Below are 60,948 nucleotides of genomic sequence, written 5' to 3' on the forward strand. Positions count from 1 at the left end.
AAGACTTTTTGTAGGTTTTATTACCTAAAGGGCAGAAATCCCAGTACATTCCCACATTTCCCACTTCACACTGACAGACCAAATGCCCCATTTACCTAGATTGAGCGCTAACAGGTCTGTAAGGCCCTTAGGTGTGTGGGCGCTGCATGCGCGCTCAGCTGAGGCAGACTGGTTCAGTGCACAGGGAATCCTATTTTGTTATTGAATTATGCACGTGCAATATATATGCTTTTTTATCTGCACTTTTGTATTTATCTGGTTTTGTACATTTATTTATTGTTGTGTATGCGTATGCACATGCGCACGCCCACTGGTTTAAGTGTGGGTTTGGGCATGCGCAGACGTGCCCCCCCTTTTTTTGCACAGTTTTGAGAGTTTTCTTCTGTATTTGATATAATTGTTGGTACACTGAGATTGTTGGATGCACATATGCGTGTATGCGCACGCCTGCATTTTTTGTGGGGGCGTGGGCACAGGGTCGGACTGGGCCACAGTAGTACAGTTTTTTCCCTCGGTGGGCCCCGCCTCCAGGTCTCTGGTGGGCCCCCCCTCCTTGTCTGACAGAGCTCCAATTGCTGCCTGCAGCACAAAGATTCTCTTCTTAGTGCTGTAATCACTCATGCTGAGAGCAGTGGCGTAGCTATGGAGCTGTAGGCCTCAATGCAAATTTTACAATGGGGCCCCCAAGCACTCTGTACATAACAATTGATACGACGCACCAAAACCTGCCAATAACAACAACAGTGTCAGAGGTGCGAGAAGGGGATGGGGAACAGCTTGTTAATGATTACCACTGTCCAAAGTGCGTACGTTAAAAAGGGGCGATGGGAAAAAAGGGCGCCGGGTTTTTAACGATAAACATGGATTACGTTTAAAAATGTATTTCGTTTAAAAGTAATGGTTTTAAACGTTATAAATCATTAAATAATGTGTATTAAATCGGCAATTTTAAAAACGTTAATCTTTCGTTTAAATGATGAAACGCATAATAACGTTTAAAAAAAAAATTACTAAGTAACCCTCCCTGTACCTACCCCTAACCCCTAGACCCCCCTGTTGATGCCTAAACCTAAGACCCCCCCTGTTGGTGCCTAAGTAACCCTCCCTGTACCTACCCCTAACCCCTAGACCCCCCTGTTAGTGCCTAAACCTAAGACCCCCCTGTTGGTGCCTAAACCTAAGACCCCCCTGTTAGTGCCTAAACCTAAGACCCCCCTGTTGGTGCCTAAACCTAAGACCCCCCTGTTGGTGCCTAAACCTAAGACCCCCTGTTGGTGCCTAAACCTAAGACCCCCCTGTTAGTGCCTAAACCTAAGACCCCCCTGTTGGTGCCTAAACCTAAGACCCCCTGTTGGTGCCTAAACCTAAGACCCCCCTGTTGGTGCCTAAACCTAAGACCCCCCTGTTGGTGCCTAAACCTAAGACCCCCTGTTGGTGCCTAAACCTAAGACCCCCCTGTTGGTGCCTAAACCTAAGACCCCGCTGTTGGTGCCTAAACCTAAGACCCCCTGTTGGTGCCTAAACCTAAGACCCCCCTGTTGGTGCCTAAACCTAAGACCCCCCTGTTGGTGCCTAAACCTAAGACCCCCCTGTAATTGTTTTCGTTTAAAAATAATGTATAAAAAAAAAAGTAATGTTTTTCGTTTAAAAATAATGTTTGGGAAAAATATTGTACTGGTTTTCGTTTAAAAATAATATTTAAACATGTATAAATCATTAAATAATGTGTAATCATGAGAAACAGTAATAAAACATTAAGTCTCTGGGCGCCGCTTTTAAAACGTTAGTTTTCTCCGGCGCCCTTTTTTCCTACCGGGCGCCCATTAAACGATATTTATTATAGAAGTGAATGGCGGCGCCCGATTTGTCCACTAGCCTCAGGCGCCCGAATTTACTGTTTCCGTCCAAAGTATCTATAGAAGTGATTATTATGAGCAAAGGACCAATAGAGAGGTAATACTGTAGTTGTAGGAGGGCTCTTCGGGGCCCCTTTGACCCAAGGACCCCGATGCGGTCGCAACCTCTGCAACCTCTGCGGTCGCAACCTCTGCAAAGTAGGACATTACTTTATATTGAAGGAGGGGACTCTATGCAAAGTTTTGCTGGGCAGCAGTGTCTCAATTACAATGCTGCTAAGATCATGTACATTTGGCCCTGTCCATAATACATCTTGACCACGCCCACCTTCCGGTGCATGGTCACACCCTTTTTTCACTGCAATCATGGGATGTGTGGGCCCCAGGTTAAAATTACTTTGGTGGTCCCCTAGTGTCCCAGTCCGACCCGGCGTGGGCATGCACGCATTTTTTCAAACTAGGAATTGGCATTCATTGTATTAGCACTAAGAGCACTTTATACAGTTTATATGGTCACATGTAGCACCCGCGGTGACCGGAGAATTAGAGAACTATTTTTGAATTTGTTATTATTATTATTATTATTATTATTATCATTATGGGTGGGGGTGTATAACAATTATAATTGGCAGCCTCTGGGAGCTTTTTATATGTTTTTTTAATTGTTTTTAATGTGGAAAAAAGCTTGTTACAATAAAGATAGTTTTTTTTCACAAGAGATCTCAATAAGTTTTGATTTATAGTTATTTGGATTTGCCCTGAATGGTTTTCCCCTTTTCTAGCTGAGGAACGTATATATGTTTTGGTTGCCACAGGGCATATTTGGGGTGCACATAGATGCACAATTATGGTAGTGCTCATTTTTTTGTATATGAAAAATGAAGAATGAGAAGGGAGGGTGGTGGGTGGTGTGCGTGAACTGGCACCCTCCTTTTTTGGGGGGGTTTACTTTGCTGACAAAGTTAAAGGGACACTTAAGTCAAACAAAAAAATGAGTTTTACTCACCTAGGGCTTCCAATAGCCCCTTGCAGCTGTCCGGTGCCGTCGCCGTCTCCCTCCGATCCTCCTGGCCCCGCCGGCAGCCACTTCCTGTTTCGGTGACAGGAGCTGACAGGCTGGGGACGCGAGTGATTCTTTGCGTTCCCAGACACATTATCACCCTCTATGCTGCTATATGGTATATGATATATGCTATTGCAGCATAGATGGCGCTATTGTGGCCAGGAACGCGAAGAATCACTCGCGTCCCCAGCCTGTCAGCTCCTGTCACCGAAACAGGAAGTGGCTGCCGGCAGGGCCAGGAGGATCAGAGGGAGACGGCGAGGGCACCGGACAGCTGCAGGGGGCTATTGGAAGCCCCAGGTGAGTAAAACTCATTTTTTTTTTTTACTTAAGTGTCCCTTTAATTATGAAAAATTTAAAAACATGTTAATCATGAAAAATTTTAAAATACGTTTGTTAATTTTGAAAAATGAAAAAATACGTTTGTTTTTTTGATTAATTGAAAATTGAACAGTTATTTATAAAATTCTATTCTATTAAATACAACCGCCACTCCAAAAAAAATTGAGATGGGCAAAAGCTTTGCCTGTGAATCAATTGCTGCTCCCTTTTCCTTTGTGTGGGAATTTTGATTGAACAAAGAGACACTCATTCAAAATAGCTGAGGCGCAGTGACTTTCAAAGCTATCCCAGAATGAGGCTTGGCAACTCTGCATAAGAAAAGGAGGTCCCATCCTACGGAATTCATCACACTGATGAAGCCCACGTCATAGTGGGCGAAACGCGTTTGTGGGCGAGACTTGGAGGACGTCGGGCAGGAGGAACTGGCCTGATGCTACACGTGCTGCTGAAATGCACCAAACCGCCTTCACAAGTTGGTAGCTGTGCCCGCTGCAATTCAGACACATCCAGCCTTTGACTGGTACCTGTGATCCGTGGGACGCCACGGTAGGCCATATGTTGGTGAAGATCACTCAGGAGAGGTAACCTTATTAGTTGTCTGAGGGCGGTTGCCCGGAGAGTTTATTCCACGGGAGTGCCTGCAATATGATGTTGAGGTCCCTCAGAGAATTGATGTTTGTTGCTGGCTGGAGGGTGCCCTTTTGAAGCAGGGGATGCCATTACGCGTACGTTAAAAAGGGGCGATGGGAAAAAAGGGCGCCGGGTTTTTAACGATAAACATGGATTACGTTTAAAAATGTATTTCGTTTAAAAGTAATGGTTTTAAACGTTATAAATCATTAAATAATGTGTATTAAATCGGCAATTGTAAAAACGTTAATCTTTCGTTTAAATAATGAAACGCATAATAACGTTTAAAAAAAAAATTACTAAGTAACCCTCCCTGTACCTACCCCTAACCCCTAGACCCCCCTGTTGATGCCTAAACCTAAGACCCCCCCTGTTGGTGCCTAAGTAACCCTCCCTGTACCTACCCCTAACCCCTAGACCCCCTGTTAGTGCCTAAACCTAAGACCCCCCTGTTGGTGCCTAAACCTAAGACCCCCCTGTTAGTGCCTAAACCTAAGACCCCCCTGTTGGTGCCTAAACCTAAGACCCCCCTGTTGGTGCCTAAACCTAAGACCCCCTGTTGGTGCCTAAACCTAAGACCCCCCTGTTAGTGCCTAAACCTAAGACCCCCCTGTTGGTGCCTAAACCTAAGACCCCCTGTTGGTGCCTAAACCTAAGACCCCCCTGTTGGTGCCTAAACCTAAGACCCCCCTGTAATTGTTTTCGTTTAAAAATAATGTATAAAAAAAAAAAAAAAAAAAAAGTAATGTTTTTCGTTTAAAAATAATGTTTGGGAAAAATATTGTACTGGTTTTCGTTTAAAAATAATATTTAAACATGTATAAATCATTAAATAATGTGTAATCATGAGAAACAGTAATAAAACATTAAGTCTCCGGGCGCCGCTTTTAAAACGTTAGTTTTCTCCGGCGCCCTTTTTTCCTACCGGGCGCCCATTAAACGATATTTATTATAGAAGTGAATGGCGGCGCCCGATTTGTCCACTAGCCTCAGGCGCCCGAATTTACTGTTTCCTGCCATTACACCTTTGAAGGACTCTGAACTGTATTGAAGCAGGACTTGCCCTGCAATTGAATTATCAGGACTATCTGGAATCCAAAGGGAAAAGAGGAGTCATCCCTGTGTGAGGAAGCAGCACATTACATGTGCATACTTTTAAATGATCGGCCGATCTAGATCAAGTGTGTGTGCTTGGTGAATGACAGTTTGTGTGCATTAGGAGTACTCCTATGACCGTGAAGCCCGGGTCCTTGTTTTTAGGGGTTTGGGGAATTTTAGAGGGGTGATTGTCGTTTTTTCTACCAATAAAGTTTTTCTATGGGCATAACGTTTTTGGAGTGGCGGTTGTCTTTAATAGAATATATCTGATGAATTTTTCAACCTGCCTTCCCTCAGGCATGCCTGAGGTGAACTCAGCCCGCACATAGGGACCTGTTCATCGGTTCTAGTTCATTGATCCATTTATAAAATTCTACAATTTTTTTTTCTGAAATATTAAGACAGCAGGTGTCAGCCAGGCTGGCAGCAGGCCTACCTGCTATTCGTGGTGGTGGTGCCACCAATTCCACTGCAGAGTCACGCAGTGGAGGCTTGCTAACAATGGAATCGCTTCTCTGCCTTTTGGCTAACATCAAGTGTAGTATCTGTTTTTATCAGTTTTAGGGGAAGTAAGCTATGACACCACAGAGTGATGGGGGAAGGGTCGCCCCAGATCCTCTAGTAGAGATGCCTGCGCCGAAGGCAAAGGGTCAGGTTACCCTCCGGGGGAACAACGGAAAGGGCAAGCTTCGGTGGCTTTGGTACTTCCCTTTGGTACTTTTGAAAATTATTCCCCTCGAATAATTGTCATCATAGTGCAGAAAAGGATCAGCATCAATCTGTACTGCTCCTGCTCCCGTTACCGTCCTGGACCACACTGTCACCAACCACAACTGGGTGGATTTCTTCCTGCTCTCCCACCATGCCAGGCAAGGATGTGGCATTCCCACTCACTATATATGTGTAATGAACACTGCAAACCTCAGCCCTGACCATCTACAAAGGTTGACTTTGAAATTGTGCCACATGTACTGGAACTGGCCTGGGACCATCCGAGTGCCAGCAGCACCCTGCAAATATGCCCACAAGCTGGCTTTCCTGTCCGGGCAGTTCCTTCACCATGAGCCTTCCATTCAGCTGTATGATAAGCTCGTCTTTCTTTAAAGCGGAATATAACCCTGCATTCCAACTTTGCTCTAAAACATTATTTACAGCATTTTATATGCAACCAACATTTTTTTTTTACTAGACCAGCATTGGAAGGGTTACACACAGAGCTTTAAAGTTCCGTGGAGAGAACTGCTCCCCGCAGCCGAAGTTTAGATAGATACATTTAAATAAACAGAATGTAACAAGTGAGGAATGTTACACACTCTTTGGCTGTCCTCCAGCTCCTGCACAGTCAGAGAGAGTGAGTCACATTCCACACTTGTTACATTTTGTTTACTTAAATGTATCTATCTAAACTTCGGCTGCGGGTAGCAGTTCTCTCCACAGAACTTTAAAGCTCTGTGTGTAACCCTTCCAATGCTGGTCTAGTAAAAAAAAAAATGCTGGTTGCATAAAATATGCTGTAAATAATGTTTTTAGAGCAAAGTTAAAATGCAGGGTTATATTCCGCTTTAAGTGTTGGGAACAACCGGCATCACATAGCATAACATAGCCAGCTCCTCTTTCTCTCTGAGGTCACAAAAGGTCTCCCCCGAGCCCCTCAGTGACAGTGGGCTCTGTCTGTGGAGTATCACACAGACACAGAGCTACGCAATAGTGCAAACAACAAAGTGATAACAGAGGCCCTGGAGCTCCACCATACTAACTAGTATTGCGACCATGCAGCCACATGAGATTAGGCGGTAACAGGTCTGTAAGGCCCTTAGCTGTGCCAGTGCTGCATGCGCACTCAATCAGTTTGGGCGTTATTTATAAAAAAAAAGTTAAGTTTTTTTTAACCACTTAAGGACCATGGGCTTAACCCCCTGGCGGTAATCCCGACCTGATCACGGGCTCTGCTTTGTGTGCTGAGAACGGTAAGCTCGTGCTCAGGTCAGGCTGGCATAAAAAAATGCGTGTGCACACTTCCTGTGTCCCGCACGCGATCAGTGCTGCATAGCGGGACCAGGGCCGGGCCGAGGCATAGGCTGGAGAGGCTCCAGCCTCAGGGCGCAGTGTAAGAGGGGGCGCACAATTCATTCAGCTGTCATTCCTAATTGTGTTTGAAGCAGAAAGAAATAAGAAAAGGAGATACATGGTAGTGACTACAAGCCAGATAACTAGATATTAAGGTGTTGGGGAGGTTGTGGGCCCTGTGGCGCCTTTTAGTGTAATAGTAATCAGTGTGTGACGGCTGGGGTGGGGGGTGGAGGGGCGCATTTTGGTGTCTCAGCCTTGGGCGCTGGAGGACCTTGTCCCGGCTCTGAGCGGGACCCAGGCTTCTCTCCCCCGCATCCCTACCTCTTCCCAGGCCGACAGGATCCCCTCTGGCCCCGCTATTCTTCCGCGGACCCGGTGGCTAATCAGTGCGGCGGTGGCGGTACAGTGTGGCTGCGAAAGTTTGGGCAACCTTGTTAATCGTCATGATTTTCCTGTATAAATCGTTGGTTGTTACGATAAAAAATGTCAGTTAAATAGTTCATATAGGAGACACACACAGTGATATTTGAGAAGTGAAATTAAGTTTATTGGATTTACAGAAAGTGCGCAATAATGGTTTAAATAAAATTAGGCAGGTGCATAAATTTGGTCACTGTTGTCATTTTATTGATTCCAAAACCTTTAGAACTGATTATTGGAACTCAAATTGGCTTGGTAAGCTCAGTGACCCCTGGCCTACATACACAGGTAAATCCAATTATGAGAAGGAGTATTTAAGGGGGTATGTTGTAAGTTTCTCTCCTCTTTTAATTTTCTCTGAAGAGTAGCAACATGGGGGTCTCAAAACAACTCTCAAATTACCTAAAGACAAAAATTATTCACCATCACGGTTTAGGAGAAGGATACAGAAAGCTGTCTCAGAGATTTCAGCTGTCTGTTTTCACAGTTAGGAACATATTGAAAAAATGGAAGACCACATGCTAAGTGCAAGTTCAGACTCGAAGTGGCAGACCAATAGAGATGGCCCAAACAGTTAGACATCGAACTTATTCACGCGAACTTCGGTGGTTCGCGTTCGCGGTGAACCGTGAACTATATGCGAGTTCGACCCGCCCCCTATACTACATCATTAGGGTCAACTTTGACCCTATACATCACAGTCAGCAGACACAGGGTAGCCAATCAGGCTACACTCCCTCCTGGACCCCCCCCCCCCCCTTATAAAATGCAGGCAGCATCAGCCTTTTCACTCACTCTTGTGGCTGCAGTAATTAGAGAAGGGAGAGAACCTGGCTGCTGACATAGGGAAAGCTTAGTTAGGCTCTTGTGTTAGGCTTGTTGGGTTGCTCCTTCTTGCTGATACTTATTGCTAAAGCACTCCACATCCTCAACAGCTCTTTTGAGAACTAATGTTTTTTTTGTGTGTGTGTCCCACAGACACTTGTGTTGCATATACAGCCCTGTCAGTCAGTCGCAGCTGCTGGACCTTGGCCCCTTGGTAATTCCTACTGTGCCACTACCAGGCCCAGCACATTCAGTGACTACCTGTGTGTGTGACAGCTGCACATTTGTAATACCAATAACTGCATACCTACCTGCTCAGTGCACCTACCTACCTACGTGAGCGCACGCAGTTTTATTTACCACCAGTCGCTGCACCTTTTGACAGTACCTGTGTGTGTGACAGCTGCACATTTGTAATACCAATCACTGCATACCCACCTATTCAGTGCACCTACCTACTTACGTGAGCACACGCAGTTTTATATAAAACCAGTCCCTGCACCTGTTGATGGTACCTGTGTGTGTGTGAGAGCTGCACATATGCAATACCAATCACTGCATACCCACCTGTTCAGTGCACCTACCTACCTACGTGAGCGCACGCAGTTTTATATACCACCAGTCGCTGCACCTGTTGATGGTACCTGTGTGTGTGACAGCTACACATTTGTAATACCAATCACTGCATACCCACCTGTTCAGTGCACCTACCTACCTACGTAAGCGCATGCAGTTTTATATACCACCAGTCGCTGCACCTGTTGATGGTACCTGTGTGTGTGACAGCTGCACATTTGTAATACCAATCACTGCATACGCACCTGTTCAGTGCACCTACCTACCTACCTATGTGAGCGTACGCAGTTTTATATACCACCAGATGCTGCACCTGTTGACGGTACCTGTGTGTGTGACAGCTGCACATTTGTAATACCAATAACTGCATACCCACCTGTTCAGTGCGCCTAACTACCTACGTGAGCGCACGCAGTGTTATATACCACCAGTTATTGCACCTGTTGGCGGTACCTGTGTGTGTGACAGCTGCACATTTGTAATACCAATCACTGCATACCCACCTGTTCAGTGCACCTACCTACCTACGTGAGCGCACGCAGTGTTATACACCACCAGTCACTGCACCTGGTCACGGTACCTGTGTGTGTGACAGCTGCAAATTTGTAATACTAGTCATTGCATAATTGTTCACGGTACCTATGTGACTGCACGCTGTTTAATATACCAGTCCATAACTGTTAACTGCACCTGTGTGACAGTTGCATATTGTATTTAATACCAGTCACTGCATACCTTTCACTGCACCTGTGTGACTGCACATTGTATTAGTCAAGTCAGTGCATACCTTTCACTTCAAACCCCCCCCCCCCCCCCCCGATATGGACAAAACAGCAGGCAGAGCCAGAGGCAGACTCAGAAGCAGACTACCCGGCAGGTCTGTTCGAGGTTGTGCTGACGTGATTTCGTGCGGCCCTGGCCCAAAGTATAGTGCTCAGAAGAAGGCACGTCTCATCAACTCCCAAGATTGTCAGGATGTGGTTGACTATTTAACACAGAACACCTCATCTTCCGCAGCCACCAGTACTACTACTACAAGCACCACATCCGCTGGGAAGAGGAGTCAGATGATGAGGAAGGTGCTTTTTTTTTTTTTTTGAGGAGGAGGCAGAAGAACAACCGCAGCAGGTGTCGCAGGGGGCTTGTGCTGTTCAACTTTCCCGTGGTATTGTTCGTGGCTGGGGGGAGGAGGAGAACTTAGCTGACATCACTGAGGAAGAGCAAGAGGAGATGGATAGTACGTCTGCATCCAAATTTGTGCAGATGGCGTCTTTCATGCTGTCCAGCGTGTTGAGGGACCCCCGTATAAAAAACTCAAGGGGAATGAGCTGTACTGGTGATCACATTACTAGACCCTCGGTATAGGCACAAAGTGGCGGAAATGTTTCCAAATCACCAGAAGGCAGAAAGGATGCAGCACTTGCAGAACAAGCTGACAACTATGCTTTACAGTGTGTTTAAGGGTGATGTCACAGCACAACAGAATAAAGGTGCCACTGCCAGTAATCCTCCTCCTCCCATGTCCACGCAGGCAAGGACAGGACGCTCTAGCGATCTCATGGTGATGTCAGATATGCGGACATTCTTTAGTCCAACGTCTCTCCTTAGCCCTTCCGGATCCACCCTCCACCAACGCCTGGATCGGCAGGTAGCCGACTACCTGGCCTTAAGTGTGGATGTAGACACTGAGCAGCGATGAACCCCTGGACTACTGGGTGTGCAGACTTGACCTGTGGCCAGAGCTGTCACAATTTGCCATCCAACTTCTGTCTTGCCCTGCCTCAAGCGTCCTGTCAGAAAGGACCTTCAGCACAGTTGGAGGCATTGTCACTGAGAAGAGACGTCGCCTAGGTCAAAAAAAATGTTCAGTACCTCACCTTTATCAAAATGAATGAGGCATGGATCCTGGAGGGCTACTGCCCGCCTGAAGACTAAGTCAGTCCCCACACAGCATCTCTGCCTGCACGCCGTGTGACTGGCTGCCCCAAGACTAAGTCGGTCCCCACACAGCATCTCTGCCTGCATGCCGTGTAACTGCCTGCCCCAAGACTAAGTCGGTCCCCACACAGCATTTCAACCTGCAGGCCGCTTGACTGCCTTCTCCGCCACCACCAACAGGATCCAGGATTCCTGAATTTTTAAGGCTGCTGCTAGCAGCAGCCACTATAATAATTTTTCTGGTGCGTGTACATGTCTGCCTAATCTTTCTGGCTGCACTGTGGCTACAACAACAAAACAAAAGGCATGTACATGTGTCAATTCCACTTCGTGATCGTTACCTTGCCGCGGTGAAGGGGCTTGCATATCACAATGAAGCAATGACCAAAGATAATAAGGTTGTTGCTTCATTGTGGACAGACCAAATTCAATCAGCTAGACAGTCACTGTGCTGTCATTAAGCTACCTCAGCCCGGAGACCATATAGGCTTGAAAACCGCTATTGCCTGCACTCACGCCATGGTGCGCACCAGTCTAGCACGGCCGTCACTACACAAACAGCTGTTTGCGGAGCGTTACACAGCGAGTTCGGTCTGTCAGTGTATAGCATTACACTAATTACACTCCCTGATTGATGTATACACTTGCAAGATGTTTTAAAGCACTTTAGGCCTCCAATTTAGCATGCAATGTGATTTCTGCCCTTAAAACGCTGCTGTGCATCAAATCCAGATTTTTCCCCGGGACTTTTGGCGTGTATCCTACTCCGCCATGCAAAAACTCTGTTTTGACACAGTAGATCATCCCCTACTCCTCCAGTCCCTCCAGTCCTTGGGCATTCACGATCTCGCCCTGTCCTGGCTTTCATCCTACCTCTCCAACCGATCCTTCACGACCGCCTTCAATGAGTCCTCGTCCACCCCCAACCACCTCTCGGTGGGAGTCCCCCAAGGTTCGGTCCTTGGCCCCCTACTGTTCACCCTATACACATTCTCCATTGGCAAGGTTATCTCCTCCATGGGTTTTAACTATCATCTGTATGCAGATGACACCCAGATCTACCTCCACACCCCTGACATATCCACCACTACCATGGACAAGGTCTCCTCCTGCCTATCAGCCATCTCCTCCTGGATGTCCGCTAGGTTCCTGAAACTAAATCTAGACAAAACGGAATTTATGATCTTCCCACCCTGGCCATCCACGAACCTCCCAGATGTGCATGTCACTGTTAACTACACTACCATTCGCCCTACCTCTCAAGCCCGCTGTCTGGGTTTCACCCTGGACTCCGCACTCTCCTTCACTTCCCACATCCAAAACCTCACAAAGTCCTGCAACTTCCACCTTCATAACATCTGTAAGTTTCGCCCTTTCCTGACCTCTGCCACCACCAAACTCCTCATCCATGCCCTCATAATTTCCCGCCTTGACTACTGCAATGCCCTGCTGTCTGGTCTCCCTATGACCCGAACAGCCCCACTGCAGTCCATCATGAATGCGGCAGCCAGAATTATCTATTGCTCCCATCGCTCCACCACGGCAGATCCCCTCCTAGAATCCCTCCACTGGCTTCCTATCCAGTCCAGAATCAGATTCAAGATACTGTGTCTGACCTACAAATCTGTCCACAAAACCTGTCCAACCTACATTTCCGATCTTACTCAGAGGTACATACCTAGCCGCTCACTCCGCTCATCCAATGAACTTCGCCTAACCGCCCCCCGCATCACCCAGTCCCATGCACGCCTCCAGGACTTCTCAAGAGCTGCTCCAACACTATGGAACTCCCTACCTCCACCCATTAGGGCAGCCCCCTCCTTCAACATCTTCAAGAAAGCCCTCAAAACTCACCTTTTCACTCTGGCCTACTACCCCTCACAAGTGCTCTAAACCTACAGCTGAACTCTGGTCCCCTACCATTCGTGTCCTTACCTCTCCCTCTAGATTGTAAGCCTTTGGGCAGGGTCCTCCTCCTTTTGTGTCCTACCTGATCTTGCACCCCCATTACTGTGAACCCATGCTATGCATCTGAGTGAACCTAACTTGCCTAATCTCCATGCTCCATCCAGTGACTGGCTAAGCATTACCTGGTACTCATACTATGGTGTGTGATCTGGTTTTCTTGTATCCTGTATTGTCATATTGCTGTATCTCACCCCTAAATATTGTCTGTAACCTAAATTAATGTTCAGCTCTGCGTAATATGTTGGCGCTTTATAAATACAATAAATAAATAAATAAATGTTAGACCCCTTGAAACATCTATTCAGTAAGGAGTTCAAGGCAAGACTCCCTAACACTGCAGGGTGGCCTCTTGAGCGCGAACCTGTGGCTGCAGCTCTTGAGCGCTTTGAGTCCGACAGGAGAAAAGCGCTATACAAATGTTCGGATTATTATTATTATTATATTATTATCTTTTCCATCACTTTTGTGGCCAGCATAAATGTTTCTAGTTTTTGAAGTTCGCCTCCCCATTGAAGTCTATTGCGGTTTGAAAAGTTCGAACCTCTGATTTTAGGCTCGCGAACCTCGAACGCGAACCTCCGCAAAAAGTTCGGTTCGCGCAAATTTTTCGAACCGCAATAGACCGCAATGGGGAGGCGAACTTTGAAAACTAGAAACATTTATGCTGGCCACAAAAGTGATGGAAAAGATGTTTCAAGGGGTCTAACATCTGAGTTTTTGCATGGATGAGTGGGATAGACGCCAAAAGTCCCGGGGAAAAATCTGGATTTGACGCACAGCAGCGTTTTAAGGGCAGAAATCACATTGCATGCTAAATTGGAGGCCTAAAGTGTTTTAACACATCTTGCATGTGTATACATCAATCAGGGAGTGTTATTAGTGTAATGCTACACACTGACAGACGAAACTCACTGTATAACGCACCGCAAACAGCTGTTTGTGTTGTGAGGGCCGTGCTGGAGCGCACCATGGCGAGATTGCTCTTCCTCAGTGATATCAGGTAATGTATGACTGCCTTATCAACTTTCGATGGTTCTTTCTCTACCATTGTTAAAGCTTACATCTATTTTTTTAAGTTACTTTTTCTGCTGGCTGTTCAGTACCTTTAACGAGAATCTGTTATGGAGGACAAGTCTGCCGTTCATTCAACTGTGTGAAACTTTCGATGGTACTTTCTCAGTACCATGGTGACCAAGGGTAATGGCCGGGGAATCAGGGTTCGATTCCGGTCTGGAGTGGGAGCCTGAGAAATGGCTACCACCACACATCCAAGGAAGGACCCATTGTGCTGTATAAGTAATGTACCTGCCCTGACCGTGCTTTGCAGACCAGGCATCTGTGGTCAGATGGACCCTTGACCCAATGCTGTGTGCCAGAGATGACACCACTTGCCTTTAACAAAAATCTGTTATGGAGGGCAAGTCTGCCATTCATTCAGAATCAGTTTTATTTCGCCAAGTACAGCAGAGCAGTACTCGGAATTATTTGTGGTACACATGGCATAGGCATAGTATAGGAAGACAAGACGTACAGCACAACACAGACAGTTGGAATTACAGTAATGGTAATGGTGTGGGTCTGACCCTCTTTAGTAACAGACCCCGGTAATCAGTTAGTGTTCTTCCTGTCATACAGGAACAGTCCAATACTAACAATAGTCATGACAATAATGGTAGTAGTAATGATGATGATGATGGTGGCCCCAAAGTGCCCAGGGCAGTGAGAACCAGGGCGGGCATCGGTGAGAGCTGGCTGGAAGGCCCCGCTAGGGCATGCCAGAAGGCGGGCCTGACGGGAGGAGGTTGGAGTTCAGCAGCCGAACCGCTTAGGGGAAGAAGGTGTTCTTCCGTCTGGAGGTTTTGCATGGTATAGTCCTGTAGCGACGGCCCAATGGGAGGAGATTGAAGTAGCGTCTGCCTGGGTGAGAGGGGCCACGGGAGATCACAGTGGCCCTCTTCATCATCCTCAACTGTGTGACTGATAAACACGTTTCCATATTACTTTCCCAGTACCATGGTGACCACGGGTAATGGCCGGGTAATGGCTGAATCAGAGTTCGATTCCGGTACGGAGTGGGAGCCTGAGAAACGGCTACCACCACCACATATCCAAGGAAGGCAGCAGGCACGCTGTGGGCAAAGGAGCAGGAACGGCTACCACCACACATCCAGGGGGGTTATTAGTTGCCCTCCAGGGGGGATTATTAGTTGCCCGCAGGGCTGGGCAGAGGCAAGAGAGGCTCCAGCCTCGGGGCGAAGTGTAGGAAGGGGCGCACTCAGCTCAGCTATCATTCCCCTATTGTGTTTGAAGCAGAGAGAAATACGACAAGGGGATACATGGCAGTGACTATAAGCCAGAAAACTAGAGATTAAGGTGTTGGGGGTCCTGGGGCGCCTCTTAGTCTAATAGCAATCAGTGTGTGACGGCTGGGTGGGAGGGATGGGAGGGGCGACCTCTGGTGTCTCAGCCTTGGGTGCTGGAGGACCTTGTCCTGGCTCTGGTTGCCCACCAGGGGGTTCTTTATTCCCTCCAGGGGGGTTATTAGTTGCCCACCGGGTGGTTCTTCCCTCCAGGGGGGTTATTAGTTGCCCACCAGGGGGTTCTTTATTCCCTCCAGGGGGGTTATTAGTTGCCCACCAGGGGGGTTCTTTATTCCCTCCTAAAGAACCCCCTGGTGGACAACTAATAACCCCCCTGGAGGGAATAAAGAACCCCCTGGTGGGCAACTAATAACCCCCCCCCCCCCGAAGGGAATAAAGATCCCCCTGGTGGGCAACTAATAACCCCCCTGGAGGGAATAAAGAACCCCCTGGTGGGCAACTAATAACCCCCCGGAGGGAATAAAGAACCCCCTGGTGGGCAACTAATAACCCCCCTGGAGGGAAGAACCACCCAGTGGGCAACTAATAATGCCCCCTGGAGGGAATAAAGAGCGCCCTGGTGGGCAACTAATAACCCCCCTAAAGGGAATAAATAACCCCCTGGTGGGCAACTAATAACCCACCTGGAGGGAATAAAGAACCCCCCTGGTGGGCAACCTATAACCCCCCTCCCCCTGGAGGGAATAAAGAACTCCCTGGTGGGCAACTAATAACCCCCCCCCCCCGGAGGGAATAAAGAACTCCCTGGTGGGCAACTAATAACCCCCCCTGGAGGGAATAAAGAACCCCCTGGTGGGCAACTAATAACGCCCCCTGGAGGGAATAAAGAACTCCCTGGTGGGCAGCTAATAACCCCCCTGGAGGGAATAAAGATCCCCCTGGTGGGCAACTAATAACCCCCCTGGAGGGAATAAAGAACCCCCTGGTGGGCAACTAATAACGCCCCCTGGAGGGAATAAAGAACTCCCTGGTGGGCAACTAATAACCCCCCTGGAGGGAATAAAGAACCCCCTGGTGGGCAACTAATAACGCCCCCTGGAGGGAATAAAGAACTCCCTGGTGGGCAACTAATAACCCCCCCTGGAGGGAATAAAGAACCCCCTGGTGGGCAACTAATAACGCCCCCTGGAGGGAATAAAGACCCCTCTGGTAGGCAACTAATATCCCCCCTGAAAGGAAAGCCGGGAAAAGTGAAAGGATGGCGGAGCATGCGCAGTTAAGTACAGTCCATTCAAGTTGCAATATTTTTCCTTGCAGCGTCTCCATCCCTGCCTGGCACTGCAGTGCAGCACCTCCTGTGCATCTCAGGGGCATCTGCGCATGTCTCTCCAGCAACCATGGAAGAAGCCGCGGTGGTGTGTCTGATTGCGCTGCCTTTTAATTTGCGCTGCCCCGTATGCGCAGTAGGAGACTGCGGCCACATTTCCAATTTATGCTGCTGGTGGTAAAATAGTAAATATCTCCGCTTCCCCGCATCCTACACTCCCCAAATTTTCAGGGTAGGGAGGCATGCCCACCAACCGTCCCGGATTGGTCGGGATTCTCCCGATTTGGGGGGGCTCTCCCGCTATCCCGGGAAGCCCCCCTTAATGGGGAACTGAAGAGAGAGGTATATGGAGGCTATCATGTCTATTTCCTTTTAGACAATACCAGTTGCCTGGCAGCCCTGCTAATCCTCTGCCTCTAATACTATTAGCCATAGCCCCTGAACAAGCATGCAGCAGATCAGGTGTTTCAGTGGTTCAGACTTATAAGTCTGATCTGACAAGACTAGCTGCATGCTTGTTTCTGGTTTTAATCAGATCCTACTGCAGAGAAATAGACCAGCAGGGCTGCCAGGCAACTGGTATTGATTAAAAGGAAACAAACATGACAGCCTCCATATACCTCTCTCTTCAGTTCCCCTTTAAGTCCCGGCCGGTTGGGGAGAGAAGAGATGACAGAAATGATCAAGGCGCCAGCCGCGCTAATAAGGGATGCGGGAGCCTGCTTTATTCCTCCCTCCCTCTCTCCCTCTGAGTGCCCCCACCTTCTGTGAATGTGTCCCCCCCTGTAGGCAGTGCATGCGGAGCGGTAGGTCCTCTTACCGCAATCCATGCGCACCGGCAACTAGTCTCTTGCTTCCTGTTTACCATGACGTCACAGGAAGCAGGAGACTAGTTGCCGGTGCGCATGGATTGCGGTAAGAGGACCTACCGCTCCGCTCCGCTCTGCTCCGCACACACTGCCTACGGGGGGACATTCACAGCAGGTGTGGGCATTCAGAGGAAGGGAGGGAGGAATAAAGCCGGCTCCCGCATCCCTTATTAGCGCGGCTGGCGCCTCGATCATTTTCTTCCTGTCTTCTCTCCCCAGGGCAATCTCCTCACACACAGGGGCACCTTCCTCCTCACCCACGGGCATTCTCCCCCCTCCACTGACGACCCCCCTACCCACTGGCACCCTCTTCCCCACCCACTGGCACCCTCCTCCTACCCACTGTCACTATCCTCCTACCCACTGGCACCTTTCTCCCCCACCCAGTGTCACCCTCCTTTCCACCCACAGGTACCCTCCTCCCCACCCAGTGTCACCCTCCTCCTTCCCACTGACACCTTTCTCCTCCACCCAGTGTCACCCTCCTTTCCAGCCACAGGTACCCTCCTCCCCACCCACTGGCACCCTCCTCCTACCCACTGACACCCTCCTCCCCACCCAGTGTCACCCTCCTTTCCACCCACAGGTACCCTCCTCCCCACCCAGTGTCACCCTTCTACCCACTAACACCCTCCTCCTACCCACTGTCACCTTCCTCCCCCACCCACTGGCACCCCCCTTTCCACCCAGTGTCACCCTCTCCAACCCACTGGCACCCTCCTCCGCAAACTCATTCCTCCCATTGTCACCCTCCTGCAAAAGCAGGGGTGTGGCTTAAAGGGAAGGTTCACGCAGGAGCTGTAAAAAATAGAAATCCAAATCCACTTACCTAGGGCGTCCTCCAGCCCGTGGCAGGCAGGAGGTGCCCTCGGCGCCGCTCCGCAGGCTCCCGGTGGTCTCCGGTGGCGATCCCGACCTGGCCAGGCCGGCTGCCAGGTCGGGCTGCTTCTGCGCTCAAAGTTGCGTGTCACTTGTGCGCGCTGACGTCATCGGACGTCCTCCGGGCTGTACTGTGCAGGCGCAGAACTTCTGCGCCTGCGCAGTACAGCCCGGAGGACGTCCGATGACGTCAGTGCCGTCAGCCCGACCTCTCGCCACCGGAGACCACCGGGACCCTGCGGAGCGGCGCCGAGGGCACCTCCTGCCTGCCACGGGCTGGAGGAAGCCCCAGGTAAGTGGATTTGGATTTCTATTTTTTACAGCTCCTGCGTGAACCTTCCCTTTAAAGAGAACCCGAGGTGGCCTTGTATTACGTAAGTGGGGCACAGAGGCTGGTTGATCACACTAACACCAGCCTCTGTTGCCCCATCGTGTGTCTCAAAGACCCCCCTGCTCGCCGCTATACCCCCGCAGTGCTGGCGACACGCAGCGTGTCGCCAGCACAATGTTTACTCTAGCGCTGTCTGTCAGCGCCGCTCCGCCGCCTCCCCCGCATCGCCGCTACCCGCCCTCGTCCCTTCCCTCCCGCTGATTGGAGGGAAGGGACGAGGGCGGGTAGCGGCGATGCGGAGGAGGCGTGGGAGCGGCGCTGACAGACAGCGCTAGAGTAAACATTGTGCTGGCGACGCGCTGCGTGTCGCCAGCACTGCGGGGAGTATAGCGGCGAGCAGGGGGGTCTTTGAGACACACGATGGGGCAACAGAGGCTGGTGTTAGTGTGCCCAACCAGCCTCTGTGCCCCACTAACGTAATACAAGGCCACCTCGGGTTCTCTTTAAGGCCACACAGGGGGCGTGGCTTAAGTGTCCCTCTTTCCCATCTTCAAATGTTGGGAGGTATGGGGAGGAGACCCCTAGAACGACCTCTATGCCACACTGCAGCCCCCGAGCCCCGCTGGTTCCCGGGATAAGTTTCTGTAATCTATCTCCTGAACCAGCAGGGCTCGGGGGCTGCAATTTGGCATAGAGGTCGTCCAGGAGAGTTTCGGTATGTAGTATAAACCCCAATATACCTCCTAATACATCTATATGTGTAATACGGCGATATCTATACATCCCAGGACGACCTCTATATTAAATTGCAGCCCCCGAGCCCCGCTGGTTCAGGAGATAGATTACAGAAACCTATCTCGGGAACCAGCGGGTCTCGGGGGCTGCAATTTGGCATAGAGGTCGTTCTGGGGATTCCCTTGGATTGGGGAGTAAGAGGTGTGGGAGCGGAGATATTTAGTATTTTACAACCAGCATCATCATTCAATAGGAACTGTGGCCACACAGTCTCCTACTGCGCATGCGGGGCAGCGCAAATCAACAGGCAGCACAATCAGACATTACACCGGCAGCATCATTATACAGGAAAATACTGCGCATGCGGGGCAGCACGATCTGTTATCACACCGGCGCCCGTCTGTCTCCGCCCCACGTGACTCAGGACAGCCACCCTACTACAGTGAGTCACTTCCTCCTCTCTGGAACAGCTGACTGCGTGTCACGTGACCGGAAGTAAAGCGCTCAGAGCGACGGAGAGTTTCGGTATGTAGTATAAACCCCAATATACCTCTACATCTATATGTGTAATACGGCGATATCTATACACCGCTCCCTGTACTCTGTATGTTCTATATATACCACCTTGTATACTATATGTACTATACACCTATATATACATCACCCTGTACTCTGCATGTACTATATACACCACCCTGTATACTATATGTACTATACACCTATATATACACATCACCCTGTACTGTACACTGTATGTACTATACACACACCACCCTGTACTCTGTATGTACGATACACCTAAATATACACACCACCCTGTACGCTGTATGTACTGTACACCTATATATACACCACCAGGAACTGTATGTAATATACACACACCACTTTGTACTCTGTATGTACTATACACCTATATATATATATATATATATACACACACACACACACACACACACACACACACACACACACACACACACACACACACACACACACACACACACACACACACACACACACACACACACACACACACACACACACACACACACACACACACACACACACACACACACACACACACACACACACACACACACACACACACACCACCCTGTACTCTGTGTGTACTATACACACACCACCCTGTACACTGTATGTACTATACACCTATATGCACACACCACCCTGTACTCTGTATGTACTATATAAACACTACCCTGTACTCTGCATGTACTATATACACCACCCTGTATACTATATGTACTATACACCTATATATACATCACCCTGTACTGTACACTGTATGTACTATATGCCTATATATACACACCACCCTGTACACTGTATGTACTATACACCTATATACACAACCCTGTATTCTCTATGTATTATATATACCACCCTTTACTCTGTATGTACTATACAATTATATATTCACTAACCTGTATTCTGTATGTATTATACACCCATATACACCACCCTCTACACTATATATACTATACACCTACATATACACCACCCTGTACTCTGCATGTACTATACACCTATATACACACCACCCTGTACTCTGTATGTACTATACACATATATACACTACCCTGTATTCTGTACGTATTATATACATATATAAACTACCCTGTATTCTGTATGTATTATACAGTGGGATGCGAAAGTTTGGGCAACCTTGTTAATCGTCATGATTTTCCTGTATAAATCGTTGGTTGATATGATAAAAAATGTCAGTTATATAGGAGACACACAGTGATATTTGATAAGGGAAATTAAGTTTATTGAATTTACAGAAAGTGTGCAATAATTGTTTAAACAAAATTAGGCAGGTGCATAAATTTTGGCACTGTTGTCTTTTTATTGATTCTAAAACCTTTAGAACGAATTATTGGAACTCAAATTGGCTTGGTAAGCTCAGTGACCCATACACAGGTGAATCCAATTATGAGAAATAGTATTTAAGGGAGTCAATTGTAAGTTTCCATCCTCTTTTCATTTTCTCTGAAGAGTAGCAGCATGGGTGTCTCAAATAAACTCTCAAATGACCTGAAGACAAATATTGTTCACCATCATGGTTTAGGGGAAGGATACAGAAAGCTGTTTGAGAGATTTCAGCTGTCTTTTTCCACAGTTAGGAACATGTTGAGGAAATAGAACAGTGATTCCCAACCTTTTCCGGCCCGGGGAACACTTTCTGACCATATTTTTCTCCGGGGAACGGCGGGGGGCGCACGGGTGTTTGCGCGACCTAGTGGTCAGTGCCGTGTGTAGCAGGCTAGGGGGGGGGGGGGCTGGGGTGCGGCTGCATAGCTAGCATAGTTGCCCCAGTATAGGGAGTTTAGTTGCCCCAGTATGGTTAGTATAGTTACCCCAGTATAGTGCCCCAGTATAGCTAGTATAGTGCCCCAGTATAGCTAGTATAGTCCCAGTATGGATAGGTAGTGCCCCAGTATAGGTAGGTAGTGCCCCAGTATAGCCAGTAAAGTGCCCAGTATAGCTAGTATAGTGCCCAGATAGCTAGTATGGTACCCAGTATAGCTAGTATAGTGCCCAGCATACCTAGCATAGTGCCCAGCATAGCTAGCATAGGTAGGTAGTGCCCAGTATAGCTAGTATAGTTGCCCCCAGTGTAGCTAGTTTAGTTGCCCCCAGTATAGCTAGTTTAGTTGCCCCCAGTAAAGCTAGTTTAGTTGCCCCCAGTAAAGCTAGTTTAGTTGCCCCCAGTAAAGCTAGTTTAGTTGCCCCCAGTAAAGCTAGTTTAGTTGCCCCCAGTACAGCTAGTTTAGTTGCCCCCAGTATAGCTAGTACAGTTCCCCCCAGTATAGCTAGTACAGTTCCCCCCCAGTATAGCTAGTACAGTTCCCCCCAGTATAGATGCCCAGGAGGGGGGGAAGCAGCGCTAGAAGGAGGGGCAGTGGAGGCAGCGGTGGGGAGGGGGGAAATATCCCCCCCCTCACCTGGGACCCCTCCTTCAGCCTCTCTCCCCCTCCATTTAGCGGTGGCAAGTGCAGGGCGGCTCGGCGGCGGGGAGACATGCGCAGACTTACCACTTCTGCGTTCCAAGCGTCGGCAGCGTCATGTCGTCAGATCTCCGCCTTCAATGCCGCCCACTGCTCTTCCGCTAATCAGGAAGCACAGTGGGCGGCATTGAAGGCGGAGATCTGATGACATGACGCTGCCGGCGCTTGGAACGCAGAAGTGGTAAGTCTGCGCATGTCTCCCCGCCGCCGAGCCGCCCTGCACTTGCCACCGCTAAATGGAGGGGGAGAGAGGCAGAAGGAGGGGTCCCAGGTGAGGGAGGGGGGGGGGATATTTCCCCCCTCCCCACAGCTGCCTCCACTGCCCCTCCTTCTAGCGCTGCTTCCCCCCTCCAGCGTACTGGACGGCACACCTGGCACCACTAGTGTGCCGCGGCACAGCGGTTGGGAATCACTGAAATAGAAGACCACAGGCTCAGTTCAAGTTAAGGCTCAAAGTGGCAGACCAAGAAAAATCTCGGATAAACAGAAGTGACGAATGGTGAGAACAGTCGGGGCCCATTTCCACCTGCGCGGTTTCCACGCCGAATCCGCAAAGTTTCCCCGCAGGCAAATTGCATGGGGAAACTCTGCCATAGAGAACAATAGCCATTCCCATCCAAAATGATGCTGGAGGCTGCGAATCCCATAGCCGTGCATGACACGGCTGATGGGATTCGTCTGCGCACCCGCAGACGCGTGCGGCTCAAGTGGAAAACGAGCCCTTAGAGTCAACCCACAGACAAGCAGCAAAGACCTACAACATCATCTTGGTGCAGATGGAGTGACTGTGCATTGTTTATTGTGAATGGTTATTCGCCGCACTTTACACAAGGAGATGCTGTATGCAAGAGTGATGCAGAGGAAGCCTTCTCTCTGCCCACAGCACAAACAGAGCCGCCTGAGGTATGCTAAAGCACTGTGGACAAGCTAGCTTCGTTATAGAATAAGGTGCTGTGGACTGATGAAACTAAAATTGAGTTATTTGAGCATAACAAGGGGCGTTATGCATGGAGGAAAAAGAACACAGCATTCCAAGAAAAACACCTGCTACCTACAGTAAAATATGGTGGTGGTTCCATCATGCTGTGGGGCTGTGTGACCAGTGCAGGGACTGGGAATCTTGTCAAAGTTTAGGGATGCATGGATTCCACTCAGTATCAGCAGATTCTGGAGACCAATGTCCAGGAATCGGTGACAAAGCTGAAGCTGCGCCAGGGCTGGATCTTTCAACAAGACAACGACCCTAAACACTGCTCAAAATCCACTAAGGCATTCATGCAGAGGAACAAGTACAATGTTCTGGAATGGCCATCTCAGTCCCCAGACCTGAATATAATTGAAAATCTGTGGTGTGAGTTAAAGACAGCTGTCAATGCTCGGAAGCCATCAAACCTGAATGAACTAAAGATGTTTTGCAAAGAGGAATGGTCCAAAATACCTTTATCCAGACTCTTATTGGAACCTACAGAAAGTGTTTAGAGGCTGTAATTTCTGCTAATGGAGGATCTACTAAATATTGATTTCATTTCTTTTTTGTGGTGCCCAAATTTATGCATCTGCCTAATTTTGCTTAAACAATTATTGCACACTTTCTGTAAATCCAATAAACTTCATTTCACTTCTCAAATATCACTGTGTGTGTGTCTCCTATATGATATATTTAACTGACATTTTTTATCCTAAGAACCAACGATTTATGCAGGAAAATCATGACGATTAACACGGTTGCCCAAACTTTTGAAATGGTTGTTCGTGAAAATCCCAGTAACTGAGCAGATTGTAAAATACTCAAACCGGACCATCTGGCACCAACAACCATGCAACGCTCAAAATTGCTTAAATCACCTTTTTTCCCATTCTGACATTCAGTTTGGAGTTTAGGAGATTGTCTTGACCAGGACCACACCCCTAAATGCATTAAAGCAAATGCCATGTGATTGGTTAATTAGATAATTGCATTAACGAGAAATTGAACAGGTGTTCCTAATAATCCTTTAGGTGAGTGTATGTATGTATGTATTATACACATATATTCAGAGGAGGTGGGGGCACAGGGAGTACATGCAGAGAGATGGAGAGGTGCAGGGAGTACATGCAGAGAGATGGGGGTGCAGGGAGTACATGCAAGGGAGTACATGCAGAGAGATGGGGGGGGGGGTGCAGGGAGTACATGCAGAGAGAAGGGGGTTGTAGGGAGTACATGCAGAGAGAAGGGGGGGGGTGCAGGGAGTACACGCAGAGAGATGGGGGGTGCAGGGAGTACACGCAGGGAGATGGGGGGTGCAGGGAGTACACGCAGGGAGATGGGGGTGCAGGGAGTACACGCAGAGAGATGGGGGGTGCAGGGAGTACACGCAGAGAGATGGGGGGGTGCAGGGAGTACACGCAGAGAGATGGGGGTGCAGGGAGTACACGCAGAGAGATGGGGGGTGCAGGGAGTACACGCAGAGAGATGGGGGGTGCAGGGAGTACACGCAGAGAGATGGGGGGTGCAGGGAGTACACGGAGAGAGATGGGGGGTGCAGGGAGTACACGGAGAGAGATGGGGGGGTGCAGGGAGTACACGCAGAGGGAATACATGCAGAGTGTACATGCAGGAGCCGCAGTGACTGGTGCTGGATGCTTGGCGTGACAGTTTGGAGTCTTGTGCCATACAGAAGACTCTTTCTGATTGTGCTCTGTCCTCACAGACTATCTCTTACCCCGCGAGGTGTCACGATGAACTCTTCCCCCTCCCTCACAGCAGACTGCAGAGCGGTGAAGCAGGTAAGATCTGTTTTCCAACTGAATATTTTATTTCTGTGCTATTCTTCATCCACGATAATTATTACATTTTCTGCTTGTGGATTCATATCAGGAAAGCTGTCAGTCCCTCTACTGTGATGCAGATGCCTCCAGGCCAGGTGGTTGGTTTAGGGAGGTGGCAGGTCATTCTCCTCTCCTGCAGATGCCTCCAGGGCAGGTAGAAGGTTTGGGGAGGTGGCAGGTCACTCTCCTTTCCTGCAGATGCCTCCAGGTAGAAGGTTTGGGGAAGTGGCAGGTCAATCTCCCCTCCTCCTGATGCCTCCAGGGCCAGGTAGAAGGTTTGGGGAGGTGGCAGGTCACTCTCCTCTCCTGCAGATGCCTCCAGGTCATGTAGAAGGTTTGGGGAGGTGACAGGTCACTCTCCTCTCCTCCTGATGCCTCCAGGGCTGGTAGAAGGTTTGGGGAGGTGGCAGGTCACTCTCATCTCTATCAGATGCCTCCAGGGCAGGTAGAAGGATTGGGGAGGTGGCAGGTCGCTCTCCTCACCTCCAGGGCCAGGGAGAAGGTTTGGGGAGGTGGCAGGTCACTCTCCTCTCCTCCTGATGCATCCAGGGCAGGTAGAATGTTAGGGGAGGTGGCAGGTCACTGCCCTCTCCTGCAGATGTGTTCAGGGCAGGTAGTTTTGGGGAGGTGGCAGTCCACTCTCCTCTCTATCAGATGCCTCCATGCCAGGTACATTTTCGGTCAAACTGACATTCTGGGAATCCATTTCCAGCAGATGAATATATCTGGGCACATGTGGGCGTTGGGATTGTCACATTTTCCTGAGTATTTGCATATCTGGGGACATGTGGGCGTTGGGATTGTCACGTTTTCCTGAGTATTTGGATATCTGGGGTATGTGGGCACTGGGATTGTCGCGGTTTCCTAAATATTTGGATATCTGGGGACTTGTGGACGTTGGGATTGTCACTGTTTCTTGAATAATTGGCTATCTGGAGACGTGGGTGCTGGGATTTTCACGGTCTTTTATCTGCTATAAGCCGTTCCTTGTTCTTTTGTCCACAGAAAATAACAAAAAGGTTGTCGTCTTCCCTACGGTCTCTTCAGATGCGATATGTGACGACTGATGATGTAATCACCAGCGATGATGATGATGCCAATGCTTTGTGCGTGGCTCTGGAAGCTGTTTTTGTACATGGACTGAACGCAAAATTCATTAAAATGCAATCAGACAGGAGGAGAAAGAAGGGACGCCATGTTTCCTTACCCCAGCCAGCGTTCTGGACACTTCTGAAAGCCATCACCCACCGGTGTGTGTGTGTGTGTGTGTGTGTGTGTGTGTGTGTGTATGTATGCGTATGCGCTACTCATAGGCAGAACTTGTTCTACACCTCCTAGATAATCCGGGCTACTCGCAGAGAGGAGGGATAGAGGGCTATGTCTGCTTTTCTCACAGCTGCTGATATAATGTGGAGAGAAGTTGAGGGACGTGCTGTGGAGAGAAGGCCGTGTCCGCTCTTCTTACAGCTTCTGAAATAATGTGGAGAGAAATTGAGGGACATGCTGTGGAAAGAGGGCCGTGTCCGCTCTTCTCACAGCTTCTGAAATAATGTGGAGAGAAGTTGAGGGCCGTGCTGTGGAGAGAGGGCCGTGTCCGCTCTTCTCACAGCTTCTGAAATAATGTGGAGAGAAGTTGAGGGCCGTGCTGTGGAGAGAGGGCCATGTCTGCTCTTCTCACAGCTTCTGAAATAATGTGGAGAGAAATTGAGGGACATGCTGTGGAGATAGGGCCGTGTCCGCTCTTCTCACAGCTTCTGAAATAATGGGGAGAGAAGTTGAGGGACGTGCTGTAGAGAGAGGGCCGTGTCTGCTCTTCTCACAGCTTCTGATATAATGTGGAGAGAAGTTGAGGGACGTGCTGTGGAGAGAGGGCCATGTCTGCTCTTCTCACAGCTTCTGAAATAATGTGGAGAGAAGTTGAGGGACGTGCTGTGGAGAGAGGGCCGTGTCTGCTCTTCTCACAGCTTCTGAAATAATGTGGAGAGAAGTTGAGGGACATGCTGTGGAGAGAGGGCCGTGTCCGCTCTTCTCACAGTTTCTGAAATAATGTGGAGAGAAGTTGAGGGCCGTGTCTGCTCTTCTCACAGCTTCTGAAATAATGTGGAGAGAAGTTGAGGGACGTGCTGTAGAGAGAGGGCCGTGTCTGCTCTTCTCACAGCTTCTGATATAATGTGGAGAGAAGTTGAGGGACGTGCTGTGGAGAGAGGGCCGTGTCTGCTCTTCTCACAGCTTCTGAAATAATGTGGAGAGAAGTTGAGGGACGTGCTGTGGAGAGAGGGCCGTGTCTGCTCTTCTCACAGCTTCAGAAATAATGTGGAGAGAAGTTGAGGGACGTGCTGTGGAGAGAGGGCCGTGTCGGCTCTTCTCACAGCTTCTGAAATAATGTGGAGAGAAGTGGAGGGACGTGCTGTGGAGAGAGGGCCGTGTCTGCTCTTCTCACAGCTTCTGAAATAATGTGGAGAGAAGTGGAGGGACTTGCTGTGGAGAGAGGGCCATGTCTGCTCTTCTCACAGCTTCTGAAATAATGTGGAGAGAAGTTGAGGGACTTGCTGTGGAGAGAGGGCCATGTCTGCTCTTCTCACAGCTTCTGAAATAATGTGGAGAGAAGTTGAGGGACGTGCTGTGGAGAGAGGGCCGTGTCCGCTCTTCTCACAGCTTCTGAAATAATGTGGAGAGAAATTGAGGGACATGCTGTGGAGAGAGGGCCGTGTCCGCTCTTCTCACAGCTTCTGAAATAATGTGGAGAGAAGTTGAGGGCCGTGTCTGCTCTTCTCACAGCTTCTGAAATAATGTGGAGAGAAGTTGAGGGACATGCTGTAGAGAGAGGGCCGTGTCTGCTCTTCTCACAGCTTCTGATATAATGTGGAGAGAAGTTGAGGGACGTGCTGTGGAGAGAGGGCCGTGTCCGCTCTTCTCACAGCTTCTGAAATAATGTGGAGAGAAGTTGAGGGACGTGCTGTGGAGAGAGGGCCGTGTCTGCTCTTCTCACAGCTTCTGAAATAATGTGGAGAGAAGTTGAGGGTCGTGCTGTGGAGAGAGGGCCGTGTCCTCTCTTCTCACAGCTTCTGAAATAATGTGGAGAGTAGTTGAGGGACTTGCTGTGGAGAGAGGGCCATGTCTGCTTTTCTCACAGCTTCTGAAATAATGTGGAGAGAAGTTGAGGGACGTGCTGTGGAGAGAGGGCCGTGTCACAGCTTATCTTTGCAGATTGTTTTTATGCCTGTGTGATAATGTCATGTTTAAATTCTGTTGCAGGAATGTGATTGGACAGCTGGAGGGCCTCAGCTACATTACCACAGATGTGGGCCGTTGCCGTTCCTGGCTGCGCCTAGCATTGAATGACTCTCTCATGGAGTGCTATTTCCTGACTTTGCGACGGGAGAAGTTACGACTTGTGGAATATTATCAGCCGTTTGCCTTGATGCTGGATGAAGAGGATTGCGATGTGGTGCTCAGCTATCTGCAGGGACTGTCATCCTTACCATTTGATTTGTCCTACAAGTCTTCCATACTGAATGAATGGACTGCAAGTCCTTTGTCCTTGTCGGGACTGTGGCCGGATGAGGCCGAGCAGAGAGCAGAAAGGAGGAAATCACTGGACTCCGTGTCTCAGTCCTCCGGCTCAGATGACACAAACCATTCTATGATTGGGAGGAGTGAGAGAAAGGGGGACACTGGAAGCTCCTCCTCCCAGCTCTCCTCTAGTTTGGGCTCAGATGAACACAGCAGAGGTTCCTCCGCCCCTGCTCTGTCTGAGAGCTCCGCCCTCTCCTCCCCGGGGACAGACCCAGAGGAACTCAGCAAATCACCCGAAGAGTAAGTAACTTTTTTTTTTTTTTTTTTTTAAATGCTTTATCATTCCACATCCTCTTTCTTTTCTGCAGTTGTCTGACCATATCTCACACCTTTCACACCTACTGTTCTTCTGGACTGTGAACAGTAACCGTTCTTGCCAAAGAATTGTGTATCCCTAATCCACCTGTGTTTTGTGTATAATTGCTATCCCCCCCCTCATGCTCATCCCTGATTTCCGTCTTCACTGAGAACAGTTTGAGTAAGGATGTGTCTTCATTTCAGGTACATGGATGTTGCATCTGACATGACGTCTCCAAGATCTCCCTCCCATCTGCTGCTTCTTGAGGCCACAACGTTGGAGACCAGCTGTCCAGAATCTTCAAAGCTGGTTGAGGAAGGTCACCTTGCAGCCTTCGGCATCACCATGCAGCAGACACAATCCCGATCAATGCCCCACAGATCTGTCGCTTTTGAGCTCCCCGTGCAGGAGATACAATCCTGGACACAGTCACGGACTACTCCTGACACCTCTGTAGCCTGTGATCTGACCATTAACTTGCTGACCACACAGTCACTGACCATTGTAGACGCATCTGTGGCCTGTGATGTGACCACTAACTTGCAGACCACGCGAGATGCATCTGCCGCCTGTGATGTGACCACTAATATGCTGACTACTCGAGACACATCTGCTGCCTATGATCTGACCACACAGTCACTGACCACTCAAGACGCATCTGCAGCCTTCTTCCGGAGCCAGAGTGACCCAGATCTTCAAACCGAATCCTCTAACGCTGACACGCCGTTCCCTGTGAGTAGCTGATACGTTTTTCCAAAGATGTAAGACTATAAAATGGAGTAGGGTGTGGCAGGGAATTATAGGAATTAGTCATGTGATGTAGGCCTGGGTTTCCTAGTTCTGTGAATCAGGGCTGTGGAGTTGGAGCAATATTTGGGTACTTGGATTGTGAGCAGTACCTGGAGTGGGAGCGGTGTTTGGGTACCTGGAGTGGGAGCGGTGTTTGGGTACCTGGAGTGGGAGCGGTGTTTGGGTACCTGGCGTGGGAGCGGTGTTTGGGTACCTGGCGTGGGAGCGGTGTTTGGGTACCTGGCGTGGGAGCGGTGTTTGGGTACCTGGCGTGGGAGCGGTGTTTGGGTACCTGGCGTGGGAGCGGTGTTTGGGTACCTGGCGTGGGAGCGGTGTTTGGGTACCTGGCGTGGGAGCGGTGTTTGGGTACCTGGCGAGGGAGCGGTGTTTGGGTACCTGGAGCGGGAGCGGTGTTTGGGTACCTGGAGCGGGAGCGGTGTTTGGGTACCTGGAGCGGGAGCGGTGTTTGGGTACCTGGAGCGGGAGCGGTGTTTGGGTACCTGGAGCGGGAGCGGTGTTTGGGTACCTGGAGCGGGAGCGGTGTTTGGGTACCTGGAGCGGGAGCGGTGTTTGGGTACCTGGAGCGGGAGCGGAGTTTGGGTACCTGGAGCGGGAGCGGAGTTTGGGGAGCGGGAGCGGAGTTTGGGTACCTGGAGCGCGAGCGAAGTTTGGGTTCCTGGAGCTGGAGCAGTGTTTGGGTACCCACTCCAGTGGTGTTTGAGTTTCTGGAGTGGGAGGTTTCATGAAGTTGGAGTCGGATGATTTTTGTGGCGACTCCACAGCCCTGGTTAGAATGCATCATGGCTAATCATTGTGACGCCACTATTGGGTGACTAGTCATCAGTCTATCATTTCTAGAAGAGCCAGCTCTCTGTCTTTGCAGCAAGAGGGTATAATTGATAGTGATATTTATTTGTCCTTTAACCTGCAGTATTTTGTGTGTATTTTAGCTGTAGATAGTTGTGTAGACACTCTTGCTTTGATCTTGAGGTAGTTGATCACATATTTACTGCCCTTTTTTCTTATTGATAATTTCAGAAAAGCAGAAGCTGGATCACAGAAGATGATTTTACAAGTGTATATCCCATTGTTCCTGAGAAGGAGGCTCCTGCGGAGGTCATACTGCCGCGCGAGTCCTCAGAGCAGACCGAGGATCAGAGCGAGACAGAGAAACGCTTCCATGTTATCCATCGCAGGCGGACAGGTAATTCTGCGCTCTCATTATGGGAACGCTGTGATGTCATTCTTTTTTTTTAACACTATTCTTATTAAAGTGAAAAAAGTTAGCTTATACAAAATGAAGAATGAACAGGGAAATATCACAGGCATGAGCAGCGGATACATCTGAGTAACAGGGAATTGTGAATAGCAAATATAGTCACAGTATCCTAAAGTACCCCTGACCTGCTCTCCCTCCTCCCCTCATTACTATTAATACTGTTGTATTACTGGTGCTGTGACTAGCACACAGCACCATCCTTCCCCCTCCAGCGCCCCCCTGTGGCCCTGTTCTGCTCAGTCACAATCTTCAGCTGAGCATATCATTGAATATGGGCGGGGAGGAGGTGGCAGCTCTTCTTCCCCTCTGCCCGTCCTTTGTCCCGCCGCCTCCACCCGTCACTTTAGTTCCAGGTATGATTCACAGCACACAGGGTAGCCGTGCTCTGTGAGGGCTTGTGGTAAATGAGGCCAGAAGGATATCCAACCTCAATTACCCCAAGCCTTCACACAGCACAGCTCCCCATAGTTTTAGCCGCGATTGCCCCGGGGGGAGCACGCATTGATGTAAAGTGAAGTCCACAGAGGCGTAGATACACCATGCTGCGGGGGAGTGCTGGTTAAAGTGAACCTCAGGTGAAAATAAACTTCCTACTCCTAAAAATGACTTTTTTAATATCACATTTAAACATTTACAGAGTAGATTGATTGATGTATTGCCTCTGCTCAGTGGCAGTCTATTAAGTGCTCTCAGAAGTTGTAGTCTGCCACGAAAACCTTTATGGCTGTACTTTGCTTATCATTGATGTTTCCTATATTCCCGACAAGGTACAGACAAGACAGAATCTGTAACTTCCATGCTTAGAAACTAACGTTTTCAGGCAGCAAAATGCAGCAAGTAAAACAGCCTGGTTATTCATGTGTTGCACTGTACATACCAGGGCTGTGGAGTCGGTACAAAAATCTTCCAACTCCGACTCCTCAGTTTCTGAAACCACGACTCCGACGCTGGCTACCCAAAATGGCTCAGACTCCTCGACTCCACCTCCGGCTACACAGCCCTGGTACATACACGTGTTTATCTCAGTACATGATTGCTTTAAAGCGGAACTGAAAGTCTTTAAAAAAAATAAGTTTCACTTACCTGAGGCTTCTACCAACCCCCTGCAGCCTCCCTGTCCCGCGCCATGACATTCCGATCCTCCCTTCCCCCGGCTCACTTTTCTTCTCGTGGTGGAAGCCAACTTGTAAGTCGACGTCCACTGCTCCCTGAACACGTGTATCCTCGTATGCGTTCCCATAGCCAGCGAGAAAATCTCTACTGCACCTGCAAGGATGCGTAGGACCAGAGCCGCGCAGGCGCAGTGGACAACCAGTGCGCAAAGTGGAAGTGAGTCGCGGCATGGGAACGGAAAATCGCTATGTCACGTCGCTGGCAAAGGGCGGCTGCAGGGGGCTGGCAGAAGCCCCAGGTAAGTGAAACTCTTTATGTTGACAAGTACAGGCCGGGCTTAGCTGACAGGTTAGAGTGTGAGCTTTGTGACCGGGTGCTTTGTTTGTTTCCAAGAGCAGATACTATCTTATTATAGTTTGTTTAAATTCCTAACCTTTGGCAGTGATGAAATGCCTTTTATGTTAAACTGGATCCGAGATGAAAAACTAACTATAAGCAACTTGTTGTCTATATATCTTATCTAAAGTTTAGGTAGTTTACACATCAAATCAGTTTCAAAAGTGTATGATTATTTATTCCTGTGATAGAATGTTCTGTTTGTCACATTGTCACAGGCTGAGGGCTGGAGATGCTATCAGCTTGCTTGTGTGTAAATTCAGTCCCTCTCCTCCCCACTGCCTCTGAAATCTCTGGCTAGTAACCTCCTCCTCCTCCTACCCAGACTGAGCTCCCATAAGCCCTTGCTACAGTGCCAAGGCACAAAAGGAGCTGTCGGAGTGGCTTGTTTAGTTTATAGGGAATTAGAGTATTAAAACAAAACAAAAAAGTATTTGGCTTGAGGAATGCCCTATAAACAATATGTAAGGAACACAATTATACAATGAGTAAAAGTTCATCTCGGATCCACTTTAAATACATTCAATCATCAATTTATTGTTATATTGAGAATATCAGCTGGAGGTCCCATAATGTGAGTAGTCTCCACAGCCCTAATCATCATACAGAAATATAGTCCTGTTGTTCCTGAAGTTGAGCTGTGTTGCTGCTAATATTACTTACCTGATATCTGCAGGACAATCCAACCCTTTCCGCGGCCTCCTCATGATGGGCTCCTTGGAGCGGAAGAACGTCTTGGGCTTGTACAAGCAGTACTACTGTGAGTTGACCCCGTATGAGTTCCGCCTGCAGCTGGAGGGCGACGAGCAGGCCTGCGCTGAGAACTGCTCCTTGCTGCGCTGTGAGATGGTGGGAGACGTTCACAGCGACGGGCGATTTGAGCTTCAGTTTCCTGGAAAACGATTATGTATGAGGGCATCATCTAGAGATGAGGGACAGGACTGGGTGGACAGAATATCAGAAGCCGTGCAGAAGCTCCGACCACAGAAAGATGATGCCTGGGAAATTCTAGATGTCCCCAATTCTGCCCAAAACTCGCTGGAGCAAAAGCTCGGCTCACCAGCCAGAGATGGAAGCTCCTCCCCCTCTGAGAGTTTTGACTGGGCTTCCTCGGAGGAGGTGGAGACGGACGCTCTGAAAGAGTCAGTTCTGTACATGAGAGTCGATAGGAAGTGGACTCGGTTCATCTTCTCCTTGTCACAGCGAGCCTTGAAATGTTTCTTATTCCGGAACCTGGAGAAATCCCTCTGCGAGGTTTACAGTATTGAAATGGTGAGAGATATTTTGCCAGACTCTAGCCTGGGCAGCCCATCGTGCTTCCGACTGGTGACCACCAAAGGTTCCTTGCAGCTCCAAGCTGAGAGTGCGGAGGAGGCCAAGGCCTGGAGAGAGCTGGTGCGTGCCGTCTTCCTGGAAGCCGAGGAGGACCTGACTTACCTTCCAACTCTCGGGAACTACCAGGTGAAATCACACATCAAAGAACATCCTTTGTTCCGATTCCTCATGAACATTCCTACGGAGCGAGGCCTGGATCTCCAGAACTTCAAGTGTGCAGGTGAGTGTTGCTGTGTGGGCTCTGTCCGTGCTCCGCTTACCCGTAGGACATGTAGGACTTACCCATCTCTTCTGTTTACAGGCTGCCATAAACGCATTGGATTCCAGTTTGGAAAGGCAAAATACTGCTCTTTTTCCGCATTATACTATTGTGACCTGTGTCATCAGGATGAGAGATCTGCCATCCCCTCCAGAATCGTGCACAACTGGGATGCGACTGAGCGACCGGTGAGTCCCCCATCATGTGAGGCAGCAGGGTGGAGTCACATGGCCAGGGCAGCCCATCCATCCAGGCCAGGGGGGAGCCACATGGCCAGGACAGCCCATCCATCCAGGCCAGGGGGGAGCCACATGGCCAGGACAGCCCATCGATCCAGGCCAGGGGGGAGCCACATGGCCAGGACAGCCCATCCATCCAGGCCAGGGGGGAGCCACATGGCCAGGACAGCCCATCCATCCAGGCCAGGGGGGAGCCACATGGCCAGGACAGCCCATCGATCCAGGCCAGGGGGGAGCCACATGGCCAGGACAGCCCATCGATCCAGGCCAGGGGGGAGCCACATGGCCAGGACAGCCCATCCATCCAGGCCAGGGGGGAGCCACATGGCCAGGACAGCCCATCCATCCAGGCCAGGGGGGAGCCACATGGCCAGGACAGCCCATCCATCCAGGCCAGGGGGGGAGCCACATGGCCAGGACAGCCCATCCATCCAGGCCAGGGGGGAGCCACATGGCCAGGACAGCCCATCCATCCAGGCCAGGGGGGAGCCACATGGCCAGGACAGCCCATCCATCCAGGACAGCACAGTGGCGTAGTGGTTAGCACGCTTGTATTACAGCGCTGGATCCTCAGTGTAACTCCCGGCTAGGGCACTACCTGCATTTTATGTTCTTCCTGTGTCTGTGTGTGTTTCCTCCAGGCACTTCAGTTTCCTCCCACATCCCAATAACATACAGATAAGTTAATTGGTTTCCCCCTAAACTTGCCCTAAAATGCAATACATGCACTACACAATACATATAGACATATGACTACTGTAGGGATTACACTGGGAGCTTCTCTGAGGACAGTCAGTGACATGACTACGTACTCTGTAAAGTGCTGCAGAAGATGTCCGTGCTATATAAGTACATAATATCCATTTCCTCCTCCTGCTAGATGAAAGAGAGAAGTTCCTGAAACCTCCCTCCTGCTAGTAAAGAGGAGAGGCTGGAAGGAGATAAGTGACCAGCAGGAGGCAATGTGGGTGGATCTCGGATAAACCGAGCCTGGACTTTACATTCATTGTAATTCTTTCTGGGATGTAATACAATGCATAGATCTCATGTGGGTAAGCTTTTAGGTGTAAATATGTGAATGATCCTCTGGCGCCTGAGCTCACCTTGATGTGAAAGAGGAACTATCAAAAGAAACTGTCCTTTTGTAAATCCCACCTACCTATAGAGCATTTAGCCATCAACACTAGAAAGCTTTTCTGAGGTTTCTCATCACAGCCTATGTGAAAGAAAATGCTTTCTTTATAAGCTTTTGTAACAGTTTGTGTCTGCATCAGGGCTAGAACTATACCATGTAGATAGGTTCCACTTCTCTGTCACTATTCACAGAGGAATGATTTACGGTTTCTGCCCTGCCCACACCTATTGCTTTCTCACAGATCATACGAGAACAACTGAGGCTTTTTAGATACAGATAAGGATCTAAAGAGAAGGACCCCTGTACGTTTTCCTTACTTGGATGCTCCCCCCCCCCATTCAGTATGAGGTCTCCCTGGCTGTAAACTCTGTTTACGCTGCATGAAGCAGAGAGAGGCACAGGAACACACAGAGCTGCAGCTGATGAGTTATTTGCACACTATTTGAAACTATATTTCTGCTTAATATCATTCTGAACACACTTTACTCCCAGGATTACAGCCAGTGCAGATTGTCCGCTCGGATGGCATTGCCACACCTCTGACTGGAGACCCACCTTTGGTCAGAACCTGCTGGGGGCCGTATTGGGTGCTCCTTCATGTGCGGTCGATTCTGTGGATGAATGTCAGGAAACGTTCATGGACAATAAACCTCCATTTTCTTTCTGTTTGATGGCAGGTGTCCCGCCAGGCGTTGAATTTCCTGAAGACGGTGCAGAATGAACCACTTTTCCATTTGAAGTATTTGAATGAGGGTCTGTATGAACACACCGAGATGATGGCTGCGATGTGCTGTAACCGTGAGAAGCTGCGTCTTCTGGCCGAGTATCTGATGGCGTGTCGCAGCGGGGCTCTGCAGGAGCTGACTGCCTGGTGAGGCTTGCATTATTCTCTTCAAAGAAAAAACAAATTATTGCTCCAAAATTTCAATAATCACACCTCCCAGGTGCTAGCACTGGTACAAAACATATCAAGACAAAATGGACCCCAAACCAGTATAGCTGCACTCAAAAAGAGAATTTTTATACCAATAGTGATTAAATAGAGCAAAAAAACCCAACACAATTAAGGGTAAAATAACCAGCGCTACAATCAGGAAAGGAACTGTACACTGAAGGTGCATGGCGCTGAAGTACTGGATTGCACGTGGTAGAGTTGCTTGAGAGGTGGGATCGCAAAACAGGTCGTATGCCTTTTATTCTATTTTTAATGAGCATTATATGAAACTACCAGCAGTTCAATCCATATTAAATGGTCGATGGGACTTGCTATACATGGATCTTGTGCTCAATAGCATTTTTAGGAAACTATGGATCATTTTTTGCAAAAGGTCACGTGTACATGGATTTTTGAGTCTCTGGACTGAATAGTGCACTATTGTGTTTTTTTCTGGCCAGTAAATTTTTTTTTTTTTTTTTTTAAATCTAGTGATCACTAGCTCAGCACCTTATTCCTATGAAGGGACTATTTGATTCATGTTGGGGGCAAGTGTGACTGTGATGTATGGTGTTTCTTTATTGCTCAATTTAAGGCACATGGAATTTTACCCTTAAAGCGGAATATAACCCTGCATTTCAACTTTGCTCTAAAACATTTACAGCATATTATATGCAACCAGCATTTTTTTTTTTTTACTAGACCAGCATTGGAAGGGTTACACAGGGCTTTAAAGTTCCTTTAGATTTCTGCAGACACATCTGAAGCTGAAAAGAGATACATTTTGTTTACAGAAATGTATCTAAGTGTTGAATGACTCATCTCTCTGACTGAGAAGGAGCTTGGAGGACTGCCAAAGAGTGTGTAACTGTTTATCAATAGATACATACAATGTAACAATCTGAACTTCTGCATATCTCTCCACGGAACTTGAAACGTCTGTGTTTAACCCTTCCAATGCTGGTCTAGTAAAAAAAAAATGCTTTTTGCATATAATATGCTGTAAATAATATTTTAGAGCAAAGTTGAAATGCAGGGTTATATTCCGCTTTAAAGGACTTCCGAGGCCAAAATCTGCCCCCAAAACGTAAAAAAAGTTAACTACCTGCATGACTTTGTAAGGCACGGAGGACGCCGTCCGCACCCTCCGTGCTGTTCCGCCTGGTCATCTCTGCTCAATAGCCCCCCGAAAGGCTGCGACCCCGCGGTCCGGGTCGGTATCTGCAGCCTGCATAAAGATGGCTGCCGGAGCTGGCCACGGCTGCGCAGTCCGCATAGCCGCTACTGCTGCTGCGCAGCTCTAGGACCAACCACCCCGATCCACGTAACAGGCAGTGTGGATGGGAGGGTTGGCCCTAGAGCTGCGCAGCCGCAGTACCGGCTATGTGGACTGCGCAGCCGTGGCCAGCTCTGGCAGCCATCTTTATGCAGGCTGCAGATACCGAGCCGGACCGCGGGGTCGCAGCCTTTCGGGGGGCTATTAAGCAGAGGGGACCAGGCGGAACGGCACGGAGGGTGCGGACGGCGTCCTCCGTGCCTTACAAAGTCATGCAGGTAGTTAACTTTTTTTACGTTTTGGGGGCAGATTTTGGCCTCGGAAGTCCTTTAATTGTGTTGGTTTTTTTTGCTCTATTTAATCACTATTGGTAGCTTATTAGTGCAATAAAACTTCTCTTTTTGAGTGCAGCTATACTGGTTTGGGGTCCATTTTGTCTTGACATTATTCTCTACAGCCTTCTCCGTACAAGGCCAGAAACCATCTCCTGACCTGACTGGAAAACAGATGACAAGGAAACGCTCCTTGGCCCATCTGCAAGCCACTTTATCTCCTGAGTTTTCTCCCAGGTGATATTTCCACTCCTTGTCAATAAAACGCCTGCAAAGTGATGAAAAGGTATTGGAAGATGAAAAATGATCTCCTAGGAGAAAACACAGAAGAAGAGTGAATTGCATTTGGCCTCTTGTGTTTGTAAACTAGACCCTCGCCTCTCTATGCCGAGAGCGGCTCACTTCTTCAGATAGCTGAAAATGCCAATATTACATGCGTATTACTGGATACACCGCTTATAGCGTTTCCTCCATATCCTTGTCACATTTGCCCAGCCGTATTGTGGTTCTGTATGGGTGATGAACGCCTGCATACGTCGGAGGGGGATCTAGGTTTTTTATTGAATTTTCAAAGTTATAAGCTACAGTAGCAAAGAAGAATTTGTTTCAGTAAAAATCTTAGAAAATCAAGAGTAAGGGCCCTTTTTCACTTACAGCGATTGCGATGCTGAATCACAAAATCACAAATCGCTAGCAAATTGTTAGGGTTGCCACTTTAACATAGGAATTGCGGTAGGTATTTTCCACTACCACGATTCAATTTTTACAAAAGCACAATCGCGCCTTGGAGCAAATTTTACATCGCATATGCAAAATCACGATCACATAAAAAAATAGTAACAAGGTGCAAACGCTAGTGTTTAGCAAATGTGATTGCTAGTGGAAAAGGGCCCTCATGATATATGCATCTAATGCCATTAACCGCAGTCTGTACATGTAAGACATAAGTCAGACGTATCAGGACTTTATTAAAGTGGAGCGTTATCCTGATAGCCTGGGTGTTGCCCATCACAGGCAATCAAGGTTGCATCCTAAATATCATAAATTATTACTGTTCTCTGGTAACATTTACAAAGATTAGCAGATATAGTGGAAGACGAGACTACATTCGAAAACTAAATGAGCGAATATTTCCAATACCTATTTATGTCCAATATGTCAAAAAAAACACCCAATTGGCTATGACATGACTACTAACTCCAAGAAAAGCTGCCAATGTGTGTCAGCAACTAGTTGTAAGATTCAAAAAACAGCTCTACACATGTGTAATGCAAAAGTATAAACAACTTTATTTCTAAATCCAAATAAAACAAATAATAAAATCAATTAAAATCTCCCGATTTAAATCAACAGTGATTGATATTCCAGCTCATAAACAAAAATATTTCAATAATGCATGATAATAAAAAGGTTGTAGGAAGGCCAAAAAGTGCCTAGTGCAAAGTGCCCTGTGACAAGTGCCCTGTTATACTTTTGCATTACACACGTGTAGAGCTGTTTTTTTGAATCTTACAACTAGTTGCTGACACACATTGGCAGCTTTTCTTGGAGTTAATAGTGGAAGACGAGAACATGGCTGGATTCAACTCTTGACAAGTGACTATAACCATGAACCATAAAGTTGTAGCAGATATAGTGGAAGTCGGGAGAATATGGTTGGCTTAAGCCGTCCGACAAGTGATTATAACCATGAACCATAAATCTATCTACAAACAAATTGAGTTTCTGGTTGACCTGGTCCTTTTTCAACCCAAATAACTATGTAGCTATGTAGCAGAAAGATGAGATCTCCTATAAATAGGATAGGATGAGGGGGAAGGGAAGAGAACCAGAGTTGTACTAGTTGGGGCATGGTAGAGGACTGGGCTGTTTCTGCATTATCTGTACTGCGTGGGCTCTCCAGCCCGCAGCACAGATTGTGATTACAGCAGGGCGATCAGACTCCCACTTTTTTTCCCCACTAGGGGGATGACCTGCTGAGGGGGTCTGATCGCCGCTGCACCGTGTCGCCTAGCGGGGGGGGGCTCCTCAAAGCCCCCCTCCGCAGCGATTTCCGCCCTCTCTGCCCTTTCCTCCCTCTCTCTTCCCCTATGGGCTGTGCAGGACTGATACGATAGGCTTCAGCCTATCAAATGACGGCGACCCCCGGCCAATCAGAGGCCGGGATCGCCGCTCTCCTTTATGGCCGTATTGATGTAAACAGCGGGGATTTCTTCCCTGGGTGTTTACATTACGCGTGCGAGCCGCGATCGGCGGCTCGCACACTGTTCACGGAGACACCCTCCGTGAAGTGGCATGGAAAGTTTCCATGCAAAACCACAAACGACCAGCCGCCGCCTATCGGCGTTAGCTGATCGTTAAGTGTTTAGAAAATATTCTGAAGTGCTACACTTGAGGGAGAAGGGCTGGGAGGAGGATATATGTAAGAAGTAAACTTGCTGGAGAGTGAGAGTGGTGACTGAGTGGGGCTGTTCCGCTAATGCGTATCTTGGATAGTTGATTCAGGGTAGAGTATTTCCCCGAGTTTGGCCAACTGAGCAGGACAATTTGTTGATCCTAAGCGTAACATCATGTAGGGGTCTGCATGCAAGTTAGTCAATTCTCTGCAGAACTTGCCTAATCGAAGGAATGGAGGGAGATTCCCAGTTTTCTGATATGAGGGTTCATGATGCTGTCAAGATGTGTAAAATAATAAATGATTCCTGGTTGGGAATAGAGGAATTGTTCAGATTTAGCAGGGCAATGTGAGGGGTAAGACAACCTAATTTATATAGGAGCTTATTTATACAACGTTCAGTACTCTTCCAGAACCCCCTAAGTTTCAGACGGCTCCAAAACACATGTTCTATCGGTCCAGTACAGGTGCAAATTATCCAATACAGGGGAAGAATTGGAATGTAAACATGCTATTTTTATCTGGGGTAAAATAACATTGCCATATGGACTTTAGAAGCTTCTCCCAATGTGTTGCACGACGAGTGATCGTCTTTAAGGTAATAACTGCTGAGAAACATTCTAAGATCTCTATTAGTAACCGCTGTGCCCATTTATTAAGTTTCCATCTAACGAGCCAACCCCGCCATTGCCACATAACACCAACCCTGAGCTCACTCCACTGGCTACCGATAAAATGGAGAATTCTGTTTAAGATTGGCTTACTGACATTTAAATCCTTGCACAATCTGAGCCCTGGATACCTGAAGGACTTGTTGCAACTACATCACACCCCCCACAATCTTAGATCAAAAGGACGTAACACCTTGATCACCCCCAGAGTCCACCTCAAAACCTTTGGAGACAGAGCCTTTTGTCATGCTGCCCCTACACTTTGGAACTCCCTGCCACACCCAATCAGGACAGCCCCATCCCTGGAAACATTTAAGTCTAAACTGAAAACCTACCTTTTCAGTCTGGCATTCATGAACATCTGACTATCTCCTCTGTAACACAACCCAGCCTGCAACCCTGTATTAATCTGAGACACAGCTATGGGCTTTGAGTCCTATGGGAGAAAAGCGCTTTACAAATGTTATTGTATTGTATTATTGTATTGTATCTAGGCCTATGGGTTGACGAGGCCAGGGTACGTCATTTAGAGAGATGTGGCTATAAGTATATTTGGGCTCCTGAAAAAGGTGGCGGATTGGCAAATATCGAAGTCATTCTTAGGTATATCGTACTCTTGCATTAGGTTCATGAAGAATTTTAAGGCTGTATCAGTAAATAGATCTGCTGTGGTCTGTGGGCCTGCAGGAGCCCAGTTTTCTAGATAAAGGTTTTCAGTGGCTGCAGAGAGAATTAGATTGGGTAGTTGGAGGGGTGGGGATATTTCTCCAATATTGAGAACAATTGTTAGAGCTGTGTATCGATCTACCAACCACTAAGCAATGCCGCCTAATATGATTTATAATTTTTTAAAACATAAACACCCAGATGCAATTAACTTCTCCTCCCGAGTTATTTTCATCTCCTCTTTAAAATGACTTTTTAGCACTCTGCAATTGTTGAAAAGGTACCTAAGAGTTAGGGGGGAAAAAGTACCGTCAAAATTTATTTTGAGTATTTTCTTGTTGGTGATTGAAAAGGCATTTTATGACAAGGTGTGAAAATATCACAAAGGCAAAATCTCAGGAGAAAAAGTGAATTGCATATGGGCCAATGTCTCTTGGTCTGATTGACGTCAGAGTATATTATCTGTGGTCGTCCAAATATCACGAGCTTGTTCTGGTAGAGTGGCGCCGTAATAAGGGGGGGGGGGGGGGGGGCTAGAAGTATTTGTTTGGAGATGCAGGGTTTTTGGTTGGACAGCCAGGGTTTTTGGGTTGGGCAGCCAGGGTTTTTGGGTTGGACAGCCAGGGTTTTTGGGTTGGACAGCCAGGGTTTTTGGGTTGGGCAGCCAGGGTTTTTGGGTTGGGCAGCCAGGGTTTTTGGGTTGGGCAGCCAGGGTTTTTGGGTTGGGCAGCCAGGGTTTTTGGGTTGGGCAGCCAGGGTTTTTGGTTGGAGATGCAGGGTTTTTGGGTTGGGCAGCCAGGGTTTTTGGTTGGAGATGCAGGGTTTTTGGGTTGGGCAGCCAGGGTTTTTGGGTTGGGCAGCCAGGGTTTTTGGGTTGGGCAGCCAGGGTTTTTGGTTGGAGATGCAGGGTTTTTGGGTTGGGCAGCCAGGGTTTTTGGGTTGGGCAGCCAGGGTTTTTGGGTTGGGCAGCCAGGGTTTTTGGGTTGGGCAGCCAGGGTTTTTTAAAAGACCAAACATATTTATTTGAATTTGTATTTTGAGGAAGGATGCTGGTACTGCAATGGGTAAATAAATACAAAAGCATTGTGACCATTTTAAATGCAGCTACCCGACCTAGGCAGGGGCATTCTAGTTTATGCAGTTCTTGAAGTCTATAGGGCAATGTAATCAACCAAGGAGCATAGTTCTCTGTGAAAAGTTACCTTGTAGAAGAAGCTAAGTATATTCCCTTCCCAGGTACTTTTTTACACCAGGAAAAGGGCTAATTTTTTTTTTGAAGTGTAATGATGTGTGAAGTTCATAGGGAAGATATAGGATTTTTTTTCATTTAGTTTATAATAGGACATTTTTGAGAATAAGGCCAGTTCACTTTTAATTGCCGGCATGGATTTGAGAGGATCTTGGACTGAGAGCGTAGTATCATTGGCAAAAGGTTTGATTTTGGGTTTGTACTTGCCTGTGGTAATACTCATAATTTGGGCAGAGTCTAAATCTTTGAGCTAGGGGTTCTAATAGTAAGATAATTATGAGAGGTGAAAGGGGGCATCCCTGACTCATACCATTAGTGATGGTAGATTGTATGCCAGAAGTGGATACTATGGCCTCGGTGTGAATACAGAGAGCATTGCCGGCGACAAGAGGCCTTTTATGCCAAATTTAGAGAGCACCTCTTGCAAGTAAAGCCAGTGGACCCTGTTGAACGCCTTCTCCGCATCCAAGGACATGAAGAGAGAAGGCGCTGGACAGAACTCCACGTGGTGCTGTAAAGCCAAGACCCTATGTGTGCTGTCATCAGTGACTGCATGTGACGGACCCTGTCTGGTCGCGGTGTATCATGGTGGGTAATGAGGGGGGCTGCCTTCTCAGGAGAAGAGAAGGTACTGGACAGGACTCCACATGGTGCGGTAAAGCGAAGACCCTATGTGTGCTGTCATCAGGGACTGCCTGTGATGGACCCTGTCTGGTCGCGGTGTAACATGGTGGGTAATGAAAGGTGCAGCCTATTTTCTATCTGCTTAGCAAAGCATTTGAGGTCTGTATTCGGAAACAATATTGGCCTATAGCTGCTTGCCTCTGTTAGGTATTTGCCAGGTTTGTGAAGGTTGGTAATGTTGGCAATAAGAGATTCGTTCGGGAACATGCCAGTATTGGCAACTTCGTCTAATGCATCTGTTAAGGGTTTGATCAAAATGTGTGGAAACGTTTTACATGTTGTAGATTATATAAAGATTCAAGACATTGGCTATATCTTGTGGGTGCTTATGCAGTATTTGGGTATGTGGGTGTTTTTGTTTCCCTTTTATCATTAGAGCCAGTCTTTTCCTGCTCTGTCACTTTCTGAATAACTCATTCTCAGCTGTGTTGACCTCTTATTACAGCAGGTTTCTTAAGTCATGTCTACATTTTTCTGCAGTATTTCAAATAACAGCTGAGGATGTGGGTTATTGTAAGATCCCTGCTCTTCTCATTGGCTTTTCTTTCTCATGCAGCCTGGAGCAGCGGACGTACCTGCTGGAGTGTGCTCATACATACAGCGTCCGGGACCTTTTCCAGGTATTGTATAGTAGAGGTGGACAGTGATGGGGGTAAATTCGGTTCCTGGGTCAGTGTTGGAGGGGTAGGAAGAGCTCTTGGGTCAGGTTGGGGGGTAGGAGGGGCTCCGGGGGGACTGTTGTGTAGCAGGTGTAGAGGGATGGGACTGTTGTGTGGCAGGTGTAGAGGGATGGGACTGTTGTGTGGCAGGAGTGGATTGATGGGACTGTTGGGTGGCAGGCGTAGAGGGATGGGACTGTTGGGTGGCAGGCGTAGAGGGATGGGACTGTTGTGTGGCAGGTGTAGAGGGATAGAACTTTTGTGTGGCAGGCGTAGAGGGATGGGACTGTTGTGTGGCAGGCGTAGAGGGATGGGACTGTTGTGTGGCAGGCGTAGAGGGATGGGACTGTTGTGTGGCAGGCGTAGAGGGATGGGACTGTTGTGTGGCAGGCGTAGAGGGATGGGACTGTTGTGTGGCAGGCGTAGAGGGATGGGACTGTTGTGTGGCAGGCGTAGAGGGATGGGACTGTTGTGTGGCAGGTGTCGAGGGATGGGACTGTTGTGTGGCAGGTGTCGAGGGATGGGACTGTTGTGTGGCAGGTGTAGAGGGATGGGACTGTTGTGTGGCAGGTGTAGAGGGATGGGACTGTTGTGTGGCAGGTGTAGAGGGATGGGACTGTTGTGTGGCAGGTGTAGAGGGATGGGACTGTTGTGTGGCAGGTGTAGAGGGATGAGACTGTTGTGTGGCAGGCGTAGAGGGATGGGACTGTTGTGTGGCAGGTGTAGAGGGATGGGACTGTTGTGTGGCAGGTGTAGAGGGATGGGACTGTTGTGTGGCAGGTGTAGAGGGATGGGACTGTTGTGTGGCAGGTGTAGAGGGATGGGACTGTTGTGTGGCAGGTGTAGAGGGATGGGACTGTTGTGTGGCAGGTGTAGAGGGATGGGACTGTTGTGTGGCAGGTGTAGAGGGATGGGACTGTTGTGTGGCAGGTGTAGAGGGATGGGACTGTTGTGTGGCAGGTGTAGAGGGATGGGACTGTTGTGTGGCAGGTGTAGAGGGATAGGACTGTTGTGTGGCAGGTGTAGAGGGATAGGACTGTTGTGTGGCAGGTGTAGAGGGATAGGACTGTTGTGTGGCAGGTGTAGAGGGATGGGACTGTTGTGTGGCAGGTGTAGAGGGATGGGACTGTTGTGTGGCAGGTGTAGAGGGATGGGACTGTTGTGTGGAAGGTGTAGGTGGATGGGACTGTTGTGTGGCAGGTGTAGAGGGATGGGACTGTTGTGTGGCAGGTGTAGGTGGATGGGACTGTTGTGTGGCAGGTGTAGAGGGATGGGACTGTTGTGCGGCAGGTGTAGAGGGATGGGACTGTTGTGCGGCAGGTGTAGAGGGATGGGGTGGTTGTGTGGTAGGTGTAGAGGGATGGGGTGGTTGTGTGGTAGGTGTAGAGGGATGGGGTGGTTGTGTGGTAGGTGTAAAGGGATGGGACTGTTGTGTGGCAGGTGTAGAGGGATGGGACTGTTGGGTGGCAGGTGTAGGTGGATGGGACTGTTGTGCGGCAGGTGTAGAGGGATGGGACTGTTGTGCGGCAGGTGTAGAGGGATGGGACTGTTGGGTGGCAGGTGTAGAGGGATGGGACTGTTGGGTGGCAGGTGTAGAGGGATGGGACTGTTGGGTGGCAGGTGTAGAGGGATGGGACTGTTGGGTGGCAGGTGTAGAGGGATGGGACTGTTAGGTGGCAGGCGTAGAGGGATGGGACTGTTGGGTGGCAGGCGTAGAGGGATGGGACTGTTGGGTGGCAGGCGTAGAGGGATGGGACTGTTGGGTGGCAGGCGTAGAGGGATGGGACTGTTGGGTGGCAGGCGTAGAGGGATGGGACTGTTGGGTGGCAGGCGTAGAGGGATGGGACTGTTGGGTGGCAGGTGTAGAGGGATGGGACTGTTGGGTGGCAGGTGTAGAGGGATGGGACTGTTGGGTGGCAGGTGTAGAGGGATGGGACTGTTGGGTGGCAGGTGTAGAGGGATGGGACTGTTGGGTGGCAGGTGTAGAGGGATGGGACTGTTGGGTGGCAGGTGTAGAGGGATGGGACTGTTGGGTGGCAGGTGTAGAGGGATGGGACTGTTGTGTGGCAGGTGTAGAGGGATGGGACTGTTGTGTGGAAGGTGTAGGTGGATGGGACTGTTGTGTGGCAGGTGTAGAGGGATGGGACTGTTGTGTGGCAGGTGTAGGTGGATGGGACTGTTGTGTGGCAGGTGTAGAGGGATGGGACTGTTGTGCGGCAGGTGTAGAGGGATGGGACTGTTGTGCGGCAGGTGTAGAGGGATGGGGTGGTTGTGTGGTAGGTGTAGAGGGATGGGGTGGTTGTGTGGTAGGTGTAAAGGGATGGGACTGTTGTGTGGCAGGTGTAGAGGGATGGGACTGTTGGGTGGCAGGTGTAGGTGGATGGGACTGTTGGGTGGCAGGTGTAGGTGGATGGGACTGTTGTGCGGCAGGTGTAGAGGGATGGGACTGTTGTGCGGCAGGTGTAGAGGGATGGGACTGTTGTGCGGCAGGTGTAGAGGGATGGGACTGTTGGGTGGCAGGTGTAGAGGGATGGGACTGTTGGGTGGCAGGTGTAGAGGGATGGGACTGTTGGGTGGCAGGTGTAGAGGGATGGGACTGTTGGGTGGCAGGTGTAGAGGGATGGGACTGTTGGGTGGCAGGTGTAGAGGGATGGGACTGTTGGGTGGCAGGTGTAGAGGGATGGGACTGTTGGGTGGCAGGTGTAGAGGGATGGGACTGTTGGGTGGCAGGTGTAGAGGGATGGGACTGTTGGGTGGCAGGTGTAGAGGGATGGGACTGTTGGGTGGCAGGTGTAGAGGGATGGGACTGTTGGGTGGCAGGTGTAGAGGGATGGGACTGTTGGGTGGCAGGTGTAGAGGGATGGGACTGTTGGGTGGCAGGTGTAGAGGGATGGGACTGTTGGGTGGCAGGTGTAGAGGGATGGGACTGTTGGGTGGCAGGTGTAGAGGGATGGGACTGTTGGGTGGCAGGCGTAGAGGGATGGGACTGTTGGGTGGCAGGCGTAGAGGGATGGGACTGTTGGGTGGCAGGCGTAGAGGGATGGGACTGTTGGGTGGCAGGTGTAGAGGGATGGGACTGTTGGGTGGCAGGTGTAGAGGGATGGGACTGTTGGGTGGCAGGCGTAGAGGGATGGGACTGTTGGGTGGCAGGCGTAGAGGGATGGGACTGTTGGGTGGCAGGCGTAGAGGGATGGGACTGTTGGGTGGCAGGCGTAGAGGGATGGGACTGTTGGGTGGCAGGCGTAGAGGGATGGGACTGTTGGGTGGCAGGCGTAGAGGGATGGGACTGTTGGGTGGCAGGCGTAGAGGGATGGGACTGTTGGGTGGCAGGCGTAGAGGGATGGGACTGTTGGGTGGCAGGCGTAGAGGGATGGGACTGTTGGGTGGCAGGCGTAGAGGGATGGGACTGTTGGGTGGCAGGCGTAGAGGGATGGGACTGTTGGGTGGCAGGCGTAGAGGGATGGGACTGTTGGGTGGCAGGCGTAGAGGGATGGGACTGTTGGGTGGCAGGCGTAGAGGGATGGGACTGTTGGGTGGCAGGCGTAGAGGGATGGGACTGTTGGGTGGCAGGCGTAGAGGGATGGGACTGTTGGGTGGCAGGCGTAGAGGGATGGGACTGTTGGGTGGCAGGCGTAGAGGGATGGGACTGTTGGGTGGCAGGCGTAGAGGGATGGGACTGTTGTGTGGCAGGCGTAGAGGGATGGGACTGTTGTGTGGCAGGCGTCGAGGGATGGGACTGTTGTGTGGCAGGCGTCGAGGGATGGGACTGTTGTGTGGCAGGTGTCGAGGGATGGGACTGTTGTGTGGCAGGTGTAGAGGGATGGGACTGTTGGGTGGCAGGCGTAGAGGGATGGGACTGTTGTGTGGCAGGCGTAGAGGGATGGGACTGTTGTGTGGCAGGCGTAGAGGGATGGGACTGTTGTGTGGCAGGCGTCGAGGGATGGGACTGTTGTGTGGCAGGTGTCGAGGGATGGGACTGTTGTGTGGCAGGTGTAGAGGGATGGGACTGTTGTGTTTATAGAGAAGGGACCATATATTTGTATTTTCTTTCTCTACAAGCTTACAACATTTGGAATGTAGAGGAACAAAGTGTGTGTTTTTCTGTTGCAGATTGGCGATGGGGTCTTTCAGTTGGCTGTATGTATGTGCGTGAGCATGCGTGTACATGCCCGCCTGTGTGGTGTCAGATCTGGTCAATGCTGTTCTCTGTTGCAGATTGGCGATGGGGTCTCTCAGGTGTGTGTGTGTGTGTGTGTGTGTGTGTGTATATACATTCCTGCCTGTGTGGTGTCAGATGTGGTCAATGCTGTTCTCTGTTGCAGATTGGCGATGGGGTCTTTGTGAGCTTCCTTCAGTCGGCTGTGGCATTGGCCGGCAGTCACGTCTTGCAGTGTGATGTCTGCAGCCAGCGGGGCTTCATCTGTCAGATCTGTAATGCTGATGACATCATATACCCTTTTCAGCTGGAGACCACCACCAGGTAAGCCTGCTTCCCCTCATCCATTTATCCAGAATGTCTCCAGTGTGAATGGATGGAGAACGAGGGCAGAATGTTCTGTATAGGCATTACTGCTGCTGAGCAGAGGAAGGAGTCCAAGTGAGAGGAATATGGAGGCTGCTATGTAAATTCGCTAATAAACAATGCTGGTTTCCTGGCTTCTGTGCTGATGCTTTCCCTCTGATACTAGGAGTCACTGGCCCAGAATGAGCAGCAGATCAGATTCTGTGACTCCGCTCGTTGCATGCTTGTTCCAGGGCTCGGACTCATACGCAAAGCTCCACAATATAGCTAGGCAACTGGCATAGTTTATAAGGGAGGGATGGCAGCCTCCCCATGTCTCTCAGTTCAGTTCTCTTTCAGGTTGATAAATTGTTCTCTTTAACACCCTATCCTCCTATTGGGAAACCTTATCAATCTACATAAAATAAACCAGTCTATGTTCAGTGCTGGTTCCACCCAGAATAATTCTGCAGCGCCCGACACCCTCAGTATAGGTAGCTAGGTATAGGTACCTCCTGTATAAGAAGCCAGGTACAGGTGCGCCCAGTATAGGTCGTTATGTACAGGTATCTCCTGTATAAGAAGCCAGGTATAGGTGCCCCCAGTATAAGTTGGCCAGGTATAGGTGCCCCCAGTATAAGTTCGTCAGGTATAGGTGCCCCAGTATAAGAAGCCAGGTATAGGTGCCCCCAGTATAAGTTGGCCAGGTATAGGTGCCCCCAGTATAAGTTGGCCAGGTATAGGTGCCCCCAGTATAAGTTGGTCAGGTATAGGTGCCCCCAGTATAAGTTGGTCAGGTATAGGTGCCCCAGTATAAGAAGCCAGGTATAGGTGGCCCCAGTATAAGTTGGCCAGGTATAGGTGCCCCCTGTATAAGTTGGCCAGGTATAGGTGCCCCCTGTATAAGTTGGCCAGGTATAGGTGCCCCCAGTATAAGTTGGCCAGGTATAGGTGCCCCCAGTATAAGTTGGCAAGGTATAGGTGGCCCCAGTATAAGTTGGCCAGGTATAGGTGCCCCCAGTATAAGTTGGCCAGGTATAGGTGCCCCCGGTATAAGTTGGCCAGGTATAGGTGCCCCCGGTATAAGTTGGCCAGGTATAGGTGCCCCCGGTATAAGTTGGCCAGGTATAGGTGCCCCCGGTATAAGTTGGCCAGGTATAGGTGCCCCCGGTATAAGTTGGCCAGGTATAGGTGCCCCCAGTGTAAGTTGGCCAGGTATAGGTGCCCCCAGTGTAAGTTGGCCAGGTATAGGTGCCCCCAGTATAAGTTGGTCAGTTATAGGTGCCCCCAGTATAAGTTGGCCAGGTATAGGTGCCCCCCAGTATAAGTTGGCCAGGTATAGGTGGCCCCAGTATATGTTGGCCAGGTATAGGTGGCCCCCAGTGTAAGTTGGCCAGGTATAGGTGCCCCCAGTATAAGTTGGCCAGGTATAGGTGCCCCAGTATAAGTTGGCCAGGTATAGGTGCCCCAGTATAAGTTGGCCAGGTATAGGTGCCCCCAGTATAAGTTGGCCAGGTATAGGTGCCCCCAGTATAAGTTGGCCAGTTATAGGTGCCCCCAGTATAAGTTGGCCAGGTATAGGTGCCCCCAGTATAAGTTGGCCAGGTATAGGTGCCCCCCAGTATAAGTTGGCCAGGTATAGGTGGCCCCAGTATAAGAAGCCAGGTATAGGTGCCCCCAGTATAAGTTGGCCAGGTATAGGTGCCCTCAGTATAAGTTGGCCAGGTATAGGTGCCCTCAGTATAAGTTGGCCAGGTATAGGTGCCCCCAGTATAAGTTGGCCAGGTATAGGTGGCCCCAGTATAAGTTGGCCAGGTATATGTGGCCCCAGTATAAGAAGCCAGGTATAGGTGCCCCCAGTATAAGTTGGCCAGGTATAGGTGCCCCCAGTATAAGTTGGCCAGGTATAGGTGCCCCCAGTATAAGTTGGCCAGGTATAGGTGCCCCCAGTATAAGTTGGCCAGGTATAGGTGCCCCCAGTATAAGTTGGCCAGGTATAGGTGCCCCAGTATAAGTTGGCCAGGTATAGGTGGCCCCAGTATAAGTTGGCCAGGTATAGGTGGCCCCAGTATATGTTGGCCAGGTATAGGTGGCCCCAGTATATGTTGGCCAGGTATAGGTGCCCCCAGTATAAGTTGGCCAGGTATAGGTGCCCCCAGTATAAGTTGGCCAGGTATAGGTGCCCCAGTATAAGTTGGCCAGGTATAGGTGCCCCAGTATAAGTTGGCCAGGTATAGGTGCCCCCAGTATAAGTTGGCCAGGTATAGGTGCCCCCAGTATAAGTTGGCCAGTTATAGGTGCCCCCAGTATAAGTTGGCCAGGTATAGGTGCCCCCAGTATAAGTTGGCCAGGTATAGGTGCCCCCCAGTATAAGTTGGCCAGGTATAGGTGGCCCCAGTATAAGAAGCCAGGTATAGGTGCCCCCAGTATAAGTTGGCCAGGTATAGGTGCCCTCAGTATAAGTTGGCCAGGTATAGGTGCCCTCAGTATAAGTTGGCCAGGTATAGGTGCCCCCAGTATAAGTTGGCCAGGTATAGGTGGCCCCAGTATAAGTTGGCCAGGTATATGTGGCCCCAGTATAAGAAGCCAGGTATAGGTGCCCCCAGTATAAGTTGGCCAGGTATAGGTGCCCCCAGTATAAGTTGGCCAGGTATAGGTGCCCCCAGTATAAGTTGGCCAGGTATAGGTGCCCCCAGTATAAGTTGGCCAGGTATAGGTGCCCCCAGTATAAGTTGGCCAGGTATAGGTGCCCCAGTATAAGTTGGCCAGGTATAGGTGGCCCCAGTATAAGTTGGCCAGGTATAGGTGGCCCCAGTATATGTTGGCCAGGTATAGGTGGCCCCAGTATATGTTGGCCAGGTATAGGTGCCCCCAGTATAAGTTGGCCAGGTATAGGTGCCCCCAGTATAAGTTGGCCAGGTATAGGTGCCCCAGTATAAGTTGGCCAGGTATAGGTGGCCCCAGTATAAGTTGGCCAGGTATAGGTGCCCCCAGTATAAGTTGGCCAGTTATAGGTGCCCCCAGTATAAGTTGGCCAGGTATAGGTGCCCCCAGTATAAGTTGGCCAGGTATAGGTGGCCCCAGTATATGTTGGCCAGGTATAGGTGCCCCCAGTATATGTTGGCCAGGTATAGGTGGCCCCAGTATAAGTTGGCCAGGTATAGGTGGCCCCAGTATAAGTTGGCCAGGTATAGGTGGCCCCAGTATAAGTTGGCCAGGTATAGGTGGCCCCAGTATAAGAAGCCAGGTATAGGTGCCCCCAGTATAAGTTGGCCAGGTATAGGTGCCCCCCAGTATAAGTTGGCCATTTATAGGTGGCCCCAGTATATGTTGGCCAGGTATACGTGCCCCCAGTATATGTTGGCCAGGTATAGGTGCCCCCAGTATAAGTTGGCCAGGTATAGGTGCCCCCGGTATAAGATGGCCAGGTATAGGTGCCCCAGTATAAGTTGGCCAGGTATAGGTGGCCCCAGTATAAGTTGGCCAGGTATAGGTGGCCCCAGTATATGTTGGCCAGGTATAGGTGCCCCCAGTATAAGTTGGCCAGGTATAGGTGGCCCCAGTATAAGTTGGCCAGGTATAGGTGGCCCCAGTATAAGTTGGCCAGGTATAGGTGGCCCCAGTATATGTTGGCCAGGTATAGGTGCCCCCAGTATAAGTTGGCCAGGTATAGGTGCCCCCTGTATAAGTTGGCCAGGTATAGGTGCCCCAGTATAAGTTGCTTTGTGCAGTAGCTCTGCCTCTACTAACGTCAATCTGCGCGGATCTCTGCCTCTCCCCGCCCCTCTCTCTTCTTTCACTGAGAGGGCGGGGAGAGGCGGCGATCCGTGCACATTGACGCAAATGGAGTCAGAGCTAGAGCCCAAAGTTCCGCCTCCTGCGGGCAGCAAAATCCACGACCTGGAAAGTCGTGGATTTTTGCCCTGGGAGTTTGGGGTGATAACTGAGTGTTCAGCTGCGGGGATGCAGCGTTTCATGTAGGACATTAAGAAGACTCTACAGGTTTTTTTGGGAGGCTTCAGAGTCTCTTTAAAGAGAATCTGTAACGTTAAAACGTCCCCTGGGGGGTACTCACCTCGGATGGGGGAAGCCTCAGGATCCTAATGAGGCTTCCCACGCCGTCTGCCGTCCCTCGGGGGTCTCGCTGTAGCCCTCCGTACAGCGGTGACGTAATATTTACCTTTGCAGGCTCCTGCGCAGGCGCTCTGGCTGCTTTCACTCCGAAGGAGGCGGAAATACCCGATCTCAGTCGGGTCCGCTCTACTGCGCAGGCGCAAGTCTCCGGCGCCTGCGCAGTAGAGCGGACCCGACTGAGATCGGGTATTTCCGCCTCCTTCGGAGCGAAAGCAGCCACAGCGCCCCCGCTGGAGCCTGCAAAGGTAAATATTGAATTGAACAGTCGGCACAGTCGCCGGCTGTTCGGAGGGCTGCAGCGAGACCTCCGTGGGACAGAGGACGGCGTGGGAAGCCTCATTAGGATCCTGAGGCTTCCCCCACCCGAGGTGAGTACCCCCCAGGGGATCTTTTTGTCGTTACAGAGTCTCTTTAATATGTCTGGATTTTGGGGTGTATAGCATTTCAGACCTATTACCCTCTTTGTGGGACTATTTAGCCCCTGAACATCATGAGAGATTACCTTCATAAAACTCAGAAGTGGTGGCTACTTCACTTACAATGATTGCACACATAAAGGGTTCTAGGGTAATGGTTTCATTCCTCTCTACTCTGTGTTTACATAAGTACAATGGAGTGTTGCCATGAATCCAAAGAAAATGAGCATTTAAACATATAATACTGTAGATAAAGCTGTAAAAGAACCATAAATAAAGTGCTTAGCTGCAATCCTCCTCCTCTGTCTTGTAACAAATGAGGGGAAGGAAACTGGGGAGGGCAGCAACTCTCAGCACGGGAGCAATGCAGTGCCTAACCCTAACCAATAATCCTAACCACTACTTACCTCCTGTCCTTAATTTCAGCATCCTAACCACTACTTGCCCTCCTGTCCTTAATTTCAGCATCCTAACAACTACTTACCCCCCTGTTCTTAATTTCAGCATCCTAACCACTACTTACCCTCCTGTTCTTAATTTCAGCATCCTAACAACTACTTACCTCCTGTCCTTAATTTCAGCATCCTAACCACTACTTACCCTCCTGTTCTTAATTTCAGCATCCTAACAACTACTTACCTCCTGTCCTTAATTTCAGCATCCTAACAACTACTTACCTCCTGTCCTTAATTTCAGCATCCTAACCACTACTTACCTCCTGTCCTTAATTTCAGCATCCTAACAACTACTTACCCTCCTGTCCTTAATTTCAGCATCCTAACCACTACTTACCCTCCTGTTCTTAATTTCAGCATCCTAACCACTACTTACCTCCTGTCCTTAATTTCAGCATCCTAACCACTACTTACCCTCCTGTTCTTAATTTCAGCATCCTAACTACTTACCTCCTGTCCTTAATTTCAGCATCCTAACCATTACTTACCTCCTGTCCTTAATTTCAGCATCCTAACCATTACTTACCTCCTGTCCTTAATTTCAGAATCCTAACCATTGCTTGCCTCCTGTCCTTAATTTTAGCATCCTAACCATTACTTACCTCCTGTTCTTAATTTTAGCAACCTAACCACTACTTACCTCTTGTCCTTCATTTTAGCATCCTAACCATCACTTGCCTCCTGTCCTTAATTTTAGCATCCTAACCATTACTTACCTACTGTCCTTAATTTCGGCATCCTAACCATTACTTACCTCCTGTCCTTAATTTCAGCATCCTAACCATTACTTACCTCCTGTTCTTAATTTTAGCATCCTAATGACTACTTACCTCTTGTCCTTAATTTTAGCATCCTAACCATTACTTGCCTCCTGTCCTTAATTTTAGCATCCTAACCATTACTTACCTCCTGTCCTTAATTTCAGCATCATTTCCTGTCCTTAATTTCAGCATCCTAACCATTACTTACCTCCTGTCCTTAATTTTAGCATCCTAACCATTGCTTACTTCCTGTCCATAATTTCAGTATCCTGACTAGTATCAGCAACCCAGAGTTAACCTTTACCCAACCAAAGCATCGGCCGCTAAGTCTGGAAGCGCGGTACCTAAAATAATTAGGATGATGCGCCAACTCCACCAGTTTCCACAAAGCAGTTAATTCTGGTGCTGTGACATCTGGTGCTTTGCAGTGGTTTCTTTTTTATATTTCTGTTTTATTTACCGTATTTTTCGGACTATAAGACGCACTTTTTCTCCTCTAAAATTTGGGCGAAAAAATCAGTGCGTCTTATAGTCCGAATGTGCCGTGTCTGTTCCCCCTGTGTCCTCCATCAGTGTATCCCTGTGTGCTCCTCCTTTTCTGCCTCACTTCCTCTGGGTCTTCAGTCATCCCTCCATTCCTTTGATGTTGGATGTCTGATTGTCCGTGTCCCCCTTTCTATGCCCGTCTCTGTCCCTGTGCCCTCCATGTCTGCCTCCCTGTATCTTCAGTCCCGTGTGTTGTGTCCTGTCGTCCTTCCTATGCCATCTCTTTACCGATGCGCATGTCTTCAGTCCTCCTCCTCCCTCCTGTCCGTGTCCCCCTTTCTATGCCATCCGATGCCCATACACACATAGCAGCCGGGTGCTCACCTCTTATGCATCCCACTGCCGAAGCCATACGCATCCAGCAGCCGCGTGCTTGCGTCCGATGTAATGACAGAGCAAACCACCAATCAGGCGGGGGGCGCTGCCCCAGACCGCCAATCACAGCCCTCACTGCTCCCTGCTCGCTATTTAATAGGACGCGATAGTCTCGCCGGCGGGACAAAGCAGGGAGCAGTGAGGGCTGTGATTGGCGGTCTGGAGCAGCGCCCCCCGCCTTATTGGTGGTTTGCTCTGTCATTACATCGGACGCAAGCACGCGGCTGCTGGATGCGTATGGCTTCGGCAGTGGGATGCATAAGAGGTGAGCACCCGGCTGCTAGGTGTGTATGCACATTGGATGGCATAGAAAGGGGGACACGGACAGGAGGGAGGAGGACACGGGAGGACTGAAGACATGCGCATCGGTAAAGAGATGGCATAGGAAGGGCGACAGGACATCGAGGACAGGAGGGACACGACGCAACACATGAGGACGGAAGACACATGGAGAAAGACATGGACAGAGACGGGCATAGGAAGGGCGGCAGGACATTGAGGAAAGAAGAGAGGAGGATGCAGGGAGACAGAAGATTCAGGGGAACAAAGTGAGGCAAACATTGAGAAGCACACCAGGGACAGAGACAAGGCAAAGGAAGGGGGACTTTGGAAGACAGGAGGGACAAGGACAAAGGGGGGCAAAAGACACAGGGGAACAGATACAGGGAGGCAGACATGGATGGGTACATGGGGACAGAGACAAGGCATAGGATGGGGAATGAGAACACAGGGGGACACTGAACAAAGGGATACAGGGGACAGAAGAGGTACAGGGAGGGCACAAGGGGAACATAATTGGGGGGGTGAAGGTCTATAAGATGCCCCTGCACCATGGACGCACCAAGTTTAGAATACCGGTAATTTTTTTCCTTGTTTTTTGCCCTCTAAACCTAGGTGCGTCTTATGGTCCGGAGCGTCTTATAGTCCGAAAAATATGGTAAATGTCAACATTCTGCTTAAATATGGGTCTATTCAGGGCCGGATTTAATATAAGGCACTGTAGGCCCGTGCCTACAGGCTCCTTGTGTAGGAGAGGCAGCTCCCCTCCTCAAATATCCCCCTACCTTCTGGGGGGGGGGGGGGGGGGGGAGTTAGTTAATTCTGGGGTGGGGGCACATATGGCTCCCTATGCTTGAGGAGGGGCACATCTACTGCCTAGATTAATGGGTTTTTCAAATACTGGGGAAAATCTGGCTACCTAGAAGGGATAAGGGAAGCCTACCTAATATTGGGGGGGGGGGGGGAGTTTAAAGCACCAGAACGCCTATGCCCACAGGCTCCTGAGCTGTAAATACGGCTCTGGGTCTATTAAATTCAGCCAATCACAGACCTTCTAAGAACTAGGGCCTCCCTATCCAGTGATCATCAGGGCACTAGGGCACCCCCTTCCAAGCACACTGAAGAAAGTGGCTACTCCCTGTTCAGGGACTTTCAGTGGGCTGGGAGCTCCCCATTCAGGGGGTCTATAGAGTTGCATTTCTAAATGTTGTGGGTCTCTTAAGATGTCAGTGAGGGGCTCTCCATCAATAAATCCTGGAAGCCTGTGTGACTGTCGAATCTGTTGGTTAAAGGGGAACTTCACCCTAAACAAACATACTGTCATTAAGTTACATTAGTTATGTTAATTAGAATAGATAGGTAATATAATTTTTTACCCACCCTGTTTTAAAAGAACAGGCAAATGTTTGTGATTCATGGGGGCTGCCATCTTTGTCATGGGGCAGCCATCTTTTTGGTTGAAAGGAGGTGACAAGGAGCAGGAGACACAGTTCCAACTGTCCTGTGTCCTGATCACCCCTCCCAGCTGCACATCCTAGGCTTCAAATGTCAAATTCAAAATGTAAAAAAAAAAAATTGCACCAAAACAGCAGAACGAGAACAACAAAATCAGAAATCCTATCATGCTTTGCACAGCATCAGGGGAAAAAAGCCCGGGCAGTTTTCTTCTGTGCAGCTAAAAATGAGGCTTGTATAAGAGAAACAAAGTTCTTAAGCTGTGAAACTGTTAAAGAGACACCAAGCCTTTTCAGTGCTGCTGAGTCGATTTTTAGTCCGGAGGTTCACTTTAAAGATTTTGGATGTCTTGGTGTTCTTCTGTCCTTTGATTCTGAAGGACTAACTGATGAGCTTACCATCCATGGTTCTTGAAGGTCTCCAGTGTGGAGGCTGTTCATCATTGACTAGTGCAGGGGTCAGGAACCTTTTTGGCTGAGCGAGCCATAAACACCACATATTTTAAAATGTAACTCTCTGAGAGCCATATAATGTGTTTCAAACTGCGACAATGAGCATGCGCAGCAGAGAGCTGTCCCTGTTGCCATGGTGACGTGTACATAGTTGATCCTCTGGGCAGCGGAAGTGTCAGACACGTCTTCAGCTTCTCTTGGGTTTCAGCAACATCAGCAATTTCTCAGAGAGCCAGACAGGAGAAATACCGACTAACAGCTTGTACAATTAGCTAGCTGATTGTGGGTTGATTCACTCTGTAGGATAAGATCCCCGAACTTTGGCCCAATAGGCTGCCTGTCAAGTGACAGGCAGCCTATTGGGCCAATCAAAATGCAGGGATCTCGTCCTACAAAGCCTATGGATCTGACAGGATCCAGGGAGCGCGAGTAAATTAGCAGTGCATGCTACAGCAGTAGCATTTTACTTGTGCTGCCACACTAAGCTGTGCTGCTTGAGCAATGTAGATTAGTGAATCAACCCCTAATGATTTGTCTGTGAGCCAGATGTAGCCATCAAAAGAGCCACATCTGGCTCCCGAACCATAGGTTCCCTACCCCTGGACTAGTGAGTTGTTTTTAGAATTCGTTGCAGCAGAACAATTTTATTCTGATGGCCTCTTGGCATTCTGTATTGTCTTCTAGGTGTGGCGTTTGCAAAGCTGTGTTCCATACTCCTTGTAAAGACAAGCAAAGCCAGTGTCCACGTTGTGTCCGGAGGAGGAAGTACCAGAATCCAGATGAGAAAGTGTGACTTGCCTGAACTTGGTCGTAGGCCTCGTCTCACTTTTGTGATTTGCACATCTCTGAAGCTGACCGTTTCCTGCAATGAAGAAGACCTGGATGCCACTTGTCACTTTATACCTGTATATAGGAGGTGTATATACTCACCACACCCTATGGAAGTTTTTGTACTATGTCCTATAGACGATCACATTGGGGAGAATCAGATGATTACTTTCTCCTCAGGAGCAGCCATTTACTGGTGATGACCAGTACATGTAGATCTCTCCATAGACATGAACACTAGCTGCCTTGGCGTGTCTTCATACATGTCTACATGCTAATAGTCTTCCATCAATCTACCAGTCATTGCCAAGTCACATCGTACTCTGTGTGTGTGAGAGAGAGAAGCTTTTTACTCTTCAGGTAACTCTCACTCACTAGCAACTGAAAAGTCACATATAGATTTATTTATGATTATTTTTCTGAAAATAAGGATTTTGTTACATGAAATATATTTCTATAGAGTCTTCTAATGTGTCATTCTTTTTTTTTTCATTTTATTTTTTTAAGTAACTGCATTCCTATATTAACCTGTGCTGGATATTCATAGGTCGAAAGCTGAGCCTCTTCATCAGAGTAATGCTTTGGTATCTGCACACCATGGAAATAAAAGGCTCCTCTAGTTTTTATCTGGTGAGAGACAAAATTATGATTAGGTAGGAGCAGAGAGTGAGTGTGGTGTACCTGGCTGCACCTGATGACTATATACAGTGCAGAGGCAAGAGCAGAGAGTGAGTGTGGTGTACCTGTCTGCTCCTAGTCACTATATACACCTATGTAGGCTGTTACTTCCAGTGACACATTTCTCACACTGATCAGAAAAAGGACACATTCCCAGTGCGCTCTGTGACGCCCCTGGCCACCTTTGCAGTACTGCACATTCATACCTGTAAGGATTGGTTTGCCAAACAATCTATAATTCTGGAGCGAATTGTAAAGATGGTCTGGGACTTGCTATACTTCGTATTGCAACTGCTGGTCAGGGATCGGCGTATGCGTCGCTGTCTGTCGGGGCAGGGATCAGCATGTGTGTCGCTGTTTGTCAGGGCAGGGATCGGCGTGTGCGTCGCTGTCTGTCGGGGCAGGGATCGGCGTGTGCGTCGCTGTCTGTCGGGGCAGGGATCGGCGTGTGCGTCGCTGTCTGTCGGGGCAGGGATCGGTGTGTGCGTCGCTGTCTGTCGGGGCAGGGATCGGCGTATGTGTCACTGTTGGTCGGGGCAGGGATCAGCGCGTGTGTCGCTGTTGGGGCAGGTATAAGTGTGTGTGTCGCTGTCTGTCGGGGCAGGGATTTGCTTGTGCGTCGCTGTCTGTCAGAGCAGGGATCGGCGTGTGCGTCGCTGTCTGTCGGGGCAAGGATCGGCGTGTGCGTCGCTGTTTGTCGGGGCAGCATCGGCGGGTGCGTTGCTGTTGGGGCAGGGATTGGTGCGTGTGTTGCTGTTTGTCGGGGCAGGGATCGGTGTGTGCGCGTCGCTGTGTGTAGGGGCAGGGATCGGTGTGTGCGTCGCTGTGTGTCAGGGTAAGGATCGGTGTGTGCGTCGCTGTGTGTTGGAGGCAGGGAACGGTGTGTGCATCTCTGTTTGTCGGGTAGGGATCGGCCTGTGCGTCGCATTTTTTGGGGGCAGGGATCGGCGTGTGCGTCGCTGTCTGTCGGGGCAATTATCAGCGTGTGCGTCGCTGTTTGTCGGGGCAGCATCGGCGGGTGCGTCGCTGTTGGGGCAGGGATTGGTGTATGTGTTGCTGTTGGTCGGGGCAGGGATCGGCGTGTGTGTCGCTGTTGGTCGGGGCAGGGATCGGCGTGTGTGTTGTGGTTTGTTAGGGCAGAGATCGGCGTATGTGTCGCTGTTTGTCAGGGCAGGGATCAGCGCGTGTGTCACTGTTGGGGCAGGTATAAGTGTGTGTGTCGCTGTCTGTCGGGGCAGGGATCGGTGTGTGCGCGTCGCTGTGTGTCGAGGCAGGGATCGGTGTGTGCGTCGCTGTGTGTCAGGCTAAGGATCAGTGTGTGCGTCGCTGTGTGTCGGGGCAGGGATCGGTGTGTGCATCGCTGTTTGTCGGGCAGGGATTGGCCTGTGCGTCGCATTTTTTGGGGGCAGGGATCAGCGTGTGTGTCGCTGTTTGTCGGGGCTGGAATTGGTGTGTGTCACTGTTTGTCGGGGCAGGGATCGGTGTGTGTGTAGCTGTTTATCGGGGCAGGGATTGGTGTGTGTGTCGCTGTTTGTCAGGGCAGGGATCGGCATGTGCGTCGCATTTTTGGGGGCAGGGATCGGCGTGAGTGTCACTGTTTGTCAGGACAGGGATCGGCATGTGTGCTTCACTGTTTGTCGGGGCAGGGATCGGTGTGTGCATCGCTGTTTGTCAGGGCAGGGATCGGTGTGTGTG

At 49.4% G+C, this 60,948-nt stretch overlaps 1 protein-coding gene and 1 pseudogene across 2 annotated transcripts; both read left to right on the forward strand.

Moving 5' to 3' along the window:
* Positions 1–5,495: 5,495 nt before the first annotated feature.
* LOC137542649 (U2 spliceosomal RNA) lies at positions 5,496–5,653 on the forward strand (annotated as a pseudogene).
* Positions 5,654–19,222: 13,569 nt separating this feature from the next.
* Positions 19,223–59,041, forward strand: PLEKHM1 (pleckstrin homology and RUN domain containing M1). 2 transcript variants are annotated; one of them, XM_068263781.1, is made up of 12 exons: positions 19,223–19,228; positions 24,971–25,046; positions 26,094–26,338; positions 28,344–28,904; positions 29,166–29,694; positions 30,790–30,955; positions 33,216–34,094; positions 34,176–34,321; positions 36,185–36,378; positions 44,271–44,334; positions 48,696–48,853; positions 58,432–59,041. In XM_068263781.1, the coding sequence occupies exons 2-12, from the start codon at positions 24,999–25,001 to the stop codon at positions 58,538–58,540; spliced, it is 3,099 nt and encodes a 1,032-aa protein (XP_068119882.1). In that variant the 5' UTR covers positions 19,223–19,228; positions 24,971–24,998; the 3' UTR covers positions 58,541–59,041. The 2 variants fall into 2 exon arrangements, with proteins under 2 accessions (XP_068119882.1, XP_068119881.1); XM_068263780.1 differs by lacking the exon at positions 19,223–19,228 and adding an exon at positions 19,691–19,773.
* The last annotated feature ends 1,907 nt before the right edge of the window (positions 59,042–60,948 follow it).

Source organism: Hyperolius riggenbachi, chromosome 12 (assembly GCF_040937935.1).
Source record: "Hyperolius riggenbachi isolate aHypRig1 chromosome 12, aHypRig1.pri, whole genome shotgun sequence".
NCBI lineage: Eukaryota > Metazoa > Chordata > Amphibia > Anura > Hyperoliidae > Hyperolius > Hyperolius riggenbachi.

Bases quoted from the DNA above. Each gene is read 5' to 3' on its own strand.
- PLEKHM1 (XM_068263781.1), top strand. From the start codon at position 24,999: ATGAACTCTTCCCCCTCCCTCACAGCAGACTGCAGAGCGGTGAAGCAG. The intron at 26,339-28,343 runs GTGTGTGTGTGT...ATTCTGTTGCAG, and splicing joins CTGAAAGCCATCACCCACCG to GAATGTGATTGGACAGCTGG. The intron at 28,905-29,165 runs GTAAGTAACTTT...TCTTCATTTCAG, and splicing joins CTCAGCAAATCACCCGAAGA to GTACATGGATGTTGCATCTG.